We start from the raw sequence: 63331 nt of genomic DNA on the forward strand, positions 1-63331 counted from the left end.
TGAACACTTGATTAAGTACATGTAGACTAGACATAGGCTATGGTCTTTGACTAGGCCTACTTAACTAAATTCCATTTATGACCAATGTCTATTACTAGTAGTAAGAGTGTTTGTGCTTGTAATCAGGATAGTGTGTAATGACAAAATTAGTAAGTTCAATTTCTTTATTAGTTGCTGAGTCATACACCAGAGCTTCACTTGGATTTTTTATATACATTTTTATTATACAGGATTGGATATCTGCCATATTTGAATGATTCATACATTTCAGGATATTAAAGAGTCCATGTTATAACAACTTGAATAAGGATATTTAGCAAATCTTTATTTCATGTTAATTAGATAGTGGATAATTCGAGCTGTGCAACAATGAAACAATTCAGCATGCCACAGTTAATCATATGTTTGCATATGTTTAACGGTTGTATGATAGTCATTCAACCGACAATGTGGCATATAATTTTCGAGGTAAATTGGTAATAATGCTGGAGTCGGAGTCGGAGTCGGGAGTCGGAGTCGGTACGTTTAAAGACCCAGGAGTCGGAGTCGGAGTCGGAGTCGGTACGTTTAAAGACTCAGGAGTCGGAGTCGGAGCCGGAGTCGGTATATTGAAAATGTGTGGAGTCGGAGTCGGAGCCGGAGTCGGTGGTAAAGTTTACCGACTCCACAGCCCTGGTTGCTGCATCGTCTCATGGTATTTGTATGTTATTCCTCACGGGCACTACTTCAAGTTGCTTGTTGCTATATACGCCGCATTGTTGCTAAGGTTGAATTTCCATTCATGTTTATAAATTTTCATTATTGCGTCACAATTCGCCATTTGGTTTTGAATCCATCTCTGTTCTGTATCCTCTATCGTGCTGGTTGCTCTTGATAAGAGGCACGCGAAAAGTTCTTCGAGTCAATAAATATGAATTTACTGTTAAAAGCCGTGTTTAAGTTTTGTACCACCAATCAGTTATTCAAGATACTAAGTAAATATGTTTATGCCAGAGTTGGATAGTAAAACGGTTCAGTGGGAGACGCAGTATCGTAGAACCTCTCCTAACGCGTATAACTAATTTATGTTTGCATACCGTAATATTACGTTCGCGGCACCTACGAAGTTGGAGAAGTGCCCATTTTACCCATGTTGTTGTTGGTGACCCAGAGTGTTCTGGGGGTTCTCAAACTGGGGCACGCGAGAGAATTTTCGGGGTTACGCGATCAACTTCATTTTTCTGCATCAGCGGTTTTAACGTTTCTGTGACAAGCGAGAAAAAAGTTTAAGCTTACACATTATAGCGTTTATCAAGGCTTAAACCAAATGCTTTTCCATTGTCATGTAACGTTGCTCACCTCATCTACATGAACTGTAATGAATTTCTGTTTCTCTACTGCCGCGGCGATGAGAGTTAATACTTTGTACCTGCTGTAGATGTGGGATCAGTTCTACCAAAACCAGTGTTATTTGCTTATTATGAAGGCTACTTGATCGGCGATGTGCCGATATTGCAATCGTCATTGTTTTGCTCATGTTCTGTGATAAGCAGGCTAATGGGACTCGTCTAGTATGGCAAAGTCGTAACGTAAAGTGGTATGTGCGGGGAATCTTTTGCTTTTCCGACCGACAGTTATATGCTATTATTGATGTACCAGTACCATCATTACGCCATGACTACAGCTGACTAGAAGACCACGCGTCTCGACTGTGGCTGTATCGCTGTAATTGTCTTTTTTGAATATTTGTGCCAACTCGCATTGTACGAATCTGTCTGTCCGTCTTCCCGTGCATTTACAGTTGTGACTTGCGACCAAGGTTTTTCAAGCATGTGCATTAGGACATGTACAATGTACATTGTACATTGTGCATTGTGCCTGATGAAGAACAAATTTCGCGACCGAACATAATTTATGCGTGTGCCTTCCAAAACAGTTTCAAGAATATATTTACTCGTGGAATAGCGTCAAGCGCAGCGTCCCTCCGAATGAATTATTTTTGAATGTGTAAACATAGTTTGTTGTGTTTTGTTAATATAGTGGCGTACACTTTATGCAACATTATGTTATGGGGTAGGCTACGCCATATACATGTAGAATGTGGATCAATCGAAAGGGTACGCAGTTGAAAAATAACTTCGAGAACCCCTGTCGCTGTTGGTTTCATCCTGTATTCTTCTGATATGGCAATGGCATGTGTATCTGAACTCTCATAGTAGGCCTATCTGTTTGGTGGAATATAGTCAAGATTACAGGCTCCTAGGCTTATACGTATAGATCCGAAGTCTTTCTCATTAGAATGTACACATTACACAATCTCCAGAATTATAGTAGTAAGTTCTTTAGATTGTTATTTAGATCAGTGGTTCTCAACCTTTTTCACCCTGCGGACCGGTAAAATTTCAAAAAATGTCTGGCGGACCGGTGAACTTTCAAAATTGAATTGAAGCCAAAATGTAGAGTATGCAACCGTTTTTTGCAATTATATGGTGCTAGAGAGTGACAATTTATGGTAGTGAGTCTGCTGAGTCGAGGTAGAATTGCCTTGTCCAGATAAACGTGATACCGCCGAGAGTCGTTTACAGTCTTTCGCGCCGAAGGCCGTGGGTTTAACCGACCACGCCAACTCGAATAATATTCTTCCTTTTGACAATATCAAGAGAAGAAGCGTTTCGGAGTCGAATCAAGCACATTGTCGTGCTACCTTGCTCATTGCCCACTACCACCAGATGCAGGCTACTCTGGCAGCTACGAATACAATGCGTACCACAAGAAAACACCTTACAGAAGCTATACCGGCCATGCTAAAATCCGGGCCGAAAAATCACTTCGTCAGCCCACCCCCAAAAACGTTGGTCTTGGGCCCCCACAAGGCGATAAGCAAAACTTCCGGGGGCTTCGCCCCCAGACCCTGCAGTTGGGTGGAGGTTTTCACCTGTACTAGTGAGCACATTCATTCTACTCAGTGTAAGCAGAGAGTTTATGTAGCTTAATCGCGCCAATAGCGAAAATTTTTGATCATTCATGACTTAATCGGTTTTCTCGCTGCCGAAATTTTGGCACGCCTTTCGGCAGGGTTGTAACCAAGTCACAAGACTTCGAGTCATAAGTCAATCTTACTTTTATAGTTTTGACTCGAATCAAATCTATAGTCATTTTCAATTCACCACCGAGTCAAGTTTGAGTCCAAGTCAGCGAGTAGAGAGTCAAGTCCGAGTCCAAGTCATTTTGTTGTTATTACGTATAAAAACATTTAGTGGTGCTTTTCGCATCGAAGGCTTTTTGCACCACGGTGATTTAGACATTTTGATCAATATGATGGCAAGAAAAGGCATGAAAACACAAAATGAGTACGTAGTTAAATGCGAAGCTTTGACTCTCGTATAAAGTCCAGTAGATCGGCGATAATGTTGCTGTCCGTTAGGGCTGGGCACAATGATTCGAGTACTCGAATCTGAATCGAGTATTAATTTTAATGATTCGAGTCGAGTAGTAAAAGACGAATTTTTCGAGTACTGAAATTATACGCTTCTCGCAAGTAAAAGTTAATTTACCAACGAGAATTATTGTTTTGATACTATTTTCCACTGAGGAAGTCCTGAAACCTTGATTGGTCGTGCCGCAGTTTACAAGAAATAGTACAAAGCTACGAACGTTACTGGTAATAACATATTTCCGAAGTCATGATCATCCCACAACATTGTCAAGAAGTGCAATGAAATCGGTATGGTCGAAAAAATACCAAAGTATCCCGTTGTTCGCTTCTGCCACGAAATCAGGATCACCGTTTAGTGAGCCAGCGTGGAGTGCGAAAATTTTCGATAATTCAAAATAAAATAGGTCACTAAGATCGGGAATTGCATAAATATTGCTATCAATTACTTGTCCTCTCTGCTCACGTAATCAGATTTACCGGTAGAGCTGAGTGAAGTGTCTTGGAAACTGTAGGGCCCGTAAATAATAATTAAACATATTCGGACGGGCGGACACCTTGGTACGACTTCGTTACATGATGTTATTTCGTGACCTCCAGTCTGCTATATCAAAAAATATAGAATCGCCCAAACGTACTAAACTAAAAGATGCACACGATTTCAAATTGGTAGTTCTTCACTGGCATATAATTCTTCCCTGCGGGATGGTAGCCTATTTGTCTCGTGAGGTTCAGATTGCCAAGACAGGAACATTCGGCGCGAGTCGTTTAGGCGCCTATGGTCAATTATAGGCTTCCTATATGTATTTTGTATATACATAACGAAATTTTCGGTCAGCGTAAGGGCAGTCCTTTTCGGCCAAGGTTTCCTCGCTGCCGATCGTTCTGGCACACTTCTTGGAGTCGCATGTTACATGGCCTAAAACTTTATATGTCTTCGTGCGTCGTGGCGCGGTAATGGCCAACGCCGATATGCCCATTTCTATAGATCTTGCGTATTTTATCTTGATGGAAGAGTACCCACCCAATAATTAAGGTATTTTGAGATTTGAAATCGCGCGCAGCGCGAAAAATTTTTGAAAAAGTTGCATAAAATTTCATAAAATACTCTATAATTTATGCTAATTCACTAAATAATTTTGGGCCCCCTTCGAGCTCGCTCCCCCCAATTTGGGGGCTTGAGGTGCGGCAGTTACGGTTCTGTCAATACCTATATCTATACCTGTAGGTACTGCTCGTTCAACAGGAAAGTTAGCGCACATTACATTGAAACAGCAGTGACGTAATCTTAGCAGTCTACTCACAACTTTCCTGCAATCCTAATTGAAAACTCCAGACTCCAAGCCAAGCAAAAGTCGATTTCTCAATATTTTTCTGGGGGCCGCAAGAAGGCTAGCTGGGGGCCGCATGCGGCTCTCAGGGCCGCGGTTGGGAATCACTGGCTTAGAGTCAAGTGTACCTGTTTGATGCTGGTGTGATCAGACTAGATGACCTTCACGGTCTTATCGATCATTCCTATCTAATACCGAATACTGTGCAAGCATATTTTCTGTACCACCATCACTGCCGTGTGTTATGTATTTTGGTTGGATGAAAATAAAGACTCTCTCACTTAGGTATTCGATTTTGCCCAGCCCTACTGTCCGTTAAAAGGTTATATAGCTGGAACGGTACGTTCTTTGTCTGCGCGATACGTTGTAACTTTCTTCTTATCTCAGTCAGATGTGAGCAGGTCATAATATAGTGTTCGACCGTTTCTAATTCGCCGCAATGCTCGCACAATGGTGATTCCAAGCAGCCAATGTGGTGGAGATGTGTATTGAGTACGCAGTGACCGGTGCATAGTCGAAACAACGTAGCTTCGTTGCGTCGTGGTGGGACTGATGGTAATTTCACCTCCAGATTGGGTCGGAAGATTTTGTAATGGCTTTCTGTTTCTGAATCGAGATATTCCCGGTTCCAAATAGAGCGATTTTCTTTGTATCGTCTATTCCAGTGCTCTTCAACCTTTTTCGACGTGGTACACCCTTTTAACGTTTGCTCAAAACTCGTACACCCCTGTTCATTAGGGGTCTTCAAAAGTGACTTTTTTTCTCAAATCGTATTGGCTACTTGATAAAATTGTTAGGTTACCTAACTTAAGCCTACACACCAAATTGGGTTCAATTCCAACCAGTAGCCGCATTGCTACGGGAGAAGAAAGTTTCTATTTATTATATAAAAATAAATAACGAAAAATTTGAAATTTTTCTGTTCACCCCATGAAAGTATTAGGTTGTCTATAAAAACGATGTTCTTCAAATTTGGTTCAATTCCAACCAGTAGAAGCGGAGTTATTGCCGTCAAAAAATTTGGATTTGAATAAAATAGTATTTGGTCACAGAGTCTATTTGCAGCCAGTTAGGCCGTCCGCCACGCAAGTTGGAATTTATTTCGTGTCAGCTCAAAAACAGCATGACATTACGAACGATAATCAACCTAAATGTAACAGTATTGGGGAGAGAGTAGGTAAAGCTACTGGTGCAGAAGCGGTAATTCAGATCAGCGATGATAGCAGGCGCACCAGCCTACTGCGTATCAGGCCTGCCCCAGACCACACACAGTCGATAGTAGCACATGGCTGCAAGGTGGCGAGATAGCGCAGTGGTATAATCCGCGGCTGCAACACCAATGGGTGCGGGTTCGACTCCGACCGAGGTCGACTTCCGAATTCCGATACCTAAGTATTGGAGGTTTACCTACTTCATACGCGCCAGCGGTGTCTTACAAAAGCCTGGAGGTGGGCCGTGCTATAAGTCGGCAGTTACGGAAAATAAGAAGAATATCGGCCTGGTGTAAATGACCATAGTAGGCTAGTCGACAATCACCAGGAATACCCCCAAACAAACAGCAAACATGGGCTGCAAGAGATGTCAGCAACCTCAGATTGTATGCCGCTATGCACAGTCTATTGTCGCTAATTTGCATCACTAATGACAAAATACTAAATTACAAATGTATGGCGAACTATTGGACATAAAATCGGCATTTTAAAACAAAAGGGTTTTGATTTCAACATGGAAGCTGTTTCGACCCTGGCTGGCTGCGTCACTTCATTTATGTGCATTGCGGTATTTATTAACGTCGGGTAGGAAGTACCGATTCAAGAAGTCTGAGCTATCACGGCGGTTTCCTCAAAATCACTAAAAGACAAATGACTAACTGAACACACGTTTGCTGCATACTTTCCAACACCAAACGGAACCATTGGTCTGCTGCCGACGGCTAAATGGATAGGAGAAATATTTGCTTATGACATCACAATCAAGCGGTGTACAGTATTACACTTGAGATAACATCGTACTATATTGCTCATTCACCTGTGCGTCAACCTGTACTGACCCATAAACCTGCCTTTGTGATAGCTAGCCATCGGCTCATTGTAATTCGGATCTTGTACACCCCTGCACACCCCATCCGAGTGGTACACCCTTTGCAAATTCTGGTACACCCTAGGGTGTACGACAACCCCGGTTGAAGAGCACTGGTCTATTGTCTATTCTATAGGGATGTCATGAATTGTGATGGCACCATGTGATGATGTCGCCTCCTTGGCCAGACGAATACTTACTTACCTACTTCATTTCCGGGAATTCCTGCGTGGCCCGGAATCCGTTTGAGCGTGATTGCCTTTCCTTCTCTCGTCAACCTGTTGAGAACATTAACGATTTGATTAACGATAAAAGGCCCATCTGTTCGATAATTAGCTATACGACAGCTTGGCTAACGTTATTCGTTTTGATCCAATAAAGAGCGGCTAATATGGCATATGTTCTACTGAGAATGACGACAGAGCTCCTTGGCATTTGTGGGATATTGTTACATTCCGATCTTTTACGTATATCGCATAACCAGTGGCATCCGTGGTCTTCGATCCGTCTGTGAAAACATGTAAATGGTTTGGGTATGAGCCCATTAGTTCAGTATAGGCTACGTCCACAATGTATCGGAATGAGTGACGATTGATCAATGATCATTCGTGATAATGACAAATCAACCTGTAAATCACCGATTGTCCAAGATGCTGCTCGAACGAGTTCCCTGCCGCGAATACACTGGTCGTCGAGTGGGATCGATCTTGTCAAGAAGTTGAACGTACAATATCTGTTTCTCAATAGGCAGTATGTGACTTCCCACGTTGTCTGGAGTAATTTGGAGTTTGGGTGGTTTGACTTAGTTGAAGTTTCATATCGGTATTTCAAACAAAGTAACTGGTGTCTTATGTGTATAGGCATTTCGTTGCACGACGCTTCTATCGAACATATCGGAGTGCTTTTCATCGCACCACAGCACACGCGTAGTGCCTTATTAGTGATTACCGTGATTTTCTTTAGGTACGTCACCAGTTAAAGTCTTGTTAAACCCACGTTTTAGAACTCTGTTTGATGATATCGAATGGTTCGCATTGATAATATCCTAATTTTCCTCACTTTCAGCCGTTTTTGGTCGCATTTTCAAGTACGAGTACTAATAGACGAGATCCCAATATTGTGGTTGCTTCAATATTGTTCGAAATTACAATGAAATGTCCGTCCTGGCCGTCTGAGTCTCGACTCATATGACTTGGTTCGAATCATGCACATTGACTCGAGTCCAAGTCGAGTCAATACACAGATTGACTCGAGTCGAGTCGAGTCGTTTCCGTATTTTGAGAAAATAACTCGAATCAAGTCGAGTCATCTGAATATCGTGACTCGAGTCATTACAACCCGGCCTTTCGGAGTCCCATGTTAGCGTAAACCTCATTATGTGTTGGTACGTCGTGGCGCGCTAATGGCTGACGCCGAAATGCCTATTTCTATAAATCATGCGTATTTCTTGGAGAAGGGAACCTAATATGCAAGACATTCAATGACACTAAATCGCGCAAAGCGCGAAAAGAAATTGAAAAATGTTGGATAAAGTTTTTAAAAAAATACGCTATGATTTATATTCATTTGCAAAATAATTTTGGGCCCTTTTCAAGCTCGGCCCCTCTCCAATTGGGCGGTTTGGAGTTCCCCAGTTACGGCCCTACACAAAATGAATGAATTCAAAACGAATGATCGCGCAAACTGCACTGTTTAGCGATGAGCTCGTATCTGTTCTGTACTTATCGCCTTCAACATTGCATCTTGAAATTAAGGTATGAAATTATAATATACCTGGCGGACCGGCAGGAATGTCGTCGCGGAACGGCGGTTGAGAACCACTGATTTAGATGATTTTGATCTTTATCAAGTGAGAACGCGAATTGACAATCCCACAAAATATTAGTAGGCTAATAATATATATTAAAACATAAGTTACAGAAATGAGTCTAGCCCAGGGGTGGGCAAACTTTTCAGCTCGCGGGCCGCATTCAACATCTGAATCCATTCGCGGGCCGCACTATATTAAATTAAAATTATTAGCTAAAGCGCAATATTTTTATGTAATTAAATAGGGACCGGAGAATTATGGAGATGATATCTATGTATTTAAAACAAATCAAACAATAATTTAATGATAACGTACACGCGTCAGAAGCATTGACAAGATTTCTTAAGCTAGTCATCCTCAATGACCAATTTGGTAAAATTTGGGATGAAAGGCGGCTGTGTCGATTCTTAGAAGCGGATTTAAATTTGAAGCTGTGAGGAACGATCTGCTCATAGATTTGCTGATTCTACGTTTGGTTTACCTCCGGGACAGACAATGCTGGCAGCATGCTAACTATGCTACCTTCAAGATACGCTTCTACGGTATATAGTTAATATAAAATACTTCTACACATCGAGAACTTATCTATACCTAAAACACGTGCGAAGCGGCGTCCCAAATACGGTAACAAAAGCAATAAAATTACTGGAGTTCTCAATTTCTAAACCGCACTCGTGATCTGAATTATGTTATTTCTGTTTTGGATTTGTGTGATGTTTACCAACTGAAACCTTTAAAAATGTGTGGCCCTTGAGATCAGGCTACTATACGTCGGCAATAAAATAACTACCATAGTTAGACCATAAACTTTTCGTTGTAATGGGTAAATATATTAGGAAAAAGTATTGACAAGTCGCTGCAAAAATTACATTTCAGTATACGCATAATATCTTCTTGAGACTTTCGCGGGCCGTATTTTGCCCGCCCCTGGTCTAGCCCCTCTAGCTTTCTTCGCAATTATGAAAGAATGGTCGCTTCCGGTCGTTGAGATGCTTTAGTCTAGGGCAGCGGCTCCCAACATGTTTCGACTCATCACGCTCTTATCAACCTCGACGCAAATTTTCGCCTCCCCGTATTTTCGGAACGACGCATCTGACCTGCTATTTGGATTGGAAAATATTGAATGCAATTTTCAGATGCTATTGTAAGTTGATTGGAATTAGTGACAAGTCGCCAGCAAGCTCACAACCATCCATTCAACATGGCGACTGAGGTAGACCAGGTTATTTGTGAAGGTGCTACAGGAACGATTACTTGCCCAACTGGAACAACAGTTGTTATAACGGCTTCTTTTTTTGGACGGAGTGGTTCTTACGCCGGGTGAGTTACTGCATTGCATTATATCAACTTCTCTTTTGTGTCACATATAGTTGGATTGTTGGTCTTATTTTACACATTCAATAAAAATTAATTTTATACGGCAATTCTTGCGCTACGCGCGATTTAGTGTCTATGGATATAATAATGATAATAGGCATTTCCACGCTACGACGCATCAAGACATAAAGTTTAGGCCTACATGGGACACCGAGAAGTGTGCCAAAAGTTCGGTAGTGACAAAACCTTGGCCGAAAAGGACTGCCCTTATGTTGACCGAAAACTTCGATATATACCGGTACATGTCTTATCGTCCATTAGTGCCTAAATGGCTGGTGCCGAATCTTCCTATCCTGGCAATCTGAACCCCACAGGACAAATGCCGTCCCGCAGCGAAAAATTATTTGGCATTGAAGAAATACCAATTTGGAATCATGTACGTCTTTTAGTTTAGTACGCATGGGCGATTTCAATATCTTTTGACATAGCAGACACTGGAGGTCGTGAAATAACAACATGCAAAGAAGTAATTATGCCAACGGGCCCGGTCGAATATGTTTAATTATTATAACGGGCCGTAAATTTTGAGAGACAACAGCTCACTCAGGAGTGACTCAACTATGTCGTTACTCTGACTACATAGGCTGAGGAAGGATAAAAAATTTATATCAATATATATGCAACTACCAATATTATTACCCGACTTAATCATCATTCATGGAAAGTTTTCGCCGTTATTTTTTTAATTTTTTTATTGAACAGTATTTAGCACTTATCGCCTATTTGGTCATTTGTGCCCAGAGCATGAATCTTGTAAAGTTCGTTGGTCTTTTTCACTTTTGTACGATTCGCGGACGACTTCCAGTCTCGCATGCATCCACTATCTTTCACTCTCTCTTCCGTGCGTCCGTTTCAGTATCTGTTGCTGTCGATTATTCCAAGCTCGACTCCCCTTTATCCGTCCGGGCTTTTCGTGCGACACCGCTTATGCAGTGAGGTCAGCGATGGGCCGTTAGTAGTGAGGGTACCTGGATTATAGACGCACCAATCCCCGCCCCTGAGGCTATTTATGTTCGTCGCTTGCCACTAGACTATCGCGATGCGTATTTAACACTATATGTATCAGATATTCTAATGTTTTATGAATTTCAATACCGATTTTCCATGCGTATTTACCAATATGTATTGTATAATTTGCTTCCGAGAAATAAATAACATTCATTATACGTTAGATGATTAAATTCCGAGACTTGATAATAACTTGCTTTCGAGAAATTCACGAAGTTCCGATACACTATATTTTAATTTAAAAAAATTAATAATCCACATGTCTCGAGATATCATTAAGTAAATCATTTTTAGGTATTAATCATTACGTCGCTTCCGTCTAATTCCTCGCTATTGTAGTTTGGCAAACATAGAAATTTTGGGGGTATGATATTCTAATGTTTTGTGAATTCAATACCGATTTTCCATGTGTATTTAGCAATATGTATTGAATAACTTGCTTCCGAGAAATAGAGCTTCTTGGAGGTACAGAACTTCAGTATACAATTGAATAGGCATTAATTACTCAATGATTTTGGGGAATTCTGCGAATGCAACTTGATAATGAGATTTCATATTTGAAAGATATTCTATTATGTGTATTTAGGACTTTGTATTTTCGCGGATAATATGAGCTCTCAGATAGCAGTCATCAACGTTGAACTAGGCGCGGTTTTTATGATGATATATTCAAATTCTACTCACATTTCGCACGATCAACTTCGCATGATTGTATGTGTATTTAAGACTATCTATGTTCACGAGAACACTAGAGCAATGACACTCATCCACGTTGAACTATATGTGTGGTTTTATCGGAATATATTAAAATTCTACATACATTCCGCGCGATCAACTAGGCATGATTTTAAGCGTATTTTAGACTATCCATGTTCACGTGAGCTCTGATAGTGATTGGGCAGCAACATCATCACAAATTAATTAATATAAAATGCGATTTTGAGTGTAGAAAGATCGCGGTTTCGTTTATGTGCGTATTTATATCTGCAATAACACTTCGCTAACGGAAACCAGTTATTGTCATGATAACCAAAAACTATGATGTCTATGCAAGGCTATATCCGCCAGATATTATTATTATGTGTATTTAGGACTTTGTATTTTCACGGATAATATGAGCAACGCTGAACTAGGTGTGGTTTTATGATGATATATCAAAATTCTACGCATCATCACTAATTGCTTAATATAAAATGTGATTTTGAGCGCTGCGACTTGATAATATTAACCCCTACGCTTCTGATGCATGATTTTTTTGTGATAAGGACCCAGAGTCTGCAACGATTGTTTGGATATACATTATAGCAATATCCCACTAAACTATAGGCGGTTATAATACTCTATTGGTCAGAGATAACTCATCCGCCCATATTTTTAAACTTGATTTTATGTATACAAGTTGTGGTATCTGCAGGCTCCATATTTTATGACTTATTTTCATTAGACGCGGGCAAGCGATTCTCAAGTTCGGAGCTACGGAAACAAATCACTCGCATGTGCGCGTTCCGAAGTCGTAACAGCTTAGTAGCATATACGCGAATCCCAAGGCGAAAATAATCGAACGAACTATAGCCGCAGGCGTGCGATTCGCAGGGCTTTAATTATACAAACACTTTCGATGCCTGTACGCGAACCCCGGCGTTATAACGATAAGGTCTAATTAGCGCGTTCTGAAGCCGTACATTTAGTCAACATCATTGAGATAGCCATGATTTAAAGATGGTGATCGAGTGTGACAATAGCACTCGTCAAGGTTATACAAACATAACCTTAAACTACTCTCTACTTCACAAAATATAAAGTTCTAAAAGTAAGCAGATTTGTATGAAAACCCGTTAAATAGAAGTATAAGTAGCCTAGAAACATAACTACTTACTGAAAAATCGTTACGTAGAAGTGGGGTTAGTATACGAACATAACCACTTACTTACTTTGAAATCTCTACTTGTACTTGTATTCGAGCGGAATTGCGACCGATGCATTAATGACTTTAATACTCTGTATTTTAAATTATCATCGCAAAGTGCACGAATTTCCATGTTGATCAAATACCACAAACTTTGCTTGCTTTCAGAGTTAGTAACTAAGCGCATAACAGAATTTACCCAAAAAAGTCGGTACTCCGAAAATTTTGTAAAGTAGAGCTTTTTGGTGTTGGACTCAAGTTCCAATGAACAAGTGTTCACGTAGGTTCGAGGTACGTCTGAATGAGTCTTTTAAAGTAGATTGAAACGAAAAAACTAACCGAAAAAATTTACGAAGTTTGGATGCGGCATATTTAGGTTTTTTAAAAATTATTCATACCCACGATTCGAAATATTGTTAACTAACTTATGTTTACGACACAAGATAAGCGTGAAGTGTACGAATTTTGATGTTGCGCAAATACCACAAACTTTGCTTGCTTTCAGAGCTGGCAACTAAATGCAAGACAGACTTTACGCAAAAGTCGCTATTCTGAAAATTTTATCAAGTTAATAGTTTGAAAACTTATACTTGAGCACTACGAAATGTACAAGTACTTTACCTCTACACGACGTTTTTTTGTAAAATGAATACTAATTTTATTAAAAAAATAAAAAATAAATAAGAGCGAAAAATTACATTTTATCCCGGAACGCAACTAGAAAACTTGTATGAATTTGTAAACTACTTATTCATGACATAATAATAATTCTACTTGTATACTTTTTCATATTTTATAACACTTTTAATAGTACTTAACAGTTTCAGTTTTAAATAACATTCGGAATATAAACTAATCGAAAATTTCGGTAACCAATTTCGCACTTTTAGTAGTACTTAACAGTTTCAGTTTTAGATAAAATTCGGAATATAAACTAATCAAAAAAATCACGAAGTCCTGATACGCTATATCTGAGCTTAAAAAATTATTCGACCTTCACGTAAAAGTCGGTATTCTGAAAATTTTGTCAAGTTAATAGTTTAAAAACTTATACTTGAGTACTACGAAATGCACAAGTACTTTACCTTTACACGACGTTTTTTTTAAATGAATACTAATTTTAATAAAAACTAAAAAATAAAAAAGCGCGAAAAAGTACATTTTATCCTGGAACGCGACAAGAAAAATCGTATGAATTTGTAAAGTAGATCGAAAATACACTATTCCGATGCACTAAAGACATTTTATGATGGAACAACTATAAAACTAACGCAGTTCTATACCAACTTTTGCGTAAATCTGTTTTTCGGTAGCGTGTACCTATACATAGTCAGCTTTAATAACGGAATTACCATGCTAATATGTGACTACCCACCTTGAAACTTGGTACGTAGTTGTAGGACATGGTGATTATGCAGCATACAAAATTTCGTCACACATTTCATGATAGAACAACTTTAAAACTAACGCAGTTCTATACCAACTTTTGCGTAAATCTGTTTTTCGGTAGCGTGTACCAAGTCAGCTTTAATAGCGGAATTACCATGCTAATATATGACTCCTCACCTTGAAACTTGGTACGTAGGTGTAGGACATTGTGATCATGCAGCATACCAAATTTCATCACACATTTCATGATGGAACAACTTTAAAACTAACGCGGCTCTACATCGACTTTTTGCGTACATCTGTTTTGCGGGAGCGTATAGCACCTACCTATACATAGTCAACTTTATTAACGGAATTACCATGATTAACATTGAATCCCAACTCGAAACTTGATACGTAGTTGTAGGACATTATGGCAATGCACCATGCTAAATTTCATCACCCATCTAATGATGGAACACCTTTAAAACTAACGCAGTCGAATACCGTCTTTTACGCATATCTGTTTTGCGTGAACATAGCATATACCTATACATAGTCAAATTAATAACGGAATTACCATGTTAATAATCGACTCCCCACCTTGAAACGTGGTATGCAGTTGTAGGACATTATGTCAATGCACCACATAAAATCTCGTCAAACATTTCATGACGGAACAACTTCAAAACTAACGCAGTTCTATACCGACTTTTGCATAAATGTGTTTTTCGGTAGCGTATCACGTACCTATACATAGTCAACTTTAATAACGGAATTACCATGCTAATGATCGACTCCCGACCTTCAAACTCGGTACGCAGTTGTAAGACATTATGGCAATGCACCATGTCAAATTTTGTTACGCATTTCATGATTGAACAACTTTAAAACTAACGCAGTTCTATACCGACTTTTGCGTAAATCTGTTTTGCGGGATCGTAGCACGTACCTATGCATAGTCAACTTTAATAATGGAATTACCATGCTAAACATTGAATGCCTAACTTGAAAATTGATTCACAGGTGTAGGACATTATGACAATGGAACATATCAAATTTCATCACACATTTCATGATGGAACACCTTTAAAACTAACGCAGTTCTATACCGACTTCGGATGAATCTGTTTTGCGGGAGCGTAGCACGTACCTATGCGTAGTCAACTTTAATGACGGAATTACAGACGTAATAGGCCTTTTGCAGGACTTCGCTCACGTGACTAGATACGCATAGCAACAACAAATTGGTTAGCAAGCTACTTTTTTGTGCACTTGCTTCAATGCTAAATATCGCATAGTGTACTGTTGATTTCTGGTTGTAAACGTTTCGGAAATTTGTTGTAGAAGTCATCAGAGATTCACCTATGCTAGATGTCAATCATGTACGAAGCATTTAGAATGATATCGTCAGAATTACGCAGAAATCCATCGGTAACGTAGTTGTATTACGGTCACTGGCGTAGCAGCATGTGCTGCCGCCCCTGGCTTTCGCTTAAAATGCCGCCCCCTAAGTAGACCGCAGCTAATATCAATATAGATTCATATGTTCAAACAATCTTGTCAATAAAAATAATTACAAGTAATGCGCCGCGCCGCGTCTCAGCCTCACCGTCTCAACATTAATAAGGCCAAAAATATTAAGGACAAGAAATAGCGAACGAATGTATTACGTGCAAATAGAAAATCAATAGCCGTCTCAAAACTTAACTTTTCGGGCTTTGGCGACGAAAAACCAGCGATAATATCCTCAAATTCAATATTTTGAACGTAGTCTCTTTCTATAGACCAGTGGTTCTCATCCGGGGATCCGCGGGCCCCTGGTGGGTCTACGAAGCCTCTGGTCATTGTAAAGTCATTGGTAACCTAATTTACATTTTTTTAATTAGGAAAAGCATGGGACAGTTTTCGCTTCGCTTCATAATTACTAAAACTTTAGGACTCACGTCATTAAAATGGTCGTCTGAGATGAAATATCCGACTGTGCAAACTCATTTTATTGTCAACTTACTAATGGCATGCCGATGCAAACATATATTGCTGTTTATAAATGTTTTGGTAAGGTTTCTGAAAAATTAAATGTTGAAGATAGCAATTTGGATTTGCAGTTGTCAATCGCAGCAAATTTGTAAACATTCGTTTGAAATAGAAGTTCCTGAACTTTTTTCCTGATCTGTCCCAATGAAGGAATTGAAACCGCGCCGCCACGAAGTCCATTTTCTTCTGTGATATAACCACTAAATACCTTCAAGATGAGATATGCTAGATAGAAATGACTATATAGGCTGCGTGGACATGATATGTTCATTACAAACACACACCAAAAGCTATCGTCGGAAGCGTTACGCGTTAATATTACATTCGCCACCAATATATCTTTGTGGAAATGGACTATCGGCACTCGTTCATATCCAATCAAAGACGAGAATTTTCAAGACAATAAATACAGGTGGAGAATTCCTTTCGAAATATTAAAAGTCTACCCAATTTCGACGTATAGTGTGATGTTATTTTAGTTAAAATTCATTTTCTGGCTGTTGATTAGTAACCCAAAACCAATGTTTGCACGAGACAGTTGGCGGTTGCACGATAATTGAGCTAATTTTGAACGAAAACTTGAGGGTGTCCACGGGGGTCTGTGGCGGTCCAAAAGTGGTCCGCGAAGACAAAAAGGTTGAGAACCACTGCTATCGATAGAGCTGATAGCCGATCATCATTCATGGTAGAACGTAAATAAGGCTTAATCAGTTTGAGCTTTGAGAAGCTCCTCGCACAGCCCTCAATTGAAACACCAATGGCCAGATGAAGTTCCAGACACGAGTATAAATAAGGTGTCACATGCAGTAGCTTTGCATTAACTAACCAACCATTGTTAGGAACACGCGCTCTTGATGGCTATTTCGGAATGGTTCCATTGTCATGTTAACATATTAACTCGTGTTTTCGGAATTAGCGTGACACTATCTTTCGTTTAAGACCAGTTTGATTAAATTTTAGCTCACGGGACGCCAGCTATAGGACTACCAATTACGCTACTTTAGCCATCTGTGTACACTGTGTTAGCCTCATTTTGCCGCCCCCTTGGAGCCTGCCGCCCCTGGCGCAGAGCCAGAACCGCCAAGTGGCTACTACGCCACTGATTACGGTACTCAACTCTGATCATATGTACTTAAATTTATGCATTTGAAGTAAAGCGATTGGCTTATATTCTGGTAAGAGTATTTGTTAGTTCAAGCAGTACTATTTGTCTGTTGTGGAGCCTGATTTTGGATGGAAGATATGGCTGAAGCAGCCGGGACCCGCAAGGATCAGGATATACTGTCTGCTGGTTTGGGTGCTGGTGTGCTGCTATAAAACAAATGTCGCTGAACACATCGGAAGTATCTTTTGGGAGAACCTGCCGCCAAGACTAAGCAAATCAGTGCACTTTATTGTTGCCTTATACCAGTGGTCGGGAACCTATGGCTCGCGAGCCATATATGGCTCTTTTGGGCATAAAGTATGGCTCCTTGCGAAAATTTGATTTTTGTGTATATTTTATCAATATTGCAGCAACTTGTTATTAAATCTTCAGCATGACCAGTGTAATTATTCTTGTGGCAGGATAAACATGTCTTTGATAGAATAGCAGACAACGCGACGCCTGTATGACAATGCAGTCTTCCTGATCTACGGCGAGAAATGAATTGCCGTGAAAGTGACATTCACAATTACAAATTCAAATTACAAACAAAGTCATATATCCACGTTCTTGATTGACAGCGTAGCTTTGTAGTTGCTGTTCAAATGTTGTCATGTGTGCCACAACGTTGTCTTACCGCCGAATGCTTTGAGAATTGAGAGGTCGAATCGAAATCGGTACGACAATTACATTCGATTATTACACTGGTCTATAAGATGAAAAAAATGGGCAGTACATCTGAGAGCCGTTTCTGGGGGTTTCCGAGGTTGCTGAATACGAATATCACATAGTTTCGCCAGATTGGCTCTTGTGCAGAAGATACTTATACCCCAAAGTCCAAAATTACTGTATTTACCATTGAATATTTCACTTGGTTAGAAAAAAAATCGTAGTTTTTATCTAATTTCATTCTGCACATCAATAGATAATTGACTATGAAAAACCCTCATGCCGTCCCCATGGGTTATCTCTAAAATAGGAGTCAATTTGAAAAAACTAAGGTCATATTTGGAATCAGTGCCCTTCTGAACCCCCGAAACCACTCTTACTTTGACTGCCTAAATATAATATGTGTTGACCAGTACGTGTTATCATGCAGTTATTATAAATTCTATGATATTTACGATGATTTGCGCTATTCTAATCCCGGCCGTGCCTCACCTATATGCAGGGGTCTTTAAAGAGTACTTAAGTACAATTTAGCAAAAATAGCTTATTTTATACTCAACCAGAATTTTAAATTATGCTAAATTATACTTTTATGAAAAATGGCTTTCCTGGCGTAGGAGGGTACTATACCGAGACTTTTATGTGAAAACAAGCTCGTGTTTTGTGTTACTCCACCTGCCGGTATTTCAAGTTTAATGATCTAACCAAAAATCACACAAGTTTCTGCAGCTCTTGAAACTGTTTAGCATGAAGGCAGCCTTCGAGCGAGAAATCGGTCAGGCTCTCCCGGTAGTCATCCTTTTCAATTCCGATGACGGGAAAATCCGCCTCCACTGGTGCCGTCGTTGGAAACACGGTCGAGAGCGTCCCGCAGAAGTCCTTTAGGGTGAGCAGGTGGATGTACATACCCTCGAGGACACCCCAAGCGTCCGTGAAGCTGCTGTCAGGGCCCTCCTCCTCCAACGTAATGCGGAAATTGTCATGGTCTCTGTAGATGTCCCGCAGTTGAGCGTGCTCCGTATCGACATCCTCGAGTTTTTCTTCGGCCCACCCAGCTGCTCGAAGCCGTCCTGACTGTTCGCGAACCAAGTCGGAGACAGCTGAACGACGCAACTTAACCAGTTCCTTCGGGAGCGTCGGTGGTATCTCGTTGTATTTGATGTCCGCGTTGTTTGCTAGGAGATCACAGACGCCATGAAGTAGGGTGCAAACCAGAAGGCCGACTCCCCTTTGAACAGCAAGTTTGGCCTGCACAAAAAGTCCTAAGTCGAGGATGAACTCCTGAACATTTGAACAGCTTCTTTGAGGTACAGAACTCCAATATACAATTGAATAGTATATTCATATTGAAATGAACCCGAATATTTTCGGCTGACCCCCCTGACTTACCCCTGACGAGTGTCAGCCGAAAATATTCGGGTTCATTTCAATATGAATATACTATTCAATTGTATCCTGAACATTTGTCATGGAAACAGTTGACAAATTTGTTTGGCAGTTTTCGCTCCAAACACAGGAACAGCAATCACGTGAAAGTTGTGAATATCACCATCCTTGGTTGAATACAATCGAATACGAATATCCAAGTAATTTGTACTCCGCTTGTTACCACAATCGACGGCAACAGAAAATGCCCAGGACTGTTCCAACAAATCTTTTGAGACCCTGCACACACAGCGCTGCGCAGGAAGAACCCCAGTGCCGTGCAGCATCTGCACCCCCACCGCTGCCGGTCTCCCCACCCAACCGCCAGGCAGCACCTGTGGGAGCCAGCAGGGCCCAAACGGAAGCGATAAACCCGCCAATGCGTTTCTTAGAGACTCCGGTGAACTGACAAACACCGAAAACGGTAAACAAAAAACAAAAAAAATCCTTATTTTATACTCGACAGAAATTTTATTTTATACTAAATTGTACTTTTGAGAACCAAAAGTACAATTTAAAGTGGCCTGCCTATATGCCTTACCTCTCCTTTCACGATAAATTTTCGAACAATAAATAGCGGCGAGTTGCGTGATTTTCGTAGTATAAATGTTCAAAATCTAGTAGACAGGTAAGGCACTGCTTCACGTACCTCCCCTGAATGCTGCTGTGTAGTGACCATGTTTTGCTCCGTCTACGTATGTCATCATGGGTCCTCGCATTTAACAATATCATCAAGACGAACCTACGATCTCGTACAACCGACGAAAGTCTCAATTTTTTATGCAGCTTAACCGAACTAATCAGACTACAAAGCCACCACGAATACCATACATTACCAAAAGACGCATTACCTGTAAAAAGCGTACGTTTGCTGTTGTCTACGTCTGCTGGAAATCTAGATGTTAATTGTCTTAAGCTTAGAAAAATATCATTTGCCTCTCAGTGCAATGCAATTAGGAATATATAACTTGCGAAAGATCTATGCGACTCAAGTTTCGCACACTCCTTACTCAAATAAAGCAACCAGCATGATTAGTACGAGTATTTACAGATAAAACACGGTGCAAACGATGTATAGTGAATTTGAATTTTGCGCTAACATGACGTCACGATTTCGCATGGCGAGATAGCGCAGTGGTATAATCCGCGGCTGCAACACCAACGGGTGCGGGTTCGAGTCCGACCGAGGTCGATTTCCGAATTCCGATACCTAAGTGTTGGAGGTTTACCTAGGCTCCTCCTCGCCACCTCATCCGCGTCAGCGGTGTCTTACAAAAGCCTAGAGGTGGGCCGTGCTATAAGTCTGCAGTTACGGAAAATAAGAAGAATATCGGCCTGGTGCAAATGACCACAGCAGTCGACAAACACCATGAATACCCCAAAACAAACAAACGTCACGATTTTCCAATTGTGACGTAGTAGTTGATTTAAATATATGGCTCTTTGGGAGTTAAGATGGAAAATATAGGGTCAATATGGCTCTTCGGACAAAAAAGGTTCCCGACCACTGCCTTATACAATGCCAATTTTATTACCACTACTTCGCAACTGCGATTGAAGTGGATTTGGCAAATCACACTCGATTTTGATAAATAGTTGATGTCACATAGGTGCGATATTTAGCGAACTAAGGGAAGTAACTATCATATAACTCTTAGAGCAGCTCAAACGCAGTGACAAGATCGGTCATCCTATACCCAGACGTGGTCAACGTGGTCATTGTTGGGAACCGAGTAGAAGTAATGCCTTAATTTATACTCCAGTACAAGTAGCACTAATTACTTCCAGAACATGTCCAAAGTACTTCAAGTGGAAGTAGAAATGAATTTCTGAAAAGCGGTCAAGAATTTCGTTACATGAAGTAGATTTGGTTGAGGGTCACTTAGTTTTAGAAATTGATGCCATGTGACAACTGTAAACATTGCATGTTGCATCTTCTTGATCAACGCAAAAGGGTGATGACACCACAAATAAGTGCAATTTTCAAAAATTAATTTAGTTACCGTGGTACTGGGGCTATTTTGCCCAGTTGTTATGACAACCTCACGCTTGAAGGGGATGCAATCATGCGCCAAAGCTACTTTCTAGTTGACAAAATCCCAAACCTGACAAAAAAGTACTACCTTAAAAGTGTCAAGTAGAAGTGATAGTAGCCTAAACTCATAATGACGCTAGTACTCAGGTAAAATAGTACTTCGTTGCTGACCCCCTCTGTGTATAGGCTAAACCAACTCAGAAACATCCTCTAAAGACGACTAACATTGTTTCTTTCGCATTGACTCCGTAATATTCTGAACTTATGATATTCTTTGATTCATTGAATTTACAAATAAACTTGCAAAGAAGATCGATTTATTAATTTTTGTGCATTCGATACCCAGAGCATAAGAAATAGTTGAAGAAAAATGGATGTTAACCTTATCAAGTTCAATAACTGCCGAGACTGTTATGCCTATGTATTTTCCTCTACCTCCATAGCCACTTGTCTAGACATATTCATAGCATCCACGGAAGAGCGCTTGTCTTGCTGTACACAAATGAAATATCATTTTCAAAGCAGACATCAACATCGGGAAAGAAGTTCAGGACAGTTAGTCAGTGGTCAGATCATCTGCTGACATTTTCTGTTGGCATGAAACCACGCTGCCTTCCACCGCATGACCAAATTTTATGTGGTGATAATATTCGGCTCCAGGCTGAATTCTTGACGAGGGCATCATCAATTTCTTAGTTGCCTATGTTCGGCTCTCTTGGGATAATCCATCAGTTCATTAATCCGTATGCATGTGGTATAGCCATATGTCTTGAAACTCAAGATATCTGCACTGTGCCATAGAGTGAAGTAATCCAATCCAGGCAATCAATCAAGTAATCCAGGCCCCGGGACTGTTTGTTTCACCCTCAATAGGCCTTTTGCAGGACTTCGATCACGTGACTAGATACGCATAGCAACAACAAATTGGTTAGCAAGCTACTTTCTCGCGCACCTGCTTCAGTGCTAAATATCGCATAGTGTACTGTTGATTTCTGGTTGTAAACGTTTCGGAAATTTGTTGTAGAAGTAATCAGAGATTCACCTATGCTAGATGTCAATCATGTACAAAGCATTTAGATTTTAGAATGATATCGTCAGAATTACGCAGAAATCCATCGGTAACGTAGTTGTATTACGGTACTCAACTCTGATCATATGTACTTAAATTTATGCATTTGAAGTAAAGCGATTGGCTTATATTCTGGTAAGAGTATTTGTTAGTTCAAGCAGTACTATTTGTCTGTTGTGGAGCCTGATTTTGGATGGAAGATATGGCTGAAGCAGCCGGGACCCGCAAGGATCAGGATATACTGTCTGCTGGTTTGGATGCTGGCGTGCTGCTATAAAACAAATGTCGCTGAACACATCGGAAGTATCTTTTGGGAGAACCTGCCGTCAAGACTAAGCAAATCAGTGCACTTTATTGTTGCCTTATACAATGCCAATTTTATTACCACTACTTCGCAACTGCGATTGAAGTGGATTTGGCAAATCACACTCGATTTTGATAAATGGTTGATGTCACATAGGTGCGATATTTAGCGAACTAAGGGAAGTAACTATTATATAACTCTTAGAGCAGCTCAAACGCAGTGACAAGATCGGTCATCCTATACCCAAACGTGGTCATTGATGGGAACCGAGTAGAAGTAATGCCTTAATTTATACTCCAGTACAAGTAGCACTAATTACTTCCAGAACATGTCCAAAGTACTTCAAGTGGAAGTAGAAATGAATTTCTGAAAAGCGGTCAAGAATTTCGTTACATGAAGTAGATTTGGTTGAGGGTCACTTAGTTTTAGAAATTGATGCCATGTGACAACTGTAAACATTGCATGTTGCATCTTCTTGACCAACGCAAAAGGGTGACGACACCACGAATAAGTGCAATTTTCAAAAATTAATTTAGTTACCATGGTACTGGGGCTATTTTGCCCAGTTGTTATGACAACCTCACGCTTGGAGGGGATGCAAATATGCGCCAAAGCTACTTTCTAGTTGACAAAATCCCAAACCTGACAAAAAAGTACTACCTTAAAAGTGTCAAGTAGAAGTGATAGTAGCCTAAACTCATAATGACGCTAGTACTCAGGTAAAATAGTACTTCGTTGCTGACCCCCTCTGTGTATTGGCTCAACCAACTCAGAAACATCCTCTAAAGACGACTAACATTGTTTCTTTCGCATTGACTCTGTAATATTCTGAACTTATGATATTCTTTGATTCATTGAATTTACAAATAAACTTGCAAAGATCGATTTATTAATTTTTGTGCATTCGATACCCAGAGCATAAGAAATAGTTGAAGAAAAATGGATGTTAACCTTATCAAGTTCAATAACTGCCGAGACTGTTATGCCTATGTATTTTCCTCTACCTCCATAGCCACTTGTCTAGACATATTCATAGCATCCACGGAAGAGCGCTTGTCTTGCTGTACACAAATGAAATATCATTTTCAAAGCAGACATCAACATCGGGAAAGAAGTTCAGGACAGTTAGTCAGTGGTCAGATCATCTGCTGACATTTTCTGTTGGCATGAAACCACGCTGCCTTCCACCGCATGACCAAATTTTATGTGGTGATAATATTCGGCTCCAGGCTGAATTCTTGACGAGGGCATCATCAATTTCTTAGTTGCCTATGTTCGGCTCTCTTGGGATAATCCATCAGTTCATTAATCCGTATGCATGTGGTATAGCCATATGTCTTGAAACTCAAGATATCTGCACTGTGCCATAGAGTGAAGTAATCCAATCCAGGCAATCAATCAAGTAATCCAGGCCCCGGGACTGTTTGTTTCACCCTCAATAGGCCTTTTGCAGGACTTCGATCACGTGACTAGATACGCATAGCAACAACAAATTGGTTAGCAAGCTACTTTCTCGCGCACCTGCTTCAGTGCTAAATATCGCATAGTGTACTGTTGATTTCTGGTTGTAAACGTTTCGGAAATTTGTTGTAGAAGTAATCAGAGATTCACCTATGCTAGATGTCAATCATGTACAAAGCATTTAGATTTTAGAATGATATCGTCAGAATTACGCAGAAATCCATCGGTAACGTAGTTGTATTACGGTACTCAACTCTGATCATATGTACTTAAATTTATGCATTTGAAGTAAAGCGATTGGCTTATATTCTGGTAAGAGTATTTGTTAGTTCAAGCAGTACTATTTGTCTGTTGTGGAGCCTGATTTTGGATGGAAGATATGGCTGAAGCAGCCGGGACCCGCAAGGATCAGGATATACTGTCTGCTGGTTTGGATGCTGGCGTGCTGCTATAAAACAAATGTCGCTGAACACATCGGAAGTATCTTTTGGGAGAACCTGCCGTCAAGACTAAGCAAATCAGTGCACTTTATTGTTGCCTTATACAATGCCAATTTTATTACCACTACTTCGCAACTGCGATTGAAGTGGATTTGGCAAATCACACTCGATTTTGATAAATGGTTGATGTCACATAGGTGCGATATTTAGCGAACTAAGGGAAGTAACTATTATATAACTCTTAGAGCAGCTCAAACGCAGTGACAAGATCGGTCATCCTATACCCAAACGTGGTCATTGATGGGAACCGAGTAGAAGTAATGCCTTAATTTATACTCCAGTACAAGTAGCACTAATTACTTCCAGAACATGTCCAAAGTACTTCAAGTGGAAGTAGAAATGAATTTCTGAAAAGCGGTCAAGAATTTCGTTACATGAAGTAGATTTGGTTGAGGGTCACTTAGTTTTAGAAATTGATGCCATGTGACAACTGTAAACATTGCATGTTGCATCTTCTTGACCAACGCAAAAGGGTGACGACACCACGAATAAGTGCAATTTTCAAAAATTAATTTAGTTACCATGGTACTGGGGCTATTTTGCCCAGTTGTTATGACAACCTCACGCTTGGAGGGGATGCAAATATGCGCCAAAGCTACTTTCTAGTTGACAAAATCCCAAACCTGACAAAAAAGTACTACCTTAAAAGTGTCAAGTAGAAGTGATAGTAGCCTAAACTCATAATGACGCTAGTACTCAGGTAAAATAGTACTTCGTTGCTGACCCCCTCTGTGTATTGGCTCAACCAACTCAGAAACATCCTCTAAAGACGACTAACATTGTTTCTTTCGCATTGACTCTGTAATATTCTGAACTTATGATATTCTTTGATTCATTGAATTTACAAATAAACTTGCAAAGATCGATTTATTAATTTTTGTGCATTCGATACCCAGAGCATAAAACATAGTTGAAGAAAAATGGATGTTAACCTTATCAAGTTCAATAACTGCCGAGACTGTTATGCCTATGTATTTTCCTCTACCTCCATAGCCACTTGTCTAGACATATTCATAGCATCCACGGAAGAGCGCTTGTCTTGCTGTACACAAATGAAATATCATTTTCAAAGCAGACATCAACATCGGGAAAGAAGTTCAGGACAGTTAGTCAGTGGTCAGATCATCTGCTGACATTTTCTGTTGGCATGAAACCACGCTGCCTTCCACCGCATGACCAAATTTTATGTGGTGATAATATTCGGCTCCAGGCTGAATTCTTGACGAGGGCATCATCAATTTCTTAGTTGCCTATGTTCGGCTCTCTTGGGATAATCCATCAGATCATTAATCCGTATGCATGTGGTATAGCCATATGTCTTGAAACTCAAGATATTTGCACTGTGCCATAGAGTGAAGTAATCCAATCCAGGCAATCAATCAAGTAATCCAGGCCCCGGGACAGTTTGTTTCACCCTCAATTGGAGCTGATGATCATTTTCCTTCGGGTAGTGGCACTTGGCAGCATGACAGAATGATCAATAACTTGTAATATAGGTGTAGAGGTCTAAATATTTTTAATTGTTCAACTGAGAAGTCATACAATAGCTTAGGATATTTAATATATTTATGGTATGTAGCACATTGCATGAATTCATAACACATCAACGTACTGGCACTGGCAGTCATTGTCTCCTAGGCTTAAAAATAGCAGTATCCTATATATATTGCAATCGATATCAATCATCAAAATGCTGCAATGATTACCAACTACCGCTACAATACAACCATAGTATACTATCCACACCTAACTTAATGCTGCAATAAATATCACGCAGTCAATGTCCTGCAATGTCGAGTTTTGTGTCATAAAATCATAGTTGACTACCAAATAACGGCTACAATGTCGATCATTTTGACGCAAGGAGTTTACATAGTTCATGAATCAAAGACATCCAACATATTTGAGTCCTTGCGCATCTCCATGACACTTGCGAACGTTTACAGCCCGAAAACGATAATATACTGTATCCGAAATACGGCTACGTTAACGACGGATTTCTGCGTAATTCTGACGATATCATTCTATGTGCTTTGTACAGGATTGACATCTAGCATAGGTAAATCTCTGATGACTTCTACAACAAATTTCCGAAACGTTTACAACCAGAAATCAACAGTACACTATGCGATATTTAGCACTGAAGCAGGTGCGCGAGAAAGTAGCTTGCTAACCAATTTGTTGTTGCTATGCGTATCTAGTCACGTGATCGAAGTCCTGCAAAAGGCCTATTGGAGCTGATGATCATTTTCCTTCGGGTAGTGGCACTTGGCAGCATGACAGAATGATCAATAACTTGTAATATAGGTGTAGAGGTCTAAATATTTTTAATTGTTTAACTGAGAAGTCATACAATACCTTAGGATATTTAATATATTTATGGTATGTAGCACATTGCATGAATTCATAACACATCAACGTACTGGCACTGGCAGTCATTGTCTCTTAGGCTTAAAAATAGCAGTATCCTATATATATTGCAATCGATATCAATCATCAAAATGCTGCAATGATTACCAACTACCGCTACAATACAACTATAGTATACTATCCACACCTAACTTAATGCTGCAATAAATATCACGCAGTCAATGTCCTGCAATGTCGAATTTTGTGTCATAAAATCATAGTTGACTACCAAATAACGGCTACAATGTCGATCATTTTGACGCAAGGAGTTTACATAGTTCATGAATCAAAGATATCCAACATATTTGAATCCTTGCGCATCTCCATGACACTTGCGAACGTTTACAGCCCGAAAACGATAATATACTGTATCCGAAATACGGCTACGTTAACGACGGATTTCTGCGTAATTCTGACGATATCATTCTATATGCTTTGTACAGGATTGACATCTAGCATAGGTAAATCTCTGATGACTTCTACAACAAATTTCCGAAACGTTTACAACCAGAAATCAACAGTACACTATGCGATATTTAGCACTGAAGCAGGTGCGCGAGAAAGTAGCTTGCTAACCAATTTGTTGTTGCTATGCGTATCTAGTCACGTGATCGAAGTCCTGCAAAAGGCCTATTAAGTTTCAACACTTTTACAATGATTCGTCTTGCTTCCTATAACATCCCACTCGAAGCCCTCGTTATTAGGCTGTGATCTCAGCCTGAGGCCTACGAGACTCTGCAAATTGTTTCGATTTATTATGCCCGTTTTAATTTAAGATAAGGAAGACCATTTCACTCAATGTATCGATGCCTACGATACTCTACAAAATTTTCTGATTAATTCTCCCTATGTTAATTTATCGTGAGAAAGATGATTTGACTCCTAAAGTACGAAATACTTGTCTAACGTTTTACTTACTCGGAAATGACTACTTCTACCTTATTTAAAGATTTCCTCGCTCGGAGCGAAATTTTATGTGGTTTTGGATAATATCCAAGATGTAGGCTCACTTTGATGGGTAGGCTACTTCGTAAAACTCAAATATTGCGCAGTGAGAGTTCTAAAATTCTCGAAGTATTTTTGTTATTTTTATTGCGATAAGTCATTCTGCAGCGCGAAAATGCGTCGTAAGATATAGATCAGAGGTCTCAAACTCAAATGTGCTCGCGGGTCATTTTCTAGTTTTTGATGACACCGCGGGCCGCAGCATCAATAATAGGGATATTCAATGTATAATTTCCAATTAGGCCTTATTTGACGGGACCTTGCAGACAGACATTCCACAAACATCGTGACAATTTAATTTACGATTGCATTATTCACGCTTGACACGGAAAAAAATCACAGTTTCAAATATTTGAATAAAATTGTTTTGGTGCCGGGCATATTTTTTTTTATTAATGAGTTATAGACATCATACGAGATTTTGCAACATGACATCGTAAAACTGTCGGCTTATAATATTGTAACCAATGGATCTTTGACGTGCCACAATTTTATGTAGAATATTTTAAAATCTACTGAAGATTGATCTGATATCAGACATTTGAGCGGTGTAGCCTAATCCTGGTTTTTATGAAGTCGTGATAAGTATAGGCTATTGTTGTTATCATTGCCAACTTCAAATTAAATTAGCGTTGGATTTTGCCTTCGATTATTATTGGAACATATCAATAACAACTTAATATAATCATTATTGAGCCATAGTAATAGCATTGCTTATTAATCTTTTTAGCGATCGCACCCCTTGTGCTTCCAATGAGACTTCTCGTAGCCCCTGTCCTTTTTCAACACAATTTCTGATGGTACCTATATTAAAATCAGAATGCGCATTCACATAAAATCGCGCGTAGCGCTAATTCTATTTTCCAGTTGAATTAAATTGGCCAAGAACATATTCCTCAGCATATAGGCCTAATTCCACAATTCATCTCGCACACCCTGATGTGGTGCTTCGTACCCCGATGGGTTCTACGGACCCTGATTAAGAACCCCTGGAATAGAAATGTCCAATCGGCGAAGAATTAATTGGTGTTACAGCTGTAGAGCGTACTGTAGGCTATACTACCCTACTCGCCAACGATAATAACATCGATGAAGAGAACAAACAACACCCAGCATGTAACCAACTATACGTGAGGGGGGTCATAGAATGCCAATGGTTGCCATACTGACCTGATTAGATAGCTCAGTGGTTCCCAGCCGGGGAGGAATTCCCCCCTTGGGGGGAATTTTGGAATTTCTAGGCGGGAATTTGGCTTCCCGATGAGTGAAACTTACATGGTATAGAAAGTAAAGTACGAATAGCTTGTAAAATGTACCGCATTATTTGAGAAGCTAGGGTTTGCAGTCTGTCAAATACCACAGTTTCAAATCATACTCATGCGAAAAACTGAATGAGTATTGCTTGCAAAATCAAGGTTGCTGTCATGTGCTGACTACAATATCACACGCGAATTCGCTTCGCCCGACCTTTCTGAAATCAATCAAGACTTGCACTGTATTCTCTGCTCCCAGAGAAAAGCAGACACTATACTGCGCCTGTATGACAATCCAGTGTTCAAATCGGCATTGTCTTCGCAATCATAGGTGAGATATGAACTCCATTGACCTTGGAAGTGACAATCACATTTACAAACTCATATTACCAACACAACCATTCACATTCGCGATTGCTAGGTTGCTCGCTGGGTAGTGTCAGTTTAGCGCAGCGGTTATTACCGCGGAAGAATTTCGAGAATACAGTAACGGTAACCAATTTACTCTGTTGCTGAAGTTATTTTCCCGGTTAGTAGGAGATGATTGAACCATGCGTGGCTGCCTACAGAACAATTGAGGTATGGCTAGTTTTGCGCATGCATCAAATTCTCATAGGAAAGCCGTCTAACACCATGTATTCATGGGCAGACACCTCTGTATTTGCAATTGGTGATCGTGGTTGGCTGCTCCTACGCAATTATATTTGGCTATGCGACAGTGCACAGTTGTTATTGATTAGTTACAAATCAAATCTTGAGAAAACGTTAAAACCGGCGTCCGGACGTCTTTGCTTGCTCAATACTTGATAACAACCAAACATATAGATCAAAGTGAACCCCCTTTGCTTTCGTCTGGAAACGCCCCTGGTTGAGAGTATCGAGAGGTTATGGATATATTGGACTGGGGTTTCACGATTACAAATTCATCGCGAGCTCGGTTTCTTGTCTTGGTCATCTAATCTTAATATTACCAAACTTTGAATGTCTGTACACATTGTAAATAATATGATCACGTTTCCAACTGTATTTGTGACACCTTTTCATTTTGTGTTCATGAACAATGAATGTTGTGTGTTCCAACTTTTGTTTCTAAATTTTCATTAATAGGAGTAAGCCTGATATTGTTCAGCACCGTTAAAAAGAAATATCCCTTACTTTTTATCTAACATGAGTATCAAAAAGAGAAAATACGTCAATTCATATATTGAATATGGCTTTATATGTGTCAATAAAAATGGAGAGGAGAGACCTCAATGTGTGTTATGCGATAAAGTTCTGACAAACGATTCTTTGAGACCAACAAAGTTGAAACAGCATTTACAAAATGTTCACTCACAACACAAGGATAAAGGAAGAATATTTTTCGAGCGTCACAGTTGTGCTTTGAAAAAGATGAGACTCGATTAAAACGGGACATACTATGAAACAAGCAGAAATGCAGTGGAAGCTTCTTACTATGTTGCTTTGGAAATAGCGAGGAATAAAAAGCCTCATACGATTGGTGAAGATTTGACAAAACCTTGCGCATTAAAAATTGTTGAGCTTGTGCTTGGAAACGAAGGGAAAGAAAAAGTTGCTGCCGTTGCATTATCAAATAATACAGTTCAGAGAAGGATAGAAGACATGGCGTTAGATATAAAAGATCAAGTTATACAAGAGATTAAGTCTGCTGCGTTTGGCGTCTTTTCGATTGAACTGGATGAATCTACTGATGTTGCATCGTGTTCCCAGTTAATGGCATTTGTAAAGTATGTCCATTCAAATGCATTCAAATAGGAGCTTCTTTTTTGTTCCTGTCTCGAAACAACTACTAAAGCTGTTAACATTTTTGAAAAAGTTTCTTCGTTCTTTGAATCCGAAGATCTTTTGTGGAAAAACGTATGTGGGTGTTGTACAGACGGAGCCCCTGCTATGTTAGGAACCCGATCTGGATTTCAAGCTCATGTTAAAAGACAAAGTCCGAATGTTATAGGTATTCACTGTATGATTCATCGTCATGCGCTGGCTTCTAAAACGCTTCCTGCTCCATTACGCGAAGTTCTTGATCAGGTAGTTAAAATAGTCAACTTCGTTAAAGGAAGTGCTCTTAACTCCCGGTTATTCAAGAAACTGTGTAATGATATGGATGCAGATCACCAGGTACTTCTTTTTCATACGAGTACTCGTTGGCTTTCAAGGGGAAATGTTACCCAACGTGTGTTCGAGCTGAGAAACGAGCTTAAATTATTTTTTGAGGTTCAAAAGAAATCGGAATTTGTTTCATTGCTGAATGATGATGAATGGATTAGACGTCTTGCTTATTTGGTAGATATGTTTGGTCAATTGAATAAACTAAATCTGAAGATGCAAGAGAAAAACACCAATATAATACATTTAAAGACGCTTTGAAAGCTTTCACCAGCAAACTGGACAACTGGAAGAGAAAAGTTCGATTGAGCAATGTTGCAATGTTTGAAGTATTATCATCAGTCATGGTTGTTGATGGCAAGGAACAAATTATTCCAGAGATGGAAAAAGAATTGATTTTGCAACATCTGGCGTCACTGGAATCAGAATTCATTCGATATTTTCCTGAAATTGATGACGATGAGCTTGATTTAATCCGATGTCCATTCACATTGCCGGTGGAAAAAGTTCCCGATAAGTTGCAGGATGAATTTTTAGAACTCAAAACGGATTCTCGCGCAAGAGACTTGTTTAGGGAAAAATCAATTACCGAATTTTGGCCATTGATGTGTGATTCATATCCCAAAGTGGCCGAGAGAGCTATTAGAACTATTCTTCCGTTCGTCTCCACTTACCTATGTGAATCAGGATTTTCAACGCTTTTGCAAATGAAAACAAAGCAAAGAAACAGGTTAAACGTGGAGAATGATATTCGCTGCGCTCTGTCCAATACTCTTCCACGCATTCATGAGTTGTCGAAACAAAAGCAATCACAAGCTTCACACTGATTGTTATATGGAATGCCTCTTATATTTTGAACACATTCTTTGAATAAAATTCGTTTCAGCAACGTTCATGACCATCAACTTTAGTACAAAGAGACTGAAGAGCTTATAACCAGTGAGAAATACATTAAGATATTCAATGCCAACCCCATTTTAGCAAACTAAATTTTAGGGGGGGAATTCAATTCGAATATCGCCTAAAAGGGGGAAAAGCACAAAAAAGGTTGGGAACCACTGATGATAGCTATATACCCTACGCAACACAAGCTACGACCTTTTGACGTATTACTATTCCCATGACAGTTTCATAGATTGTTCGTCCGTAGGATTAACAAGTCACCGTTCAGAGTCACAAGTCCTTCTCTGGTTTTAACGTTTGACCCGACTCAATTCGAGTCAATTACCCAATCAATCCGAAATCGAGTAATTTTACAAGAAGGTCGCACCAAACCAAATCACAATTTTCAGTCACGGATCATCAACGGGTCACGTTTTATCATCATGAACTAGATATGTGTCGTAACAACTGATCTTTTACCACATGGTAGCTTTCAAAAGTGATGTGATACTGAAGTTTGTTGACATGTCAGTGATTTTCATAGTATTTTTCAGGGTGAAATGTAAGTTCTCTTACATGTAAAAGATCTATCGCCATTGAATATATTGTTGAATACTTGAAATTCCAAAATGTCGTCGCGGGCCGCGTGTTTGAGACCTCTGATATAGATGAAACTAGCACTGTCACTCATCAAGACCACCGAAACAGTACATTTCAACATTTAGTAGCAATAAATTTTTAGTAAAGTACAAGAAGTGATGATTTCCGAGTGAGTTAAAAAGTAAGTATTGAAGGTATAGTTTACCTGAAAACCGAAAACTCTGAAATAGAAGTAGATGCAGTGTAAATAGTTAATCACTTGAGTAAGTATAGTGCAAGCAGATAAAACCTATACTTGAGTACTAGGGCTGTTCAAAAATAACTTTTTTTCCTGAATCTTGCTGGTTACTGGATTAAATCGTTAGGTTGCCTTAAAAAACGACGCCACCAAATTTGAATTCATTCCAACTAATTTTCGCGGCTTTCGTAGAGTTTGAAAATTTTGAATTTGCCTGAAAATGCATAAAAAAAAATTTTCAAATTTTTCTGCCAACCTCATGAAATTGTTGGGCTGTCTTCATAAACTATGCAAAACAAATTTGACTCAATTCCAAGCCGCAGAAGCGGAGTTATTTCAGTTTTTCTTTGATAATTCTTGGATTATCCACCGATCAAGGATAATCCTAGAATTATCAAAGAAAAAATGACAAAAAGTACATATTCCACATTTTAGTAGCAGTAAAGTCCTGCGAAAGTACAAGAAGTGATGATTTCCGAGTGAGCTAAAAAGTAAGTATTGAAGGTATAGTTTGCTCGACAACCGAAAAACTCTGAAATAGAAGTAGATGCAGTGTAAATAGTTAATCACTTCATTAAGTATAGCGCAAGCATGCCAAACCTATACTTGAGTACTCCAAAATGTACAAGTACTTCGTTATGTACTCCCTCCACGTAAAAAGTGACTAGGTTTTAGACTACTTTATCGGTACTTGACAGTTTCAGTTTTAGATAAAATTTGGTAACACTTTAAATTTTAAAGTAGTTTGAGCTTACGTTTGTATCACCTTGACAAGTAACATTATCAGACATGAAAATGATATTATCACCTAATACATAAGTTAACACACGTCAATGTGCTTCGGAATTCACGAGAAATTGCTTATTAAGAGAAGTTTATTCTTGTATACACAATAGTGGAGAGAATCTTTAAAATGTAGTAAGCAGGCCGATGCGCAAAATTTGAAAAAAAAAAATTTGCATTTTTGGGCAAATTCAAAATTTTCAAACCGTCCGAAATCCGCAAATATTGGTTGGAATGAATTCAAATTTGGTGTGCGTCGTTTTATAAGGCAACCTAACGATTTAATCACGTAGCCAGCAAGATTCAAGAAAAAAGGGTTTTTTTGAACTGCAATTGTACAATGTACATTAGGGCTGTTCAAAAAAAACTTTTTCCTGAATCTTGCTGGTTACGTGATTAAATCGTTAGGTTGCCTTAAAAAACGACGCACACCAAATTTTAATTCCTTCCAACCAATAATCGCTGATTTCGTACAGTTTGAAAATTTTGAATTTACCCAAAGATGCAAAAAAAAAATTTTGTCGGATTTTTCTGTTAACCCCATGAAATCGTTGCGCTGTCTTCAAAGACGATGCAAAACAAATTTGACTCAATTCCAACCAGTAGAAGCGGAGCTATTCGAGTTTTTCTTCGATATTTCGGGGATTATCCTTGATCGGTGGATAATCCAAGAATTTTCATCGAAAAACTGGAATAACGTTGTACATTGAACAGGGTACGCGTATGCAACCAAGGTTGCCTTCGACCTGGATCAAACAACAGAAAATACTGAATAGCCAAACCGCGAAATCTGAGTCGGATTGTAATTTAGTATTCGCATCATACGTGTAGCCGTTGTGACCTGTGGTGAGCACGGGAAATGTTACAATAAATCAGGGCAGTTTAGTTTATAGTTATAGTTATATATTCGGTACATGTACATTAGGGCTGTTCAAAAATAACCTTTTTTCCTTACGAACCCAATGAAATTGTTGGGCTGTCTTCAAAGACTATGCAAAACAAATTTGACTCAATTCCAAGCCGTAGAAGTGGAGTTATATCAGTTTTTCTTTGATAATTCTGGGATTATCCTTGATCGGTGGATAATCCAAGAATTTTCATCGAAAAACTGGAATAACGTTGTACATTGAACAGGGTACGCGTATGCAACCAAGGTTGCCTTCGACCTGGATCAAACAACAGAAAATACTGAATAGCCAAACCGCGAAATCTGAGTCGGATTGTAATTTAGTATTCGCATCATACGTGTAGCCGTTGTGACCTGTGGTGAGCACGGGAAATGTTACAATAAATCAGGGCAGTTTAGTTTATAGTTATAGTTTCAGCGTTGGCCTTTATTCATGGCCTTTATTCATGGACCTCACTAATCCGTGAACCCCAGCCTAAAAAAACGCACGCAGGAATGTTCTCGTACTGCCGTAGCTCATTTTAGCACTGCAATCCTTGCTCAACTACTTGATGGTTTTGTTTATATACTAGAGGTAGAGGATATTCTTTGCCTCTTTAACTGTGGACTGTGGAGGCGATGTTTCGGAGCGAATTTTGAAACCAACGTTTGGCCTGGCGAGAACCGGCCATATCTCGAAATGCCACGAAATGTGAACAACTCCAGTAAAGCCACAACATCTTAATGTGCAAAAATAACCAATAATCAAATCAGCTCTCAAATGGATTGCTTTTCAGATGCGGTTTACCTGCCTCCCGTAACTGTGGCGGACCCAGCACCCATCTCTGGGTTAAAGGACATTGTTACGAAACGTCAAGTTGTACTATATCGGTACCGAACATGTTGTTCTATGACCATTGCGGTAGCGGCGTAGCGAAATATGTTTGGATTAAATATAAATATGAACCAGGTAACACTAATCAACGTAATCAATCATCTAGCTAAGTCTTTACAGTTGGGTTTCGCAAACTATATATTGCACAATCCCCCATGGACAAACGAGCGAAGTACCAATGGCCCTTTTGAGGAACCAAGGTTTTTACGATTCACCACAACTTGTGTTCAACCAAGCCACACGAGTTCGGATTCCAGTTGAATGCAGTTGTAAAGCAGTTGAAACAATTTCACTGAGTTGGTTCAGTATCCAGATCGATCATTACCGGGTCTAGAAAACTTTGGTTTAAGTAAAAAATATATTTGAAATGTCATCAGCTTCTTATCGTGAGTCTCATGTTCGAAAGTATCACAGTATGCATCAGTTATTCAGCTCGAGATATCCAACTGCAATTGAAATACCATGGCATTAACTATATTTTTTGGAGATGATTGTCATACATCAGCATCAGATAGTCCTCTGACTGGCATGAAGTCGCAATTAGTTGTAAATCAAAGCACCAAGCTGAAGACAATCTGAATTAAGTTGATATTGCACGATTGATCTTGAGACCTGAGCAGTTCTATCCTTGAAATTTTTCGAACAAGTCGGCGATGCCATTTTTTCCTACGTCATATACGCTAGGCCAGGATCATCACTGTAGAAATGTACAAATCGTACCTGATAATTTCCCATGAAAAGTCACCCGCTTAGTCCGGTGCATTTTTTAGCTCTTAAAATTATTGTGCTGCCCAGGGGAGTATTTGTCGTTAATGTCATTACATAGTGCCGCAAAGGCTCTTTGACAGAAATTACACCATTCAGGTGCGTGTGATATATAGTTTATCTTTATGGTACATAGGGCACATTTGGGACCAGCTGTTTTAATTCAGTTTTAGTTAAATGTTCGCAATCAATTTACAAAAAGGACTGTTTGTACGCAATGCATACTTGCTTAATTTTAGGGTTACCATACGTCCTCTTTTAAGAGGATTTGTCCTCTTTTTTGAATTTTTTGAAAGTGTCCTCGGAGGACGCCCTTTTGTCCTCTTTTTTGAGATTTTGTCCACTTTTTTGAGAATTTAGGTCATATTTATAGCAAAATGCGACTGATATGCCGTAAATCAGCACCGAAGTGACGCTCCGGCGGGTATTTCTGGAGCTGGGCGGAAAGTTGACCTTTTTTTTTCAGTCAACCGACCACAAAGTCGGGAAATTTACCGTTTTTTCAGAATTCTTCTCCGGTTTTGCAAGTCTGAATATTCTGAAAAAGTGTCCTCTTTTCAGATTTCCAAAATATGGTAACCCTACTTTATTTGGCCTTAATATATTGAGCTGACAAGGACGTCAGACCAATTGGAGTTTCTGCTACTACATGTCTACAATTTCATACAACTATACAGACCCAACGACGACAACAACAACAGCCGAACCTACTACGATTCCTACGACAACAACAGCCGAACCTACTACGATTCCTACGACAACAACAGCCGAACCTACTACAATTCCTACGACAACCTTAGAGCCAACAACAACCGAACGTACTACGATTCCTATGACAACCCGAGAGGCAACAACGAACACACCTACTACAATTCCTTCAACAACTATTACCCCGACAACAGCTGAACCTACTACGATTCCCGCGATAACAACTGAGCTTACTACAATTCCTACAACTCTTGAGCCAACTACCATTGCCCTGACAACGACCGAGCCTACTACAATTTCTAGGTCAACTTTCGAGGCAACTGCTGTTGCTCCAACCACAACCAAGCTTACTACAGTCTCAGTAGCGAATACGGATCAAAGTGCTCTACCTCCAACAGCTACCCAGCCTTCATCAATGACAGTAGCAAAAACCGAACGAATTACTGTCACACCGACAAACAAGGATACTACTACAATTTCTATTGCAAATACATGGACAGGTACTGGCACCAATATAACAACGGAGCACACAAGTTTGCTAACAACCTCCTCCCCGCAAGCAACCATGAAAACGGTGACTGTGCAATTCCAAGGTAAGAAGATTTGTTTTGTGATTTCATGGGAGATATGGTATCATTTAATGTCAGACCAACGGAAAGTTGAATGTAATTGTTACCAATATCAACTGCTTGCCATATGCTGGTATTCGTGACCAATTCTCAGGACGTGTCATAATATTGTGAAATGAGATTCTTCCACAAATAGCCTGGACATATAAAGACACAATTTTATGATATCAACGTGCAGGGTGTAGCCTATCTGTTTCCTCGTGTACTGTTCAGCTATATGGGGTTCCGTTTTGGACAATACAACACGGATATCGTGGATCTCATCCACCCACCTCCCAAAAAATGCAAGAATATAAAAAATATATAAAATACGATAGTATTCGGCCCCTAGGGTGACCCTGCATTGATCTAACGAGCTTCTTCTATTGAGCATCCTAACTTCTTAACCTGGCAGTTTCATCGCAAACCTTTTTATGTCCGATTCACAAACACACACTGTACCTTTTCCGTGGCAAACTAAGTCCGATATTAGGCGATTCAAGAACGAGTTAGAATAACAAACGAAGGACTTCTAGGCATCGCCATTTGGTCGCCAGCTATTTTCACCCCGCGACAGACCAAGACATGTGATCCGCGAATGGTACTTCCGAACAAATCAGCATCTCCGAAAATATAGGCCTAATAGTATTCAGTCATGTTCATACGATTCACTTTTTAAATCGCCATAGGTTGCCTAAAAAATACCTTGCGCGCCAAATCTAGCTCAGTCCGAACCACTAAAAGCCTAAAATTTCGGCTATTTAATAGTATTAACTGTGGCAAAATTCGTCACTTCGACATGACCAAAATCGTGTTCCAGGTATTTCTATCGGCTTTTCCCGTGCGTTTCTATCTTGTCAAGGGCCTGTGATAGAGTGCGGATAAAGACATCGCCATTGAATGAGAAAAAAAGAGATATGCCAATAATTAGCTCGAAATTAGTCAACTTCATTGAAATAGCCACGTTAAAAAGATGGTGCTACAATTCGCGATAGTCGTGAATAAGATACTTTCTGCGCTGGCCGAGACCAAACTAAAGGAAAAAAAATCGTGATACGCACGCGCTTCCAAATTGACTTTACGTCTTGGGGCGCATTACTTTCCTCCTCCGAAAATCACAATTTTTGCAATTGCAAATTGTAGGTTCATTATCTACGCCAGAGGTCTCAAACTCAAATGTGCTCGCGGGCCAATATCCTACTTTTTGATGGCGCTGCGGGCCGCGCAGCACCATAGGGGAATTCAATGGTATTTCCAAGTAAGCCCTATTTGGCGGGACCTTGCAGACTGACATTCCACACGCATCGTAAAATGTGATTTACTATTGTAAATTCACGCCTGGCACGAAATAAAATAACATTTTTAGACATTTGAATAAAATTGATGCTATGTACTTGGCATAGTTTGTCAAAATAATTAGTTGTTGCCGCCATGCGAGAGTATACAAAAGTATCAGGACATCGTAAAAGCTGTCGCGATATAATTTTGCAGCTATAGCGGACATTTGACGTGCCGCAATTATAGGTAGAATTTTAGAATTTTATAAACGCTGATCTGATATCAGAGCATTGGAGCAGTACAGCCTAAATCGGGTCTCGGGTATACTCCTGATAACTAGGCTATTGATCATGTCGTTACCAAAGTCAAATTAAATCAGCGTTAGATTTACCTTCGAATGTTTGAACAGATCAATAACAATTTTAATATAATGATTACTGTGCCATAGCAATAGAAATGTCTAATCGCCGAAGAATCCATTTGTGTTAAAGATGTGAAGCGTAGGCTACGACTACTTTATACTCGCCACATTTAATTGGCGATAATAACATGGATAAAGATGCCCATGATGGCACAGGACGTAACTAACTGTACATCAAGAGGCAATATAATGCCAATGGTTGCCATACCGACCTGATTAAAAATCTAAATAAGCTACGAAGCGCAAGCTACAACCTTTTGATATTTTACTATTTTCCATACCAGTTTGATAGTTTGTTGTGTCCGTGGTTGTACCAAGTCACGGCGTTCCGCGTCACAAAAGTCCTTCTCTGATTGTATCTCTTGACGCGACACGAGTCATTTTTATTTTATCATCCATTGAGTCCGAGCTCGAGTAATTCTAGAAAAGGTCGCGCCCAAGTCCAAATCACAATTTTCAGTACGAATCATCAACGGGACATGTTTAACCATCATTAACTAGAAATGTCACGTAATAAGTAATCTTCCTCTGCGTCGTAACTTTTGAAAGTGATAATAGTGAAATTTGATGAGTAGTTTCAGGCTTCTGGAGTAGTTTTAGAGCGAATTCTAAGTTCTCAAATTAACAAAAAATTGGTAGTTAAATATTGTCGAATACTTCAAAATCCAAAATGTCGTCGCGGGCCGCATGTTTGAGACCTCTGATCTACGCCATGTGGTGCCTTATTTCTTCTATTCCCTTCAATTGGATAGCATGGGTCACCAAATTATATTTCCCTTGTCACAAACCAGCCATATTCAATATACGTTTCATAACAACCAGATGTTGCAACACACAATCTCAATCAGATATCGCAACTGAATGGGGTAACAGTGCTTCGTCTTCAAGAAATATACCCCTTTCTCATCAGAAGGCGCACTTGGAGCTACAGCACAACTTTCTCTTATCATTGGACCAATACTTTTTCTCGCTCTACTTGCTCTGCTTTGGGCCCTTCATCGAAAGAGGTGAGACTTTTCATTGTATCTATCGAAAGCGTTTGTAATATTTTGAAGCTGTGAACCAGGCGTCATATTAAAAGTATCTTGTGCATTTTGACTTGAAAGTTACCTCTTTGGCGGTCTGGACACCGGGCATGTAGGCTACTCTATAAAGTCAGTCATTCGCTGGCATGAAACTAGTTCCTTCCATATTTGCGCATACCATATTTCTACTCCTCCTTGGTGCGGGACACAAAAACATAACCAACGACACCTTGAATATCCTATTACTCGTTTTCACCAATTGGAATAAGTGCGGAAGCAAGACTTTGTACCACAGTCGTCAAAATACACGATATTCATCAACGGTGTACGAACCAATGTTTTCTATTACCGAAATAACACACGTCATATTATTTTATGAATGAAAATTGCGGTTGCGATAATTACTTGTCACCACGATACGGTTGAATCCTCGACGCGAGGTAGTATATCATCTAATACAGGGGTCGCCAACTCAAATCGGGTCGCGGGCCACATTTCAAATTTCGTGTAAAGGACGCGGACCGCAAGAATGCAATATCGATACAAAATATAGGCCACCGTTTTAGCAAACGCGTTTTTAAATATTCACGTCATTATGGGCGACGGGCATAGTTACCATGAATGTAATCTTGTATTGAATAAATGCAAATAAAACAAAGAATATCATCAGCAATTTCATTTTATTTTGCACTATGAGCTGCGTACGATACCAGACAATGCTTTTCAGCGACTTAAGAAATCGATATCGGGACTAGAGAGACACTTAGCTAGCTGAAAGCCTATCTCCTCGTTAAGCTTGATCTTGTGGGGAAGCCCTCAGCACCTCGGTCTCGGTAATTTCTGGAACATTGCGCGCCACGGCAATAGGCCTATGTACTGTGCATATCACCTGATGCTCCATTGATGGAATGCTGTTGCCATCGCCGAAGCCGCTCCAGCTAGTGATGAATAGTTCTGCTGGGCACACGAGAATAGATTGATTTGAAACAATAACAAACATTATATTATAATATTCTGAAACTGAAATCAATTTCAGAATTTCAAAATGATTTACTTTGCGTTCTACCGAAATCTGAAGAGACTGCGGACCGATAAATACGACGTCGCGGGCCGCGTGTTTGGGACCCCTGATCTAATATATGCAGTAGAAGCCTACCCAGTACCCATGGCAAATACATTTCTGTGCAGAAGTGACTTATACCTGCAGCATATAGTCTCAAATCGCAATGACATATTACTGTCAGTATATTTATAATAATTTTAGCGCACCTGCTCTCATAAAAGTACTATTTGGACAGTCCCTCTTACTGCCGTGACGTCAAATGAGTGGTACTCGATACTCGAATAATCAACTCAGAATCGATCACTCGGGTATTCGATTTTTTGAGCTGAAACAGCATTTTAAAAAAGGGTAGTGCAGCGACTAAAACCTTATTTCCAATATTTGTAAAGTTATTTTCCAAAATTCCGAACATCTTCTCAGCACACCTGGGAATCTGTAGCGGCACACGCAGTTTGAGAATCACTGCTGTAGGTGGATACTGGTTTCCAGATCAGCTTTAAAATACAATCCAGAAAAGAATTCATCCTCTACAAGAAAATTCCATGTGTGAAGTGGGGTTAAATATAAAGCCTTGAATATCGATGATTAAAGCTTCGTAAGCTTTACGCAGAACATACTAAAGAGATGCAAACAAGTTTCAAAAGCACATTGATCTTGGTACCGATAAGTGTAATCGAGTATGGAATTATTTATCCGTACCATGTCACGCCCTGGCCAATAGACTGATGTGTTTGGCGCCCCTGCGATTATGTTTACTTGGGTGATATTTATTAATGATTAAACTGATTTTATGTACCAGTTCTCGTAAAGTTTCACCTGTTACGGATTCCGCACCGGAAAATTCAGCGGAAACTGAGGAGAAACTGGTAGGCGATGTGCTTTTCAATTTTTCGTTGGATAGACAGATAGTATAGTTTCTGTTATTTTAAGATGAATACTTCGTCTTCTCACATACGTTCCGATATCATCATGTTAATGAAATCCATGATGGACAATGTCTCAGCCCGACTGAACCACGCAGGAAATAGCTCAGACACAGTTTCCAACGCATCAACTTCCGATATCACCGTGTTTTCGAAACCTGTCTTGGACAAGGTCTCAACTGAGCTGAATAACACATGCAATGACTCGGACACTCATTCTTACACGTCAACAGGCACTGCAGATTCGTACAACCCTACAATAATCACAATGGCGGACAGACACTATGAATGAGAATTTTCTATCAAATATTGATTTCTCGTATTCGAATGAATGCATCAGTGACAAATCAGATCCGTGCGAAGAGATATTAAGCCGACCTAAGTCATCAGCATCTTCTACAGACCAGAGAGAGAGAGTCTTTATTTTCATCCAACCAAAATACATAACAAACGGCAGTGATGGTGGTACAGAAAATATGCATGCACAGTATTCGGTATTAGATAGGAATGATCGATAAGACCGTGAAGGTCATCTAGTCTGATCACACCAGCATCAAACAGGTACACTTGACTCTGAACAGTATGGCTGTAAAAAATGTTTAGTTAAGAAAGGAAAATAGAATAAAAATTAAACGATGGTAGCAGATGATTAATGAAGCAATGTCTGGGCGAGGTAGGGCGACAGTGTTAGTATTATAACCAGGGCTTTGGAGCCGGAGCCGGAGCCCGGAGCCGGAGCCCCGGAGCCGTGCATTTTCACCGGAGCTGGAGCCGGAGCCGGAGCTCAACATAAAATTCAGCCGGAGCCGGAGCTGGAGCCCGTTATTTGAGGATTAGCTCCGGCTCCGACGTATTTCATAAGATGCTATATTATATATGCAACAACCACATCTGCTGATTTAGCATAATTGAACAGCAAGCCTGAATTTTAATGCTGTGCACAGCGATGGCATAGAGTAAAGTGCGTTCTAGTGCAACAATGATGTTATCAACAATTGACAAGTATTCCTTATGACGACACAAGCCGGCACGTATGTCTTCGTTGCAACGCCGGATGTTACTGACGGCTTACAGACTATCGATTACTATAGATGACTAACCTATGGGTAGATTATTAATCTATGTAGACTAGGAATGGCCAACCTTTTCGGCTAATGGGGCACATGCAATTCACGAACGAGTGCGCGGTCCACTAGCCGCGCCAAGCGGGTAAAATTTTCAAAATTTATAAATGAACTAGGTCAATAATATTATTACTTGAGTATATTGCGGGTCTACTGTATACCGCCAGCTAGGCTCAGTTTGCAAGGACACGACTATTCGGCGTCTGGCCACATCGATATCGAAGGTCTCCAACAAAATGCAACAATCATTTTGTGCCTACATTTCACCGTCGACGATCTTTATGCGAGCGCAAACGCGAAAAGACTTTCTCCCGTAATTGCCAATACAGTTAGACTCAATCGGATAAATTAAGCGTTTATTTTCATTTTCAGTAGGGAGTAGGCTACCAAGCAAGAAATCGTGTGACAATTAACCACGCGAAGCGTGAAGAAAAATTTCTCTACTATTTTAGTTTATTGTAATGTACGGAGATTTACTGAAAATGTGACTGGACCCTGGATCTGCCAATGCGTCGGAACTGATATTTTAGTCATCAACATCCCAAGTGTCGCAGCTAGACTTGTAATTTTTGGTTGGCATTGCAAGTTCACAATCTGAGCAATTCATTTTCGATAATATAATAGGAAATTACCTCGCGGGCCACGCAAAACCCTCTCTCGGGCCACATTCGGCCCGCAGGTTGGCCACCCTTGATATAGACAGGCCCATTTGATAATTTCAGGGCCGGAGCTGGAGCCGGAGCAGTGGTAATAATGCGGCTCCGGAGCTGGAGCCGGAGCTAATGTATGATAGAAGAATGCTCCGGAGCCGGAGCTGGAGCAATTTAAATTTACGGCTGCTCCAAAGCCCTGATTATAACGACAGGAGGTGATCAATGACCATGGGGAAAGTACACCGAGATCCGGCTCTAGTGACAACAGCGATTCGGCAGGGTTCGAACATCCAGAGTTACAAAATGTCGCAAGAACATGAAAGTTTATCTGGACTTTCACAAGCAAACAAAGATTTTGAATTTAAAATCTCACTTGGTTCATTCAATCGCGGTTTGGTGAACTATTCAGTAATTGTCGGCGAAGACGAGTGCGAGCTTATTACCATACTGTTCGCGCGAGAGAGCATTGGCGTCGGTAATCTGCCAAGCTGTTTGTGTTGGCTTCGCGGAAGCAGATATGAAGTTTACTGAGCCTACACTCTAACTATCGTATCCTAAACATTTTCTGGGACACGCTGTGGCTTGCTAAAGATCCGGAATCATTTTAATAGTTACCTCGTGTCTGATATATTTACTAGGCTATATCAATTGGAAATTTGAGTTTTCGTTATTTTGCTTCAGTCTCGAGATTAGATTTCAGTACATTCTAATATTAAAATGAATTTATGAGTTTGTGTTTTGATATTGTGATTGCCTTTTCTGGCAGTACAAAACTTTGTTTGTTTACAGTCTACTGCGTGCATTCTTCTGAAATGTAACGCTATCGGTTACTTGTTTAGATCGTTTCCCGCGGCATGAAAACATTATATCAGTGGCAGACATGGGGTAGTCGCGATTAGTAATCGTAATCGATTACGACGATTACGGCATTTTCAAGTAATCGTAATCGCAATCGATTACATTCGAAAAAATCCCGAAGTAATCGTAATCGACTAGTTCCCATATTTAATCGATTTCTTTGTGAATGAACGATTACTTTTTATCTATACAAGGACTTTGACATAAACTGAACACTCGTGAACAAGGAAGAGATATCATACATGCTTTATTTCTTGAGGGGGAGACGTATGCATTTCGAAATCAAGCTATCTAGAGACATTTAAATCGCAAAGCTCAAAGAGAATATCCAAGTTAATGAAATCTATCGAAAATACTCCATAATTTATGTTGGATCACGAAAACTTTTGAGTACCCTCCAACCACGCTCCCCACCCTATTGGGGAATTTGGGGTGCGGCAGTTATCGACCTAGCAAGAATGCAAAACGTTGTGTGCGATAAACCGTCCTCTATAAAATGGGCAATGGTACATTATGACATAACAAGGAAATGTCCCATTTTTTGTGAAGACAGTTGTTATATCACTAGGCCTTTTCATTCCAATATAACTACTACGATGCAAAATAAGTGCAATCGTGAGTAATCGTGATTACTTTTCCAATGTAATCGTAATCGTAATCGACTACTTCCTGATTTTGCTGTAATCGTAATCGTAATCGCATGATTCAGAAGTAATCGTAATCACAATCGATTACATTCATGAAGTAATCACCCCATGTCTGATCAGTGGTTCCCAACGTGGGCGATATCGCCCCCCAGGAGATTTGGCGGTCTAGGGGGGCGAAAATGACGAAGGGGGCGAAAATGGACAACGGGGGCGAAAATAGCGAAGGGGAGATGACGCGTCAAAACGGCTGACCTTTTTTAGTCAACCCACGGAAATTTAGTTACAAAAGTGTGTTAAATTAGACATCGAGCTGAGAATTTGACCTTTTGTTTTAGTCAACCCGCCGGTGATTACAGTTTGTATGCCCAATTTTCGGTACACAAAATTTGGGGGGCGATGATCATTGTTGACCTTGAAAAGGGGGCGATGGATCGAAAAAGGTTGGGAACCACTGCATTATATCCTTGCAGTAAATCAATTACCCGAAGATACTATTATAATATTCAAGGCACGTAAATGATGCCTACGCGCATTTGGTTGCGAATTGACATAAAACCAAAATATGATCATTAACTTGAACATTCATTGCAGATTAGTGTGAATTCAGCTCCTCCCTTTCAGATACTAGTTCAGAAATGCGCGGCTTCACTTCGAAGTATTATGTTCAGCTCAAACGCAATAGCGTGATACTAATTACAAATGACTGAAATGAGCTTTTAAATATTCGAGATATGCAGAGATCGGAGATCGATTGACTTTTCAGAGGTGAGGGGTTTTGATTTTGAGCCCCAATCTCCCCTGCATGTGTGCCACTTTCCAAGACGTACCACCGCAACAGTCACTGTTCGAACTCGACTTTCGGGCCTAATTTCTTACAACCAATAGTGACAAAGACTCGGTGTCATCATCACAAGTCATATGTATGCGTTAAGTGTGTGTCTCGAGTCTCGACCTCCAGGTAACCCATGAGAGTTGCTCAGGGAAGCCCTGGCTCTCTGGAACACCGGTTAGAAACCTCTGATCTATATATATTGGAGATGTACATGATCCGGATTTTGGATTCTAACCGAACAGGCAAGTTTTTATGAAACAGGATTGGATCCATATTCGCATTTTTTTCCCGAGTGTCATATCAGGACAGGATTCTAAATTATACAACTGTAGACGACCGGAGGTGGTCAATTTAGTCGTCGTCGGTACATCAAGTATAAGTAGAAGTAACAAGGCCCTACTCAAATACAAGTAGAAGTAGCGATTTCCAAGTACGACAGGTCTAGTTTTGCCTTGGAAACTGATACGTAGAAGCAGAAGTAATCAAACATAATCACCTGGATAAGTAATACTGTAAGGGTTACCAAAATTTTGTGGCCTAAAATCTGGACGCTTTTTACTACACGCCATAGCGTCACAATGTAGAATAATTCGAGGCCGATTTTTGGGGTTTACGGGCTATGAGCAGAATAAAATGTATATTTTTGTAATCAGCACCGCGGTAGCTTTCGATTCATAGCGGGTTCATCAAATTTCGCGATGAGCATGTCAGTCCAAATATTGGTGGAAATTGCCCCTTGGTCAAATAAAGAGAATGACCTGGCTTAAGCATAGCGTGCCGCGCGATTTGGTTGTGTCCACTGTCCACACCATTGTAGGACACTATGACTGTATTGTCGTTTATGATGAAATTGTTGTCCTTAACGCAACTATCGATATCCCTGTCCTGTCGAGTCCGATCGAGGTCGACTGTACGCTCCTGCTCGCCACCCGATCATCGTACGCGGTGTCTTACAAAATCCTAGAACATGGGTTCTCGAACCATTTTTAGCTGTATGTATACCCTTTCCATTTATCTACACGAATGGCGTATCCATTTAAATAATGTAGCCTAGCATAAAGTGTACAAGAGACAAAATAAACGATGCATTTGGAATTTTAAAGAACATTTCACACATTTAAACAGAGGGATGAGCTCCTATACTTAGAAGTATTTTGGAAAGACGACGCGTAACTTAGGTTCAATCGAAAGTCAGACATGAAGTTTGTTCTTCATTATGCTGGAATCAGGGATATCCCTGTCTCGAATGCTCGAGCTTGAAAATCCGCTCGCAACTGTAAGTGATGTAATCTAGGGTTACCATATTTTGGAATCGAGAAAGGAAGACACTTTTACCGAATCAGAAAAGTTAGTTGATCAAAACTGGAAACAGCCGATTTCGTTATTTGCGCAGTAAGATATGGTGAGTTGACTAAAAGTGGTCGTCACTTTTGATCGAGCCCCGAATTTCCCGTCTTCGCTATTCAGCGCCATTTATGCCCATTTTCACTCGAATTTGTCCATTATCCCAGCTATAAAAGCTGTAAAGGAGGACGATCTGCCGAAAAGAAGGACATTTAGGCGTCCTCGGATGATATTTTCAAAACCTGAAAAAGGAGGACAAATCCTCCTAAAGGAGGACGTATGTGACCCTAATGTAATCTATATGCATGTAGGCTACTTGTACAACATAGCGCCGAGTTACGGGGTTGCGGAGTGGCGCAACCACCCCATGACATAATTATGGGGCGGCTGCCACCCCATACAAAATGCTTAAACGCCCGGCGTCTGTGCTGTCAGTTAGCGAGTCTGTGATTATCGCGTAAATGCTAACTATTTACTATTAACCGATACGCGCGCGAATAATTGAATACGCAGCTGATACTAGTGCTTAGAACACCACAATAAATTGTAATCCGTGATTAGTAATCATTAGGGCAAGTTTTTGTTGCACTAAAAACCTGAGAAAGTTGCATTTATTTTTTTAATTTTAACAAAAGTTGCAGATTTTATTTATACAATACATTTATACAATTTTTTGAAATCATGAGGGTATGAGATATACTCGAAAGGTTCCAGCAGTTTAAAATTTGCATGGTGTCTGCTTGTTCCGTTCCTTCCTTCGCTATTCAATCGATCATGGCAACATGTTTATTTACATAGGGTTCGCACAATTTATCAGTTAGTTCAGGGAGTTTTATGACTAACGGAATAGTGGGTATGCCGCATACCCGAAAAAAATTGCTAGGTGAACACGGCATACCCAGTATACCTGCGTCCGGCGCCTATGGTGGGCCGCATTGTCACTTGAAATCCATTAATTTAGTCTTTACTATAGTTTTATAGCATATTTTGCGCAATACTTGATAAAAGTTGCAGAAAAAAGTTGCAACATTAAACTCCTCCAAACAGATTAAAACACCATACTACATACATTATGAGTATTTACGAAGCTTCCAGAAGCTGTAAAAAAAAGTTGCAAAAGTTGCAAAAACTTGCCCTAGTAAACATACAATCGTAGCGACCTCGTTTACGACGTCGATTTCGACACGCATGCTTGGAGAAACAGGAGCTCTCTCTACCGGACGAGCGAATTCACGTTCTACTTGTATTTGGGAACTTATTCGCTTACAAAATAATGCTTGAGTTAGTTTCGTGATAATGTTTTTAATTGCAGCGCGAAATAGGACAGTGTGTTTGTGTATGCCTGCGAATTGAAAGTCATTCCTGCGCAAAGTGCGCATATGCAATTGTCGCAAGTTGAGGAATTACTGATTAGATGCGCGCTTTCTTGTTTGCTATCATCTCTAGGCTACTTATTCTTGTCTGCTTTATACACTCGTATTCCGTCGAAGACACTTGTCAGTGTTTGATTTGTTTTTAATACTGCGCATTGTGCAGTGCATGGCGTTGAATTATGTTGTCAAATATTGATGCAACAAGAGCTTCTCGGTGGCGGAAATTCTGAATTTATTCGATTAGTTTGAGCGGGAGCCTTCTCTGTTCCAATAAACTTCATTGCTGGACGGAGTCTATCGGGCGCAATCATGTCGATCGCGGATCGAATTTCAAACCATCGCGATTTGTATTTCTCTTGGTAAGGTTGCGGCATGCGCCCATATTGCTCTATGCTGCAATAACAACTGGATAATTAAAATCACACTATTTCACGATCATATTCGACTGGCTAATCGGGACTTACGTAGGCCGTAGGCCCCGGGCGTGTTGTCGGTATTAAAACCCTAGGTGCGTAGCCAGTGAGTTTCTCATTTAAGACTAGAAATCCAGTCCTTTTGAAATGCCAATTCACCAATTCGTATTATCGATGCTGCGTACTGCAAATTAGCCCGAATCATTTGTATGCGAAATGGGTCATCGATATCTCATGTGCACTATCGGCGGTGATTTGATTTAGCGCGTCCGCATGCAGGCCTACTACCGTCCGCAGAAACACTTTCGCCAAACAGTAACAATAATCTCTGAGTGTAATATTGTTTGTGTTTATGTATCTTTTTGATTAAAACTTATGTCCGCGTCTGAACAAATTGTGCTCGTTCCCATTGCCGAGTCTGGGTATTTAGGTATGACTACCGTACCATGCAATTGTAATTATTTCAGGTTAGCGGCATGTCTGCAATTTCGTTATCAGCGCAACCTTGCCGGCTGATTGTACAGTCCGATAAAATTTATCACTACTATGTATTTCGCACAGCGTACTGATGCTGATTTCAGCAAACTAACGATCCTATTAGATGTACAAATTCGACCTCATCGTTAGAAACGTAGATTTCATCCGCGCGCTCTGAGAAACACAACCTCTTATCGTGATTTTACGTTCACCTTCTACAAATTAAAGTGCATTATTTGTATCGATGAGGGCCGCAAGCCGCGTTTAAAATATTTTGTGGACCATTTTTGTGATAAATATTCTCGTAGCGCAAAGTTGAATAGTGTATTATGGTGTGTGCCTGCTAGTTGGAATTTATTCCAGATCCCATAATATTAATTAATCCAATTATGCTTTGCGAACGTAAATCGGGAAATGCAGCAATGCAGTCAAAATCGATGTTTTTATCAGCAACCAATTGTCGCGATGCGAGCTACTCAATACTATAAGTAAAAACATATTGTGTTGGCGGTAAGGGATAATTATACTGATAATCATCATTTTTGCCTTCTTTCGTGTTCCAGAACTGTCGCGCCGGTCCAGTCCGGTGACGAATGCCGAGTGCGCGGCAATCATTGACCCAATTTTGCAATCATCTCAGCGAAGATCGCTTCGCGTTACATTGTGCGATGCCATATGCGTGCACAGAATCTCGCTAATTGGCCCCGCGTAACACTGATAACACGACTTATGTTTAATTGCAACTGAATATTAGCGTCAGAATGGTCATTTCAAAAGGACACCCCTTGGCTACACGTCTGTCGCCACCCCATGCAAAAATAAAAGTCGGCGCCTGGTACACATCTACAACTCATGAATAAGATTGTTCCCATCGACAAGACCGGGAAGAAGACGTTTCAGAGCTGGACCAAACACAGGCCGCGCTACACGGCAGTGTATTGCCGCCGGACCACAACCAGACGCATGATGAATACATATGGTAATTCAGTGAACCCCGATTATCAACAATACCTGAATGCAGTCTATTAGCCAAGGATAAATGTAAACAGGGCTCTTCTGCGAGCCAGCTCGGAGTTTTCGCATGACATCATCGGAGACGGCTTCAAGTCGAACCGACCATGTAACCAGGCCTATTGACTACTTGGCAGTACTAACGTTGGAATTCATTTTGCTCTAAGAATAGGAGAGGGTTGGATTTCTTCCTGAAAGCACACAGTAACTTGTTACAAAAACTATCTGATGAGTAGCTTTACGAATTTTCCTAATATTTCATTCGGAAAATATGTTACGATCACCAACATGTTTTGATGCTTCTCATGAACATTCCTTTTTCATGGCATTTCTATAGTTGCACTTGACACTTGCATTTCCAATGCACCTTCATTGAAGTAAGGAAGTTGGTTTGGCTGAAAGTTGTGGTTACTATATAAGCGCCGGTTACGAAATGGCGTCCGCAATACGACGGACTCTGCTGTCGATAGATGGAAAGGTACAAGCAAAGCTGTCACCGGCTTGGAGAGGGCGTTGGAATCATCCAGCAGGTATTCTGGAGTTGGCGATGGAATGGGTATCCTGTGCTCACACACCATTGGTTTTCGTTGAATAAGTCGTGGGCAGCGTTGCCACTCCTAGTGTTTTTACATTAGATCTAGTGTATTTTGCCTTGACCTAGTGTTCTAGTGTATTTTTTCTCGAAATTTGGCGAATCTTAGTGTTTCTTCTCGGAAAAAATATTTGCAAACGACATTAGGATGCTATTTCGAGGTTCTGCAAATAATTTATACTTGAAGAGATAGCAAATAGTATTGCTCTTTGCTCATTTGGCACCACGAGAACAAAACCAATAGGACAATGCCTTGCTTTCCGTACATTTAACATTTCTATCACTATCAGTAGCGGTCTAGCACTAGCAGACTGTTTAATATCCTGAGATTAAATCCCGGACTGGCAGTTTGTAAACCTGATCGTAGTAGTGGTGAAGTTTATATGACAAAATCGACCAGGCCAGCCGTAAAGCTTGTCGTAGTTTTTACCCTAACGTGAGACCCGTGCCGCAATTCATTGAACCTAATATTGAATAGTTGGTGTATGTATAGCCCGGCGATATACACTCGGTTTTATTATACCCTTGGTCGAATGCCTTGCTAGAATGTTAAATTTTTTGGCCACATTATTTGGAAAATGACATGACGTCATAAAGACGAAGTTTAAATTTACAGAGGGCATTCTTTCCTACCGTGACTAGGCTACTGTGTAAGTGTTTTTAATTCATTACAGTGTCCCTATGTAGATAGATTCCTGTAAGCCTTTGACAGCGGTAAACTCGGAAAATTTGAGTGCATACTGTTCCAACGACTTTCATATCCCTCACGCATTTTTACTTTTTAGCTGAAGCGAAGTTTTGTTATGGGGAAATAAAATACCAGGCAATATTGTCAGATGTCAAAAGATTGCAGAAAGTGTGATGACTTGGTCATTTGCTGAGTATTCTCATTATGGTGGTATTGTTAATCAGTTCATTTTCTTCATCGGTCATGATCTAATCCTTAGTTTTGACCTAATTTTCAAAACCAGTGTATTTTTGTCGATCTAGTGTTATTTAGTTGGCAAATCTAGTGTTTTTCACGAACCTCAAGTGGCAACACTGGTAGTGGGTAGTGTGGTATGGATCAAGGCGCTACGACTTTTATAGTGTTTACTTTCCATTGCAGGTCCAAAAACGGTTCATTTCTGGTCACCAGTTGTGAAGTGGGTAAGTACCAGTACAATAGTCTTCTCCTTTTGAGACAATTTGAAATATTGTATTGACTTATAGGCATCAGTTTTGTTGAGGTCGGTCTGGAAATAAGTGCACGTTAGCAACATGTCAACATTTAGTTGATGAAGAGTGTCCTAAATTCTGAGGGATATGTCCGTAATATGCAGTGGCTGCTTGTGTCATGTGACAGAGTGAGGAGGTAGGGCAACGGTAGAAAACTCTTGCGCCAATAAACATACGGATTTTTTTAAATAAAATTACATATTCTGACAAGAAATGCGTGGTCACACAAGTATTCTGGAACAGAATTTCTCAACCAACTGTCCATCCGTACACATACGAGAGGCTGGGAATTTGAATTTGCAATCCATGTGAAATTTCTAGTCGATGGATTCTGCTCTTCTTTCGACACCCCCTTCATGATGAGGGTATTATGGGGCATTGTTCACCTGGCGATTGCTTCCAAATTTTGATTTCACTGACACTGTCATCGTTATTTTCAGGGTTTGGTAATCGCCGGCGCATCTGATTTTGCTCGGCCGGTCGAATCGCTGAGTCTAAACCAGTCGCTTTCTCTCGCGACCACTGGAACAATATGGGCCCGGTACTGCCTTGTTATTATCCCGAAGAACTACTTCCTGTGCTCATGTAATGTGTTTCTGGGAGCGGTTGGTTGCACTCAAGTTGGGCGTATATTAATGTGAGTTTCCGCTTGTTTGTTGCAAGGGGTTGCTAATTCAACAACTGAATGCTGAATATTTTTACCTCTGCGGCTGTATGCAGTATGCCCCCTGTCTCCAAAACTGATACAGGCCTTCAGTGTGGATTCGAATTCAACTGACTTTTGACTATATTGTTATTGCCATTAATTCCATTGTTATTCTTATTGATTTTAAATCCCACATGCTGCCCAAGTCGATTGGGGCTTATGACACACATATTCAACTGTATGGAGCGTGAAGCTAGTTCGCATAAACGATACCTCTTGAGCAAGTGTATGCATACTGCTTGTTATGATATTGACGGCAGTTATGACAAACATGTCAAATTTATGAGATGAAAAGCGTAAATGGAACTAGGATCCAGTACCGAGGATCCGTGTTGATGGCGTATTCATTTCTAGTGCACTAAGAGGTTCCAAATGCACTACAAAATGGAATATTTGATGACTTGGAAATTAGCATTCTACATTTCTCATATGTAGAGTCCGAGTCGTGTTAAGTAGCCTAATTTTGCGGCAGTGATTCGAGTCAAGTCATCCGAACACTTCTTTGACCACGTCTGCTTGTAGCTTGTATGATAGCATGTTCATCGCAGATGATTCTTAGATGACTTCCCGTGATACGGCAATCAGCACAGTTTACTGGATCTACATTTGTTTTGCAGGCACAGATATCAGCACAGGGAGGAGGGAGATGCCGACTGAGGATATTGCTATAGTATTTCTGATTTAATTTCCTTAAATGCCGAGAGTGTTCATGTTCCGTGACTACTTATACTTATGCATATGTTGATTTTGTTTTAATAATGACAGTTGCGCCAGTGCTTACTTCTATTTTGATTACGGAAATTATTGAATAAAATAAAATTGAAATCGGTAAAATTGGCTGTGTTAGGGTTCCCGTGGAAGCAGAGCAGTGCTCCGACCGCAGTGTTTCGGTGTTAATACATTGATTACCTGAAAAAAAATGAGCATACCTTTTCCTACTGAAGCAGATTTCAATCCTTAGCCAGGGGTATTCAGCAACCTCTGTTGAGATTTGCGGCTAATATCTCCTTTTAGTAAACAAGAATTAAGATGTGATCTGCGAAGCACCGGGTCAAATGTACAGTGAATGTGCTGTACGTACAAAGATACGGCGAATATGCTCTGCAGTGGTTCCCAACCTTTTCCCACCCACTTTCCATTTCGAGGTTTTATGCAGTGCCCGCGTACCACCTACATAAGTTACGCCATAAAGCAATATCAAGTTAGAATCGTGTGCGTCTCACGAATGAAGGTAGCCTACTTCTGGTAAGTTGGGATGATTCCAATGAATTTTTACTATACCGACAATCCTAGCGGGAGGTCGAGAAATATAACATCATGCAACAAAGTGCATCATCACTAATTTTGTGTCCAATATTTTCGATGACCCTCGCTCCATCAGCACGCCTGTTAATCTGATCACATGGGCTGAGAATGGATAAATATTTGAGACTAATATCTGAAACTATACTAATAATATCGATTAAATTCATTCAAGAGGTTGAAACAAAACGATCTTGTCCCCTTGTCAAGCTCGACATATCTTTATCGCCCCTAAAGGTAGTTGTTAACAGTAATCAAGCAGGCCTACTTCTACTTTTACAAATTACTCAAGCAGTACTTGCTTCGCTTATATTCAAGTAGCTCTGTTTGTATACTGCTTCAACACCATTTTGAAGCTGAAATACTAATTTTTGTATGTTCTCAAGTGAAACGTAGTGTCGGATGCACTTCATCGACGCGCTGCTGCAAAGTTTAGTGCAGTGGTTCCCAACCTTTTTCATCTCGTGCCTCCCTTGGCCGAAATTTAAGCCAAAATTCCCCTCTTACGATAAATCTGCCGGATGATTAAAATAGGTCATTTTCACCGCGCAAACACATGTTGACTGAGAGAATAAGACGGGCGGTAGCGAGTTTTAGCAGTGCTGTAACTGTAACAACACTTTGTAGACCTCCAAAAACAATGGTATTGGTCCCAATCAAACAAATTCTGATAGGCTGGACTCAACCGACCCCACACTTCAATTTGTGTTTTCGGCTTACCATGCACCAATCGCTAATATAACTGTTGTGAAAAATCAGTACGCATAAATTTACTGGTCTCGCGATTTTTTTTTCTCAAGTTTGCGTATGCATTTGACCAATAATATTGGTACTTCCATATATAGGAGGGTTGACCAGACTCGAGTCTGACTCGAGTCATTTTCTCAAAATACGGAAACGACTCGACTCGAGGCAATCAGGGTATTGCCTCGACTTGGACTCGAGTCATTGTGCATGACTCGAACCAAGCCATATATGACTCAAGACTATAAGACGGCCAAGGCCGACATTTCAATGTTATTTCGAAAAACAGTAAAGTGACCATGCACCCTATTGGAATTTCGTCTATTGATCCCGGTACTTGACAATGCGACAAGAAATTGCTCAAAGTGAGGAAAATTAGTAGATCACAAATCCAAATCATTCAATACCACCAAACAGAGTTGACTGGAGTGTGACTTGGACTCGGACTCGAGTCATAATACCATGACTCCCCAGCAAACACAAAACCGTAAAAGGATCATCCGGGATCATCTCGATTAGGTTCTGATTTTCTAAGTGTCGGGGGAATGTCTAAAATACGTAGTAGGGCTGTCTTGTGGTTATATTCAATCAGAATAAATTCCAACTCGGTGTTGTTCCATGGCATGCGTTAGACTTCATTATATCGCGTTGTTAACCTAATAATGCGAATTTTCTATCGCTTGCGGGTATGTCTAAAAGACGTAGAAAGGATAATGTTTGTGTTACATTCAATAACGATAAATTACTATCCGGTTTTGTTCGATCTCAAGCGGTAGCTTCGTTATATCCATTAGAAAACAATGTTCTACCTTCGTTTTATTGCGTGAGGATGTCACCGGTGTTGAATATTCGTGTTGTTGCTCTAAGGCCGAACAGTTTCGTTTTCTTCTGATATATATGATCTTCATTAGATATATATTCGCTCTTTCGGTAATCTCGTATGTTCAACGAGTATGGATAATAGTTTTATTCAGAGAAAAACTAGATAAGTGAGATGTTGTACGTTTAAGGATATGATTATCGATGCGTGACTTCTAGAATATTTCGGCGATTCAAATTTACGTCATCGCGCGTGACAAAGATTTGACTCGAAACAGGTAGCAGCCAGGCATAGTTCGCTCTTTCTGTATGGCAAATGTCGTAAATATATAGGAATTGTGACTGAATGAGGTAGCGGGTAATAGATATATATGCAGTAGCATATAGCTTATGGGGTATTTCGAATTGCCTGTAGTATATGACGCCTAGAGCTGTTTGACTTTCTTCAAACCAGGCGTAGACATAACTGTAGAAAAGTGTTAACGTTTCCAGGTTAGAATTATAGAGCTAAACCGTTTTTTCCGAATTAGATTACAATTATATTACTGGCATTTCGCTCTAATTTAGTGAAATTAGACCACTAGAATTATCTAGTTTTCCAAGTCGCTTCAAACATCTGAATTACCGGTGGGTATAGGCCTACCTGCTATACCTATATCATAATATTTATGCTTGAATTTTCTAGGCCTATAAGTCATATAGATACATACCTGTAGAACACTGATTCGTAGGTTACCTGCCTTGTTACTGGCATCCTGATTTTATAAAAGTTGGTGCAAGAATGGACATTTTCAACTTGATGTTGATTAATGGAGCAAAATTTGATATTTGAATGCAATTATACCTCGAATCCAGTGACAAGATTATTAATCGTTGAAACCAAACGCAGCTTGTTTATGTTGGCCCAGAGAATTTCGCTAGCCAGTCCATATTGATAGAATATGGTCACAGTAAGATAATATTTTAAGCTATTTTACATGAACTTTACAACATTTGATTTGATATGTCCGGTAAAACATTTGTTATTCTGCTTTCAAATAAGACCTAAATTGCTGGTTTCAATGTTAACTGTGTTTGTCAAAGGCTGTAAAGGTAATTTCTTTTCCATGTTAGATGTTTGTTTGTTTGTGGTGTTCATGGTGGTGGTTCGACTACACTGGTCATTTTACACCAAGCCGGTTCTTCTTGTTATTATTCCGTATCTGCCCGATTACCAGTGAACTCGGCACTTGGTGAATTCGGCCGCACAAACACGGCACTTGGTGAATTCGGCCGTGGTAGATCTCGTAGCGGTACCAGTCGCCATGATTGGCTACTGGACTGTATGCTGGTGAACTTGGCACTTTGAGTGGTTGTCAATGTTGTACGGGAGTCAGGGCATGCGTAGATCACACAGTCACGGCGTGATTAGATCACAGATTGCGTAACCGCGGGGAAATAACGCGACACTCTTCACTTGGTGAACTCGGCCCTTGGAGGAATTGGCACTAGAACACCTTCGCATTAGAAATGAATTTAAATGAATGAACAGTATCAAAAAGGAAATTTAAACGTGTCGTGGCTCGCGGTGGATCTCGTAATCTTGGGATCCTTCAACCCTGTTATCGAGACACCCTAATCCCAGAGTGGAATCGTCTCTCCAAAGGCAAAAAATAGTTTATTTTGACGTGATCATGCGAAACATTTGTTGATGAGGAACACTGGCTTGTGATCGATAAACGAAGAAGCGCCGCTTGATGTTCCACAGCTCCGATCTCACATACAACGACAAGATCCATCTTCTCAAAACTTGCACGACACAGGCCCGTCACTCGCGCCATCGATTCCAAGCAGACCGCGCGTGGTCGGTATATGAGCGCTGCGTCATTTCCCGCGGCTACGCAATCCGTGATCTAATCACGCCGTGACTGCGTGATCTACGGATGCCCTGACATCCTTACAAGATTGACGAATCACTTGATAATACTATTATTAGTTTAATAATTCATATTAATAGTCGAATTCACCAAGTGCCGAGTTCATTGGCAACCATCTGCCCACTTATAGCACGGCCCACTCCTAGGCTTTTTAAGACATGGCTATGCGGATCAGATGGCGAGGAGGAGCCTAGATAAGCGGCCAACACTTCGGCAGGAATTATGGAGTCGACGTGTCAGGCTCGAACCCGCAATTCATTGGTGTTTAGCTATAATGGAATGTACCACTACGTTACCTCGCCATACCTTGTAAAATGGGACGGTAGCATTTGGCATTTCGTGTGGCAATTGACTTTTGTGTGGAAAATTGTGTTCGTTTTGGAACTTATCCGAAACTTTTATTCCGCCATAGATTGTATATGATAAAACGATATCGGAATTGATCCTAGAAGAATTCCAAAGCCACTCACCACAAAGGAGGATTTAAAGAAGTTTGATGACATATTGAATGAAAGCAAAAGCCTTTGCAAGATATGTGGTATATTGAATCTGTTTTGTTATTTTTAAATACTTTGTTGTGCCGATATCAGACGGTATGTATATGTGTATGTATGTGGAAACTATCAAGGTGTTATGTTTATTATTTTTAGAAATTCAGTCAGTCAAAGTGGACGATCGTATTGCTCGGATTATATTTAGGCTTATTTTAGCATCTTTGAGATGCAACTCTGAGCGTGGACGGTCATGAACAGTCAACTAATTCTGTTCCTATATTGACATATCAGACATTTGCACTCGTACCGTTGGCGGCGGCAATATTGGTCAGTCTGCAAGAAGCATCATGAAGAAGGTTGCCAGTCTGATGTAATTATAGCAGAGTCGGAAAGAATGGGAAATACACTTTCATCCACCTCCATTTGAACAAGATCACATATAGTAAGAGACATTCATGATATGCTGCAAATGTGACTGTGTTCTTTGTCTAGTCACCCCACTCATGTAACTATTGAGGCTTCATGCCAGGGTTGTAACCAAGTCACAAGGCTCCGGGTCGCAAGTCAATCTCACTTTTATAGTTTTAACTCGAGTCATTTTCAATTCACCACCGAGTCAAGTCCGAGTCCAAGTCAGCGAGCAGAGGGCCGAGTCCGAGTTATGGTATTATGACTCGAGCCAGAGTGTAAGTCATTGTGTCAGCTGCTCAGTTTCCAATTTAAGTCTTGTTAAACCAACTTATTATATTTTTTTTGTGTTATCGAGTGGGTCGCATTTATGATATACGAATTTTCCTTACTTTTAGCAGTTTCTGGCCGCATTTTCAAATACCAGTATCAATAGGCGAAATCCCAATAGCGATTTGCTGTACTATTCTTTGAAATAATCATGAAATGTCGGTCTTGGCCGTCTGAGTCTCAAGTCATGCGCAATGAGTCGAGTCATTTCCGTACTTTGAGAAGATGACCTGAGTCAAGTTGAGTCAACAGAAAATCGTGACTCGAGTCTTACAACCCTGCTTCATGCAATGAGAATTTACTTTGAAGATAAATAGTAATTAAATAACTGGTTGGTGGTACAAAATTTTAATACTGCTTTCAAAAGTACCTTCATGATAAACGTTATTGAAACCCGAAGAACTTTTCGCGTGCCAATTAAAGAGCTACCGGCACGATAAAGGAAGCAAAACAGAGTTGAATTCAAAACCAGATGGAGAATTATGACGCATTAATGTCGAATTTAGAAATAACATCAATGGAGCCAGAGCACAGCAACAATGCAGTGTATAACAATGGTCGCGTAAAACAGTATGAAGCGTGACACAATTCTGTAATTATTTATTATAGTGGTGCCCACCGTAAATACTATTTTATTCAAATCCAAATTTTTCGATGGCAATAACTCCGCTTCCACTTGTTTGAATCGAACCAAATTTGATGAACATCGTTTCTATACATAACCTAACACTTTCATGGGGTGAACAGAAAATTTTCAATTTTTTATATTTATTTTTATATAATAAATATAAACTTTCTTTTCCTGTAGCAATGCGGCTACTGGTTGGAATTGAACCAAATTTGGTGTGTAGGCTTGAATTAGGTAACCTAACAATTTTATCAAGTAGCCAGAACGATTTGAGAAAAAACCTAACAATTTTATCAAGTAGCCAGAACAATTTGAGAAAAAAAGTCATTTTTAAGAGCCCTAATGTCCATGTCAGAGAAACGTTTTAGGGTAGGCCTACTCTCATGTCTCGCAGCGTTCTCTACATAATTGTCAATTGCGATACAAACTGTACTTGTATTGGTAAAGCCATCCAACTTCGAATTGTAAAATGTTGGAAGTCTTGATATCAAATTTTTGAAAGGTGCACTTTGAGACGATTTCGGAATCTGTCAAATTATACAAAAAAATCTAGCAAATTTTTTGACATATTTCATCTATTTGGGACTCGATCAACGTAAAAGAATTGGTAATTATTTTATACAATATATTGTATTTGTAGTTGAAGTATAGTGATAATTCTTATGGTTACCGCATTTGTAACGATTCACGGCCATAACTGGAATAATTAGAATGATGTAACTTTCAAATTGTCATGCATTTTGCAACAACATTGTTCTCAATGTTCAAGGTGCTGACCATTGGAGGAAGAATCACCCTTAAGCCGGGAATTCACGATCCGTAAACGCGGCCGACTGTTTCTCTCCTCAAGCGGAAGCGACAGAGAAGAGGAACGAAGAAAAAAAAGGAGCAGAAATAGCAAGAGTGTGACAAGTCGCGTCCGTTCGCTTTAATGCGTATTTCCATCCGCGAAGCGCGTAGTAGTAGGTGGGAAAACTAATGGGCGTTTGGTTAGCGGTTATATAAGGTTGACTCCAGCGCTGTATTTGGTAAATGTTGCGGTGAAATAGGGGTGGTGTCATTTGGTATCAATATTGACTCTTAAAAGACCATTTGTTAGTGGTCATGGATCTGTTTGGCCAGTATGCAGTAATTTCTGATGGTCACTTCCCGGCTTCTGTTCTCTAACTCCTCATGATTGTTATTCTGCTTCTGGTAAGGCTGTCGATTCTAATGTTTTATCGTATCATTTGTCGGAGGTTTCGCTCGCTTTATTTACAATGTTTTGCTTTCTGCTAGGTCAATTACTTTCCTGGCTGAGTATCGCTACAGGCTAAGAAACTGCACTAATTCTCATTTTAATGTCTTGCTGGTTATCTTGCTGTCAATTCTAATAATTTGCTAATGTCTATACCAGTGCAGCCACTCAAATGTTTTGTTCTCTGTACACAATATTGTTAGGTCTTCAGCTTTCCAGGCAGAGTATCATTCCACTTTCTAGACTTGGGGGTATACATCTCTCCAACTAGCTGCCAAATAACTGATTCATTTGGATTGTTGAATTGATCATTTTTGACAGAATGTGAAGAAATTTTAGTCAAGAATTCTTTTTGTGTTAGTGGCTGTTTTCAAAGATTGCTGAAGTAGTGATCGTTGATCTTGATAATCAAGTAGAAGTGGCGATTGAAGTCAGTTCTCAGTCATATAATAATAAAAAATATAATAAAAAAAACTTGAAAACTTGAGTGGAAATAGTTCAGAATCAAATCCATTTTAGTAAGTATGGGCGAAAAAATGTAGGAGTCATTCGTTACTCGCTACCTCTGCCATTTTCGCAGTACGAATGTCTTAGCTATTAATCGTCATTTTCATTTTATTTCTGCAGGGTGTTGAAAAGAAAAGGCCGCATGGTTATTTATCCAGCTCATCAGAAGATGAAACCTGATGATACGGACTGTTTTCAGTTTCTTTCTTCGGGCATTCGTTCGTTTCATTTTTTACAACGGCATTATTGCCAATTCGTTTAAAATTAAATTATCACAAATGTGATTAATATGTAGTAGATAATGTGGTGTGTGTACGCAGCCGTGATCAGGTTATGCCCAGTGGTAGAAAACAGGTTATTATATCAGGATCTTCTTCTAATGTAGGATCTACATTCTACTCACCATGTTTAAAGGCTGTAGCATCTGCATAGTATTTACATTATTGAAGGACATGGAAAAGACGTTGAATTGAGTCGACACAAAATCCCCCTTTCTACGACCTGCCGAGATCTAATATCTACTATATCGGCTCGGCTTTTCTGCATCTTTGGTCTGTACTGTGTTTACTGGGTCGGACTCGACCCTCTGCTCGGTGACTTGGACTCGGACTTGACTCAATGGTGAATTGAAAATGACCCGACTTGACTCAGTCAAAACCATGAAAATGAGATCATTGAAATTTAGGACACCCATTACGTTTCGGCAACATCTTACCAAGTTTAACATGTCTTTTTTCGATCGGGTAGCTGCATGTTCACTAAAAATAAAGCAAGGCTAGCGATCTCTTTGACTTGAATCGATGACGTTGGAATATTTTGTTACTGTCTGAAAATGTTGACTTGAAAATATAAGATAGTACTTGCACTAGAGGCCTTGTTGTGATGGATTCGGCA

The 63331-nt window shown here is 40.0% G+C and overlaps 2 protein-coding genes and 1 long non-coding RNA gene across 4 annotated transcripts; all 3 read left to right on the top strand.

Moving 5' to 3' along the window:
• Positions 1–5117: 5117 nt before the first annotated feature.
• LOC145456344 (uncharacterized) lies at positions 5118–45311 on the top strand. Of its 2 annotated transcripts, none has more exons than XM_080334415.1 (8): positions 5118–5298; positions 9769–9952; positions 35916–36103; positions 37513–38079; positions 40704–40800; positions 42681–42747; positions 42812–43222; positions 44823–45311. In XM_080334415.1, exons 2-7 carry the CDS (start codon positions 9834–9836, stop codon positions 43094–43096), a joined length of 1323 nt encoding a protein of 440 aa, XP_080190541.1. In that variant the 5' UTR covers positions 5118–5298; positions 9769–9833; the 3' UTR covers positions 43097–43222; positions 44823–45311. The 2 variants fall into 2 exon arrangements, with proteins under 2 accessions (XP_080190541.1, XP_080190540.1); XM_080334414.1 differs by having other exon boundaries at positions 5119–5298; positions 35916–36088; positions 37456–38079.
• Positions 45312–51870: 6559 nt separating this feature from the next.
• LOC145456323 (uncharacterized) lies at positions 51871–54886 on the top strand. The gene is made up of 4 exons (XM_080334399.1): positions 51871–52066; positions 53237–53277; positions 53787–53983; positions 54670–54886. The coding sequence occupies exons 1-4, from the start codon at positions 51970–51972 to the stop codon at positions 54707–54709; spliced, it is 375 nt and encodes a 124-aa protein (XP_080190525.1). The 5' UTR covers positions 51871–51969; the 3' UTR covers positions 54710–54886.
• Positions 54887–59007: 4121 nt separating this feature from the next.
• Positions 59008–63005, top strand: LOC145456037 (uncharacterized). Its single transcript, XR_013920481.1, has 4 exons — positions 59008–59371; positions 59619–59769; positions 61463–61659; positions 62558–63005. It is a non-coding gene; the product is annotated as an uncharacterized LOC145456037 (long non-coding RNA).
• The last annotated feature ends 326 nt before the right edge of the window (positions 63006–63331 follow it).

The sequence above is a fragment of the Botryllus schlosseri genome, chromosome 14 (genome assembly GCF_051294905.1).
Source record: "Botryllus schlosseri isolate E-star chromosome 14, Bs_hap1, whole genome shotgun sequence".
Classification (NCBI taxonomy): domain Eukaryota; kingdom Metazoa; phylum Chordata; class Ascidiacea; order Stolidobranchia; family Styelidae; genus Botryllus; species Botryllus schlosseri.

Coding starts and splice junctions, on each gene's coding strand:
- LOC145456344 (XM_080334414.1), top strand. CDS start 9,834: ATGGCGACTGAGGTAGACCAGGTTATTTGTGAAGGTGCTACAGGAACG. Junction 36,089..37,455: donor TAAATATAAATATGAACCAG/GTAACACTAATC, acceptor ACAACTATACAG/ACCCAACGACGACAACAACA. Junction 38,080..40,703: donor GGTGACTGTGCAATTCCAAG/GTAAGAAGATTT, acceptor CTTTCTCATCAG/AAGGCGCACTTGGAGCTACA.
- LOC145456323 (XM_080334399.1), top strand. CDS start 51,970: ATGGCGTCCGCAATACGACGGACTCTGCTGTCGATAGATGGAAAGGTA. Junction 52,067..53,236: donor GCGTTGGAATCATCCAGCAG/GTATTCTGGAGT, acceptor TTTCCATTGCAG/GTCCAAAAACGGTTCATTTC. Junction 53,984..54,669: donor CAAGTTGGGCGTATATTAAT/GTGAGTTTCCGC, acceptor TTTGTTTTGCAG/GCACAGATATCAGCACAGGG.